Source organism: Aegilops tauschii, chromosome 6 (assembly GCF_002575655.3).
Source record: "Aegilops tauschii subsp. strangulata cultivar AL8/78 chromosome 6, Aet v6.0, whole genome shotgun sequence".
Classification (NCBI taxonomy): domain Eukaryota; kingdom Viridiplantae; phylum Streptophyta; class Magnoliopsida; order Poales; family Poaceae; genus Aegilops; species Aegilops tauschii.
Window position 1 is genome coordinate 5,034,549 of NC_053040.3, and position 72,089 is coordinate 5,106,637.

Sequence of the window (72,089 nt, forward strand, 5' to 3'; positions counted from 1 at the left end):
TGTACAAAGATCTTTATCGGTCAAACCATAATGACAACATACGTCATTCCTTTTGTCATCGGTATGTTACTTGCCCGAGATTCGATCGTCGGTATCTTCATACCTAGTTCAATCTCATTACCGGCAAGTCTCTTTACTCGTTCCGTAATACATCATCCCGTAACTAACTCATTAGTCGCATTGCTTGCAAGGCTTATCACGATGTGTATTATCGAGAGGGCCCAGAGATACCTCTCCGATACTCAGAGTGACAAATCCTAATCTCGATCTATGCCAACCCAACAAACACCTTCGGAGACACCTGTAGAGCATCTTTATAATCACCCAGTTACGTTGTGATGTTTGATAGCACACAAGGTGTTCCTCTGGTATTCGGGAGTTGCATAATCTCATAGTCAAAGGAATATGTATAAGTCATGAAGAAAGCAATAGCAATAAAACTTAGCGATCATTATGCTAAGCTAACGGGTGGGTCTTGTCCATCACATCATTCTCCTAATGATGTGATCCCGTTCATCAAATGACAACACATGTCTATGGTCAGGAAACTTAACCATCTTTGATTAACGAGCTAGTCTAGTAGAGGCATACTAGGGACACTATGTATTGTCTATGTATTCACACACGTATCTAGTTTCCGGTTAATACAATTCTAGCATGAATAATAAACATTTATCATGATATAAGGAAATATAAATAACACCTTTATTATTGCCTCTAGGGCATATTTCCTTCAGCTAGCTGGTGGCGCAGGGTACTGAAGGGGTCCCTCTGGGCTCTCGCTGGTGGGTGGCCTGTGGCGGTGTGTGCTCGGGATATCGCATGGTGCGGTGCGGGGTGGTGGTGGCGTCCTCCTTTTGCTGGGTTCATACCGACAGGAAGGTTCAGATCTAGGGTTCATGTTCGGGCAGGCCAGCTCGGGCCCATGGTGGATAGGAGTTGGTGCTTCGGGTTGTTGAGGTCGGGCTCGGCCCGGGATGTGCTCTCAACCCGTGCTCATGGTCTCCTCGTGAGTATGGTGGTCATTGTGATATTGTTGTGTCGGTGCGTGGATTGGCGCCGGTGACCACATACATGGTGTTGTGTGAGCTCGCTTGGGCCAGGGCTTGGGGCTTGCTTGTTGATGGCCGTCGTCAGTCACAGAGTTGTGTCTGCCGTAGTCCACCGGGATTGGCTGGGATGTAGGTGTGACTCCTACGGTGGAGGCGCCTACCCAGACTTGGGGGCTCATGTTGGGCTAGAACTAGATGGCGTACGGTATCTCGTGTCAGGGATGTCGGGGCGGCGACCCCGAATGGCGGCATGGTTTCTCTCTGGCGGGCATCATCGCGGCGATGATGACTCTCCTTTTGAGTTGTGTGGGCGACGGGAGGTGGTTCGGTGGGTGGCTCGAGCATGCTCTCTATCCTCGCAGGGGCAGCGCCCTCGTCCGGATCTGGGATCTTACCTCGTCGCGTTCGCCCTAGTGTCCTCCTTGTCACGGGTGAATTCCCGCGCGAAAGCCACAAACATTGGCGCCGACGACGGCGATGCTCATGGCTGTCGTGCTCTTCTTGAAGAAGTCGTCATGGTTGTCATCTCCGATTCAGGGCTATAGGTGAAGTCCTTCGTTTGGTGTGGACACATCGTGGTTGTTCTCTTCGTGTAAGGGCTCCGGGTGAATACCTTTGTCCGGTGTGGACTCGGCAGCGGCGACACTCTGCACTATTCTTCCTCTTGGGGATGTCGTCGTGGAGCTTAGGTGTGCTAGGTCATAGCAATGGCATGTGTTCAGATCTGTGCTCTGTGCTAGTAGCATAGCCGCCTGCGTTATGCATTATTTGGTTATCATGGGATCAACTTTGTAAGAGGGCTACCTCATCATCTTGTATCGTTTGACCATGTACTTTCTTCAGTTATTGATTTATATATAAAATGGGGGCGAAAGCCTGTTTCGAGGAAGGGGCCGAAGTGAGGTATCGCCTTATCTATCACGATAGCACATGTACGAGTTATGTACATACGAGTCGTTTGCTTCGTGCATTTTTGTTGCTTCAACAACTTAATTAACTTTGGCACCAACATTTTGTATGTTTTCTTTTTGATAAAAAACATTTCATTCAATCAAGGCATCGAGATGATACAATCACACCGAGCGAATGCGTGGTCTCTACATAGACGTTGCACACACCCAACAAGTTCAACAACCTCAATTTGTAGTACTCATGCAATAAATTCATCTGGGTCAGTTTGCTTTAAAAAATGTAGATACAAAACATGCATGTTATGAAATGATATCTTTTATTTATTCTTGCTAATATATCACCCAAATTAAAACCTTCTGTCGCAGCTAACAATTAGTCTGTGATGTAAAAATAAATATTTTTAGAAAGTAATATTTTTTTGGAAGACTGGGGAAAAATTGGCGCAAAATGGAACAAATCTCCATCTTCGAGACATAGAGATTGTAAATGGTTTTCCGGCAGGGTGGCAGCCCCACGTCGCATTTGCCCCGAAACTGAGCAGAGAATAAAGCTGAAAGGGATCAAAGCGGAGAGAATGATATCAGCTGGCTATGCAAGCGAAGTAAGCAATGGCGAAAGAAAGAAAATGATGGCACGCATGGAATCTGACAATAGTGAAGCAAAGTTACAAACAAAGCAGCACGCAAGCTCCTTTATCTTTAATTCGTGGCCCAGATAGGAGGAGTTCCAAACAAAGCATGGAATCATGCATAGAGAGGCCAAATTCACTGTTTTGACCATTTTCCATTAGTTTAGCACGATCTAACCCTATGTGAAAAATTGTTTCGGATCTGACATTTTTTCTATTGTCATTGTCTTTGGCGGTAGGGTAACACAACCTACCGCCAAGGCCTTTGGCGGTAAGGCTTACCTGCACCGTCATAGCCTTTTTATGCGAAAAAGACCCTACCGCTATGGTCTATGGCAGTAGGGTCTTTTTCACACCGAACAGGCGTGACAGTGTAAGTAAGTCGTACCGCGAAAGGCCTTGGCGGTAGGATGTGCTACCCTACCGTCAAAGACAATGACGGTAGAAAAAAAGTCAGATCCGAACAACTTTTACACATAGGGTCAGACCATGCTTAAGTTAAGGAAGAAGGTTAAAACAGTGAATTTGTCCGCATATAGAGGGCGTCAGGCCACCTTTAGCATCGAAGACCAAGAGACAAGGCATCGTGGTAGGTTTGTGGTGATGCAGCATCCACGACGAAGAACACTCCCCATGTACGAAAGCATCTACCCTCTGAGAGATAAGCATCCACCTTTATTCGCAATAAGCACCAATTAACCTTTATTCGGGAAAATAAAGCATCCACCTTTATCAAAGTAGTCAATCCGGGACACTCAACGAATACACGCTTTCTTGGGGCTGCTGTCCGCTTCATAAACCTCTCTCCAATGCTGAATTGTGAGCTTTAATCCCACCACGGCTACACAACAAGCAACGCCCCCACTGTAGAGAGCTTCCAGGAGCCGCAACAATGGCGGAGTTCGCGCTTGGGTTGACCAAGACAGCGGTGGAGGGGACGCTGAGCAGGGTCAAGTTGGCGATAGAGGAGGAGGCAAAGCTCAAGGAGAAGGTGCAGCAAGACCTGGTGTTCATCACCGGCGAGTTCCAGATGATGCAGTCCTTCCTCAAAGTCGCCAACGTGAAGGGTGCCCAAAATGAAGTGGGGACGACCTGGGTGAGGCAGGTTCGTGACCTGGCCTTTGAAGTGGAGGACTGCGTCGAGTTTGTTGTCCACCTAGACAATAAGACTGCCTGGGGTTGGTTGCTGCGGTTTGGGCGCATGTTGGTGTCCTGCAATGCGCCACCACTGCCCCTAGACAAGGCGGCCAGCGATATAAGGAATATCAAGGCCAAGGTGGAGGATGTAAGCCAGAGGAACACACGCTACAACTTCATCATTGATTCTGGCTCCAACTCCAAGCCCGTGTCACTGCCTGAGCAGCCAGCTAGGGCCAATACAAGCCCATCAGCATTCCGCATGTTACGGGAGGTGTGGGAGGCCACGGGCAAGTGTCGCGGCATGGGCGACCTTGAGGAGTTGATCAAGAGTGGAGGCAGTGACCTTGAGGTGATCTCGATTTGGGGAAGTACAGGACCCGCTGATCTTGGGGTGACGTCCATTCTCATTAAGGCTTATAATGACCCAGAAATCTGCCATGGATTCAAAACCCGTGCCTGGATTAAGTTGAAGACTCCTTTTAACCCTGATGATTTTCTCAAGAGCTTGCTGACTCAGGTTTCCGCGAGCTCTAGCGAAGCAGATGTAGGTGCAGAATTCCGAGCAAGCATGAAAGCAGCAGTGGATATGGAAGATGATCGCCAGAAGATTAAACTCATGCAGCAACTCATGAGTGGGCTGAAGTACTTCGTCATCCTGGAGGATGTATCCACTGTGGTAGAATGGGATATCATCAAATTATACCTACCGGACAGTAAGAACAGTAGTCGGCTCGTCGTCTCAACAAAGCAGTTACAGATTGCACTTCTCTGCACAGGGAAGCCATATAAAGTATCAGAGCTCACACGGTTCTCTGATGATCAATCACTTTGTGCCTTCTCGATGAAGGTAAATCCAAGACAACATTGAGTATACTACCATTAAAATTATAGGCATTAGTACATGCTTTTCTTTTCTTATTCTCCGAGTGCAAATTAAATGTTCTAAAGTAATTTATGTTTCAATGATATGCACGTTCTATAACCTAAATCATAGGAAAATATTTTCAAACATAGACCTGACATATCAAATTTTGTTCCACATACTCCACACACTAGTAGAAAAAGAGGCTTCCATACGCCCCCATTAGTCCCCAAAATAATCGAACCGCGACCAAAGGGGTCTTTAGTCGCGGTTCGGGAGGAGACCCGCGACCAACTATCTGGGCCCAGCGCGCTCGGTCGACAGCTGGCGGACGGGAGGGGCTTTAGTCCCGGTTGGCCTGGCCAACCGGAACTAAAGGTCCTCAGGCTGGCCCGAAGGCCTTTAGTCGCGGTTGGCCAGACCAACCGGAACTAAAGGTTAGACCTTTAGTCGCGGTTGGCCAGACCAACCGGGACTAAAGGTTAGACCTTTAGTCGCGGTTGGCCAGACTAAAGATTTGAGGCCTCATTTTCAAACTCTACCCCCCCTGTGGATCGCCTTTTCAGTTTTAGAAAAATCAAAAGAAAATGATGGAAATGTCAAAAAAATAAAATAAAATAAATTTCCCATGTGATATGTAGTCTAGTTGTTGGGAAAATTAACAAATATGAATTTCGACTTTATTTGCAAAATCTCTCTGGAATTTTTTAAAATGGGCATAACTTTTGCATACGAACTCGGATGAAAAAGTTTTTTATATGAAAAATCATCTACTCGAAAAGTTACATCCGAATTTAACCGGGGAAACCCCGTTAAACATTTTCAAAATCCTCAAAAACCTAACAGAAAAAAAGATACGGGGCTTTTAAGATCTGGAGAGGCAAAAAAATTCAAAAAATTTCAAATTGTGGTCAAACTGTGGTCAAACAATGGTCAAACTAATTATTCTAGAATATTAGTGTTACTAAATAATTATTTCAGTCTTTTTTCAATTTTGGTCAAATCTGGTCAAACTGTGGTCAAACAGTGGTCAAACAATGGTCAAACTAATTATTCCAGAAATATTAGTGTTACTAAATAATTATTGTTTTTTAAAACAATAGTTTCAAACTCAAACAGTGAAATGTGTCACTTCATGCTCAAGGTAAATTCCTGAGGGTTAATAGAATTGACATCCTTCTATTGTCAGGAAAACAACAAGTGCAGACTTGGAAACGAGGGAGAATAGAACCCGAAAGTTAAGCGTGCTCAGGCTGGAGTAGTGAGAGGATGAGTGACCGTCCGGTAAGTTAGATGATTTGAAATGATGAGGGGTGATTAGAGATTAGAGGATAAATTGAGCAGTGATGAGGGGTGGTGATTAGAGATTAGAGGTTAAAATAATTCAGAAATTTGAAAATTAAAAAAATTAAAAAAATTCGCAAAAAACCAGGTTTAAACCTGCGGAGGAGGCCTTTAGTCCCGGTTAGCCACGAGAACCGGGACTAAAGCCTTTAGTCGCGGTTCGTAAGAGGCGCGACTAAAGGGGGGATCTTTAGTCGCGCATATTTAGTGCCGGTTGCACAACCGGGACTAAAGGCCTTTGCGAACCGGGACTAATTTCTACCAGTGACACAGTTCCGTACTGATTCTTCGTCAAAGATCGAATTACAAAGATGAGAGTGCGCCCCATATAATTCAGCAAAAAAATAAAAAATTAGAGAACCCTCAGTTGTCATCGGAGTATAATTAAGTTCACAAAAACAACACAGAATAATGCACGGGGCTTACTATACATTGGGATTGTAGTTTTCATGGAAAAAATGACGATCTTAAGTGATCTATGGTCTAAAACACTTAAAAGGGCAGCCCGGTGCACGCAGCTCCCTCTCGCGCAGGGTCTAGGGAAGGGGTTCCTTGGTGCAGCGGTAAAGCATATATATGGTTTGCTATTTAAATCTCTACCTCACTTTAGTAGGGTTGACTTCCATAGGCCCATGTAGATCTAAATAGCTAGCAATACATGGTGTGATACATCAACTATTTAAATGCACATTTTACTCTTTAACGCAGTTGTACATGCAACCAATGAAGTGCATATATTGGATATCATTTTCTTTGTCATGAAAATTAACTGAACTAAAAAAATGTCAAACAAATAAAAATACTCATTGACAACTGTGAATGGATTTGACTAATAGCATGAAAGTGGTGAAATGTAAAACAACTTAAATGTATTTCACGATCTATAGTCATATTCTTCATATAAAAAATGACCACATTTTTTATCTGTTTTTTATCACTGCATATATACCTGTGATACATCCAGCTGTGTAAACAAGACCGCAGTATCATATTGGATCGAACAATTTAAGAAGGCGGTGATGAATTTATGTAGTTGGGACCATGCTGTTGAATGGGTTGAACATGTTCCTTCTTTTCTGTGCACATGCTTTTCTTTTTACAAAGACAATTGCCCTTCAAATGTGTATCTTAATTGGACTTTTCCATATCCATATACTCATGTCAGTATGAGAATACATATTTTATTTAACTACGTGGACCCAAATTTTAACTTCAAAATACATTGAAACCATTTTGTTTAGACTTTGCATATTAATTAGTAACTCCGAACCAATAAGTGTCATCGTTTAGTTCAATATTGAACTAAAACCATGACACTTACTTTGGATCAGAGGGAGTACTAGAATTCTCATAGATTAGTTCAGTTGATTTGGTTTTCTTAAGATCAATGCTCTCCTTTTTCGTAATGTCCAGAAATTACCAAAATCATCATAATTCCTTGAAAATATTTAGGCTTCGAACCCAACTAGTCCACCAACCTTGGGAATTCAAACTTTTAATAGGTTGAAGATCTATTCAAGGCATTTGCATTTAATTGAATTCAATAATTATCTTGTTTCAGTATTTCAAAATATCTTTAATACGTTGATGTATTGAATCATCCACACTTGAATTTGTATTGCTTTTTAGTTGATTTTTTAACCTTATATACTTTTCTGACATTTTACGAAGTTGCAAAAATCATGGTAGTTTCGACAAAACTAGCTAGCTGTCCACCTTTTCCCTCCGTCTTAAGTTGAAAGAGGGCTTAGGCTATCACCCCTTTTCCTTGCAGCCCTGTTTGCATGTGATCTCTCCTACGATGAATATTTACATGCTTAGGTTGTTTTGTAATGCAAATCAACATACCATTGTATTTTCTCTAATTATCTATATGGCCTAATACCTTTTACAATAGCATATGCTTTATATTTGTGAAATCTTAATACTAATGGACTTTGCATAACTTATCATATATGTAGAGTTGTCCATAACCTTCGAAAGCACACTTTCATCACAATAGAATTAACAACTTTGTATTGATGTTTCAACTCTTGAGTTGTGGTACTGTAGTGAACAGTCTATATTCTATCCCTAAAAGGACCATGGTGATTGTGGATAAATCTTATATTCGGCTTTTCTGTACAAATGACTATTTTTTTATCATGTAATGTATTCTGTGGAAAACATGTGTACAAGTTTTGGACTAATTCGAAACAATTGTACTAGCAAAAAGAGCATGCACTAAATGGATGGAAATTTTCCATGTCAAATTCAGTGCACTTTGAGAGATAAGAGAAAGACAAAACGAGCTTTTGACAATAAACAAGATTTTAAAACTCTGTTTTGACGGATATTTCCCAATCATGTGAGGTAATCTTGATTACTAGGTTTGATTAAGTGCTAGCGCGTGTAGGATAGGCTAGTTTCCTAGTTGAGTCAAGTACGATAAGTTGTTCCAAGTCAATGCCCGTGTAGGACAAGGTCTAGATTTTTTGTGTGGAGGACAATTAGGTCTAGATTGTCAGCCGGCTGTGTATATTTATATGCACCACGGCATAGCTTTGTATCATTGTGGAGAGAAAACAAGAAAAGAAATAAAGAGGGAAAAAAGGGCACAACAAGGGCCCTTGGCTACCAGTTTTTTGTGCGCGTGTGTGTTCAACTTTGATGTGATCTATCCTAAGGGTGACATTCCAACAAAGCAATCCTATTCATATCCAGCTCATCAAAAATAAAACAGAACACTGGAAGGTTAATAGTAGTGGAGTATTTCTTCCAAGTCAATTTAATTTCAGAATAGTTTGGCGAAACAAGAAGGATGAGCACTGCGAGTTGAACGCACTACTAGATTATTGGGTATGATATAATCTTGTAAGTATTTTTTTTTATACTTGCAGTCTGGGCGTCATAGTGGAAAGGGTGAATTTACTTGGCAAATCGGATGCCGTGGTGTGATTTCCTTGTGGGGAACTGGTGACCTCAAATCAGCTCTCGTCCATAAAGTGTACACCAGCATATTGTATAAGTCTAAGCAATTTCACGGAGTGGAATTTGAACGGCATAGCTGGGTTGACGTACCTGATCCTTTTAATCTGGAGGTCTTCTCTCGGCGTTTACTGCTCAATTTTCGCTCAGAAAACCTTCAAGTTGAAGAAATTGCAGCGGTTGGTATGATGAGAAACCCAGGCCTAACAGAAGAGTGTTGTAAGTTCTTGCGTGAGAATGACTGCTTCGTCGTGATTAATGGTCTGCAGTCCACAGAAGACTGGGAATGGATTAAGGCTACCTTCCTATCACAGCCTATTAAAGGTTGTATCATTGTCATTACAAATGAAGAAAGTGTCGCCAAACGTTGTGTAGAGGATGAACATGGAGCTCTCAGCATCAAGGATCTAGAAGCCGACCCGGTGCTTCGTTCCATGATAAAGGTAGGCATGTTTACACACCTCAAGTTAGAATCTTACACTCACTGTCATTTTGTTGCTAAGGGGCGTGGATGTGCAGGGTTCTCAATGCTATGGAATTGAGGACAAGGAGGCTTCTGGCAGAGGTCGCTTTTTCTCCATCAGAAGGGAAGAGGCACGTGAGTTGCTCGAGAAATTAGGACACCCCTGGCGCAATCGGAGTCTCTTAAAACATCCTGTGACCTCCTTGTGGGGGTCTGATTCTGCACGGAATTCAGAAATTGTCAGAGAAGTTTACTGTAAAGAAATTATTATTTCTGAAGGTTCCAAAGCAGAACACATGGATGAAGAGGGCTTTTTAATTCACCACGAAAAACAAAAGAAATTCAGCTGGGTCGACATGCAACATCCATTCAATTTGGTTGACTTCTCTCGCCGTTTACTTTTAGATTTTCATTCAGATGATCTACAAGGCAAGAGATCTGCAGCAGTTGGTATTATGGAAGGCCAAGATCCAACTGAAATGTGTTGTAAGTTTCTACGGGAATACAAATGCTTGGTGGTTATTGATGGCCTGCGGTCCAGGGATGACTGGGACAAGATAGATGCTACCTTCTTATCCAAACCTACTAAAGTACATACCATTGTCATTACAAATGATGAAAATGTGGCCAAATATGTTGTATGTGAGGAACATCAAGCTTTCAAAGCCGGAGATATGGAATACACAACGGTTGTTCCCCCATTGACAAAGGTATACTTATGTTTACTCGTGACACTATCTTCTACTATCTTCCTACAATCTGGCACTAATTAATTTTCTTAATGTATGCACATGCTTATGTTCACAGAGACACACTGTAATCGGTTATATAGGAAATATACATCCTGTCACCTGGGGTAGTTACCATCATGTCTCATATATTACCATATATATACTACTTTATCATTCTAAATATGTTTATATACTATATCTAAGATACTCCAAAGCAAGTTATACGAAAAAATTGCATGCGAGTCATAGTTTTTTGTATATTTTGAGAAGACCTTCATATTTGTACGTATAAAACAACATACTAAAAAAGTAGTACACACTGCCTAAAAACTAGGATATATACTACCCAAGTATTCTTATATACTGCATACGGTTTTGACAGATACTACATACAACATACAAAACTCACATAAGGGTAACTACCTCTGCGCCTTCTCCCTATTGGGCCTAAACAAGCTCAAACCCGCGCTTAATCTCACACACTCTATGTGTACCCCTCTCTCCCTCCCTCCCGCCTCTCACCCACACCAGGAACTCAGACCAATGAGATAGGACCTCCGAACCAGCTTAAAAAACAAACGTGCATATTATAGCCCTGGAATCTACCACGACTACTAGCACTCAACTGGGCTACTAACTTGACCTACCGCTAGCCCCCTCCCTCACATCGCCCCGCTTGGGCGAATCGAGGGCACAACCCCTAGCCCTGCCACCAACTCTCCTCCTCGATCTCCCCTTGCTGCCACCTAAGGCAGCCGCCGGCCAAGCTCGGCGCATCACCGATGAAGGTGGCGACGGGGCCCTCGCTGCCTCGCCTTGCTCGCAGGGAGCCTCGGGATCCATGGCGGCGGCCCCGGTGAGTGTGGCGGCTCCAGCTCATGGGCTTCTGGTGCCGTGGGTGTAGGTTGATGGTCTCGTGTGGAAAGCGAAGCCCTTGGTGGAAGTGGGCCAGGGCGCGTTGGCGGTGGATCTGGCCATCTCCTCTCCAACACTTCTCCAGCGAGCTCCCCCCCCCCCCCGCCACATCCGGCATGCTTCGACGTGGGGCTCCGGTTTTCACTGGGTGGGAATGGGTGCTGGGGGTGCAAGACCGGGGCAAACCCCTAGCCAGCCTCACTGGTTGCAACGGCGGCGATGCCAGAGGGCACCGTGCACCTTCTTGGAGGCGTCGGTCAGGTCTTGTCCCCCTCCCCCTTCCCCTTTGCTTCTCTCGTGAAAACCTCAACATTGTTGGGCAGCGACGACGCCCATGGCGCCTTAACCTTCTTGAAGGCGCTGTTCTGGGAACAAGTTGGGTTGTGGGCTTCGTTGTGGAGTGGGAGGTGAGTGTCGGCTACGGTAGCGTGTCTCGAGTGGCGGAGGTGTCTTCCCTCGTGCAGGGTCAAGTTGTTTTGGTGCTCTCAAAGCAGTTGTGGTTTTTTCCCGGCGGTGCTCGTGGTTCTTCCAGGACGGGAGGGTATAGGGTTCCTATCTTCCTGCATCATCACTCCAGATCGACGCGAGAGCCGAAGCTTCTGATCTGGTCTTGGACCTTGTTGTTGTCCTCTTGTGCATTCTGGTCGCTCGCCCTCTTTCAAGACAGAAATATGGTTTGTGGCACTGTTGTGCTCTAGGTGAGTTGCCGCTGGCAGTCGGCATCACCTGGTTCCGCCCCAGTGGCTTCGTTCGAGGCCATTCATCCAGGTTCTAGGGTGAACATGTCCATCGTTCAACGGTGTGGCGCCTTCGAGCCAGACGAGGTGGCAGGGGCCTTCTGTGACGATGGATCTAGATGGTTGTATCTTCTCTAGGCCCTAGGTGTTTTGGCAACAAAATGCCTCTCAGCATCGTTGGTACCTCTCCTGAGCCGGCATTCGCCTTCTCCATGATTTTGTGCTTGTTCAAGAGGTCCCTCGCATCTTCAATTTACATGCTTTATGTCGATCTTTTATCTAGCTTATTGTATGCGAGTTTTGTGATCTGCCTCCGTGCATCTTTGTATCTTTGCCATTTTCTTTTTCTTTTGTTAGTGTGTGGTTGTTCTACTGAGATGTAATCCTGACCAGTTGATGGCTTTCTTAACTCAAAGTCAGGCTCTTCTTGATCCTTCTTTCTAAAGAAATAGCACTCAACTACTCCACTTCTTTTTGAGCTTCCCGGTTGCTGGGCTTCAGCTTATTCAAATTTGCCCATAGGATCGATCACATTAAACTAGACGATGAACTCGTACTAGTAGTTCACCGTCTACTTTAATGGATCGATTAAGTCCTAGTATGGTTGGTAGCTGTATATACCAAAAAGTACTAGTAAGTGTTAGGATAAGTAATTGAGTTGAATCCGGCAAGGACTTTGTGTTCATATAGGTAGCTAGGCAACCTTAGTGCTATGGGAAAGCAACTTCATTTGTTTTTCCTAGTTGGTCTGCCATTAGGTTGGTTTGTGTACAAATGAGAAAATAACATAAAACATGAGGAACCTTTAGTGCTACATATAAGAAACTTCATTGCATTATATGTATCAATGTATTTGCTCAGTTGCCCACCATGGATGCTCAATTGCCTAGCAGTAATGCCCAGTCGTGTACAATACCATGAAAATTGGCCTATCATTGATCCCCAGTTGCCTGCTATTGGTAATTAGTTACCTACCATTGATGCTCAGTTGTCTAACTTTGCAAATAAGTTGCCTAGAATATTATGAAGTTGCTTATCACAAGACAACTTATGTGTACTCTCAGTCTAACTTGGTATCTAGACAAAAGCAATCACATATGGAAAAGTCTAAGTTCACTATTAATGGGGTTAATGGAGGCAAAACAAGGACAATGACTTTGAGATCGTTATGCACTCGAATATCACACAAAAACCGTTATCAACTTTCAGGATGTTTTTTGTGAAACTTCGGTGCATTTGGAAGCAACTCATGAGTGTTTTTCCATTATTATATCTAGAGATTTCAATGATTTTTGTGGGCAACTCATGAAAAATTATGAACAAGTTGCGCGTGTTTGTGGGCAACGGTCTGATCCACACCCTATAAAACTTCTCATCACCCCAGACGCAACTTCTTATCACCCCAGACGCAACTTCTCATCCGCCCCCACTTATTCAATTAGTCAACACCCATGACCTACCTAGCTAACATCCACACGCTCAGTAGTACTGCGGGGAGACTCCCATAGAAAAGGAAAGCACAAGGCAGCCATCCTTCCCCACAAAGTTTTGAAATTTGGAATCATGATAGAGAACTTAGATCCCATATTTTTCGAGATTGTAGGAAAATTAAGCCCCTTGATGGTGATCTTAGGTCTCATCTTCCCTCACTATGCAACTGGTCCTCACATTTTGAGCAACTCCTTCTCATCGTGTGAGCAACTCATTCTCACCCTATGAGCAACTCTTGTATTTGTCAACCTCTCGACCCCACTCCTCTCCAACCCCGCCCAACACATGCATGATAGTTAAAAAACCCTGAAAGAACTCTAGCATTACTACTTTAGGCACAAGAGTAGTGAAACATCATATCATGGAAAGAGTAAAAAATGGCATCACAAAAAAAACACATAGAGTTATCCCACTTATACTATTTTTGCAGGAAACTTCGTGCGAAAAAATATGATCAACTTGCATAGATTTGTGGGCAAACTATCTGATATGCCCCCTATGGAACTTCTGATCCCCAACCCAGGAACTCGATCTCACACTGTGTGCAACTTCCACTTATCTTGTGTGTATGCAACTATACACACCCGCATATAGCAATTGTTCTAGCAAACTCTAAGCAACTGCTCCCCTAGCAGAAATCCACACAACTATTATAGCAAGATCCAAAAACAACTATTCCTAGGAAGAAATCCAAGAAATTATCCTAGCAAATCAAAGCATTTCTATTACTAAAACAGAATGCAAAACTATTTCTAGCAAAATCAAGAAAATGTACTACCAAACCACAAATGCAAAATAGTTCTAGCAAAACTGAGTGACTCCCCTACAAAACCAAGCAACTGTCCTATCCAATCCAAGGAACCGCATTACTAAAAAAAATACTATGGATTATCCTAGCAAAACAAATCAACTGTCCCTGGAATTACTACTTGGATTGCCTACATTAGGCAGGAAAAACGTTTGCCCAACTGGAATAGCCTTTGTAGACACTATCTGAATCCCCCTTCCCATGCAACTTATCTATTCTAGCAAAAATCCAAAACAACTCAATTACAAAGAAAACACAAAATAAAAAACTATTCTAACAAAAAAATCAAAGCAATTGTCCTAGCAAAACCAAGCAAATGCATTACATAAAAAAACAAATGCAAAAACCTGTTCAAAACGAATCCGAGCAACTGCACCAACAAATCACGAGAACTTAACAATGATAATTAGGTGCCTAACAATGATGCCCAGTTGCATGTCATCGCTAATTAGTTGGCTATGATACTAGGAGAAGTTATCTGTCGGCGTAGGTTATGTTGTCTATACTCTGAAGCATAGTTTTAGGATACTCGATAGTGTGGTAGACAACTTATATGTGAATTTGGTGAACATGGTAGTCATGGGATGCACCTTATAAGGAATTCTCGTTGATAGGCCATCATAGTAGCCAAACTAAGAAGAAGTTGTTTTCCTATAGCACTAAAGTTGCCTCTTCAGCACTCAAAGTTGCTCTAAAAAAAGTTCATCGAAACATACCAATATGGGATTTAGTTTTGAAGAACTCGTCGCGAGAAACCCAGCGATGAAAACGAATCTAAATTCTGATACTCGAACAAAAAGTTATGGCTTTTTAAATTTTGTAAAACCCAAATAAATGCATGTACTTTTCCTTTCTTGACTGATTTGTGCAAAGTAGAAATCATTCGAAGGGATGCGGACCAGATACTTTCCTTTTTGTAGTGTAATGATGGCACGAAATGCTAATTACCCTTTATGGTAGGTCTGCTCGAATGCACCCATGCTAAGTGAGTTTTTTTGTCGCGTAGTGACCCTTTAGGGTTACGCTATTCTAAGTGTGAGTGTAGAATAGCTTATTCTACACCCCCAGTAACGCTATGTATAAAATTTAGTAAAACACTGTATAAAATGTAGTAATTCCGAAATATTTTTTTTTACTATCCAAGTTTTGAATTTAATACAATGACGAAAAATTGCTATATTTTGTATGCTACGTTACTATATTTTGTATAGACCATTACTAGGGGCATAGAATAAGCTATTCTACACTCATGGTTAGTTTACCAGGTGTAGTTACTCCCACTTTTGTTTTGTACGTTTTAGGTAGTATCTACCATACCGGAGTGTATGTATGCGTAGTATGTAGTATGTAAGAATCTTTAGGTGGTATATATACTATTTTTTAGTAGTATGTAGTGTATTTTTAGCATATTCCTTTTTATGTAGAAATAAGTATGTATTTTACAAATATGATAAAAACATGGGCTCATGTGCAATTTTTTCACATAACTCGCTTTGAAGTATCTTAGATATAGTATATGAACATACTAAAAATGTAAAGTAATATATATACTACCACATGGTTGTATATGAGACATGGGTGTAACTACACCCGGTAGTAGGATGTATTTTCCCTATATATATAACCACCCGGGATAATTACCCCCATGTCTCATATACTATTTTTAAGATATTAGAAAACAAACTATACAAAAAAATCCATGTGAGTCAATAGTTTTTTTGTATTATTTTAAAAATACATTCATATTTGTATGTATAAAACAATATACTAACAAAGTAGTAATCACTATCGAAAAAATATAATATATACTTTTTGAATATTCTTATATACTACATACTACAAGTACATACTCTTGATTTCCATTGATATTACATACAACATAGAAAACAACATGTGTGTCAGCACCCAAGTATTGCTAGTTTCCAACACTCACAACTAAATCATGATTCTTAGCGCTCTAACTAGCTCTCGGCTTCTTGGCGGTAGCCCATGCCCCATGGAACCGAGACCTCACGGGACATTGCCAGTGACCCGACCAGAGTTCATCAGTACCTCATTAGTGATACGCTGGAGGTCTTCAACTCTTCATGGAGTCAGCTGCGTCACTCAACGTCGACGTAGTACCACCAGAGGGAGTCAAAAGGAAAATTGACGCTGTGCCGCTGTGTGTGTGTGTGTGTGTGGTGGTATTGCGGAGCTGTGAGGGCGCCTAGTAGGGGCAGCCGTGAGGGCCGTCATTAGAAATCATTGCTGCTCTACTAAGGACAGGATCGAAAACCAGGCAACTATGGACAGGAGTAAGCAAGGGCCATCCAAAATAGTAAAAAGTTTATATTTGGTCCTGCAACTCTGAGAAAAGTCCAAATCCAGGACTTCCGTGTCCCTCTCGTCCAGGTCAGAGAGAAATGCCTCCCTGGTGAGGCGGTGAGGCCGGGTGCCAGGGTTAGCCTCCCTCAGCTAATGCTGCTGACCAGGCGATTCAGTTTTTTAGTAAACTTAACTAGTTTTAATTTGTTATATTATGTTTCTGGTATGCAGGCGGGTTGTGTTTCTCACTTACTCTCCAATAGATGCGAAGAGGCACGCGTCTGGATGAATACATTCGAACTTGTTGGCCGTCAGGCTAAATCGGCTTATGACCTTGGAGATTTTATATGGCATTACGATGGTGCGATCTCTGTGTGGGGAATTGCTGGTGTTGGCAAATCAACTCTCGTCAGAAGTGTGTACTACCACGCAATGCTCGGTTGGCAGCAATTGTTTGAAAGTCCCAGATCAGCATTATTCCTGTGCGACTATGCACGAGGATTTACAATGTACAGCTGGGTCAATGCGCCCCATCCGTTCAACTTGACGGACTTCTCTCGCAGCTTGCTTTTGGATTTCCTTTCAGATGATATGCAGGCCAAGGAAGCTGCGGCTGTTGGTTTTGTGGAAGGCCAAGACTCAATTCCAGGCTGTCGTAGGATTCTGCACAAACACAAATGCTTCATCGTTATTGATGGCCTACGGTCCACGCATGATTGGGACTTGATAAAAGAGGCCTTCTTACCAGATAATACTAAATCATGTATCATCGTCATTACAAATGAAAAAAAAGTCGCCAAGCATTGTGTACAAAAGGAAGGCCAAGTGGTCAACATCAAAGGTCTTGACTCGGGCCTTCATCTCTTCAAAAAGGTGTGCTGACTCCTGACCATTTATTTTCCTGCTATCTATCTACTTGCTCCATTCAATATACTGCGCCCGCATTTGCCGAGATCTATGTTTGACCATGCATTTAACCAACTAGCAAGTAAGCACGTGCGTTGCAATGGAAGAAAAACAATTATATTATACAGATGTGGTAGAGACAATATGCCGGGATTAGGTACAGACTTTTGAAAAATTGAAGCTGTGTCAATTTTTTAGGGCTCAACGTCGTACAAAAGAAGGAAAACCCTTTTCGCGATCCGCGATGTACCAAATAAAATCATAAAACGACATCCATAAATCAAAAAAAAGAGCTCTATGTAAGCGGGTTCATTTTGTTTGTTATTTATGGATCTGATTGAATTTTTGTGAACATCTTCTAAAATTTACAATTTTATTAAATTCTCAAATATGTTTTGAATACACAAATATCTTGGATATTTTTTATCTGTGAACATTTTCTCGAGATCATGAATTCTTTTATAATGTGCCAAGAGTTTTTCAAAATACCAGACATTTTATGATTTCTCGAATATTTTTTGAAATCATGGAAATTTTATGATTTCTTAAAAAATACCAAAAGTCACAATTTTTTGAAATTTGAAAATATTGGAAATCCACAATTAATTTAAAGAAGAAAAAACAGAAACAGAAATAAGAGAAGAAAAGAAAAGGGGCGTCATGCCCCACAATGGGCCGGCCCATGAACACGCGCGGGTGGTCCAGAAGGCGTGCTCGCAAGACAAAAAAACAAAAATGGACACATATCCGGGATCGAACCTAGGGTCGCCGAACTTAAACGTAGGGGCTCCAACCATTGTGATAACGAAACATTTCTGTAAACATGTGGGTATCATAGTGTAATGACCAAACCCATCGACGATGTCTTTGAAAAAACTGAATCCTTTTTTGCCACGGATGGCATTGGTGGGTAATTGTTACCAACTTCAAGGGTAATTTAGATCACGGTGAGCGGGCAGGCAGAAGCAATAGCCGCTTTATTATTAAAAAAATTAGGGTAACATTTTTAAAACAGTGACGGACGAAAACAAAAAACGTATGAAAAATATCGATGGACCAAAAATAGTGGAGAAACAATCCTTCCTTTTTATTTATTTATTTTTAAAACAGCGATGGGCGAAAAACAAAAACGTACGAAAAACATTGATGGACCAAAAATAGTGAAGAAACAATCCATCCTTTAATATTAGGTATAGATGAGAATGAGTACGAAAAACATCGATGGACGCACTACATTATGAAATGAAAGGAGTATTAATTATTATGCTTTACCAATTATAGAGTCCCTAGAAATTTCCACAAAACTAGAAAAAAGATATAGACCATCAATCATGTGGTACCAAATTTTAGTTGCTCGGGTTGAAAATAATAATGTTATTTAACATGACAAAAAAGTCCTTGGTTCACACAACATAATCAGTTTGTGAAAAGCACAGTTTGCTAACTGAATAGCCAAATTATTCTGTTTCGCTGTTTACTATGCACTCGTACTCCCTAAGGGTCATGTGGAGTGCCAACCAAGTTCACCCATTGATATTAAAGGCTATTATAGACCTTTTACAGTTTACCTTGGTGTTTCGTTTAACCTAAGCTGGCTCAGTTTCTGAAACCGATCGGGCACAGCACAATGATCCAATCAGTCGCTCGCTTTGTTGTGAATAGGCTATTAGCACTATGACAAATCGGCCTTTGCTTGTTACTGATTACTAATTCCCCATATTAAGTCAAGGGTATTGCGATGATTTTATCAAGAGTATTGATCGTAGCTAATCTGATTAAGACAAACCTTGTTTTGGATTTTTTATGACCGAATCATTTGGTGTTTCTCCACACAAACCAAGAGAGGAAAATGGATTAATCAATTCAAATGGTGCTAATTCCAAATAACTTGGCTACTTGCCAACCAATCGATCGGTGCATCCATGCAAGATAGATCTGATTGCTGGAATTAATAGCACACCATAGCCATTCATTTATTTACAAAATCATCGTAAATCTTGATCCTGAGTTTGGCCTCCTAATTGACGATTCTACCATTAGATTTAAGGTGCTCCATAATTTTTGTTGTAGTACTTAATGTTTACAATGGAGTACCAATTAAGCATATCCGAGCGTCTTTTTTCGGTATGCCGCTCCGCGAGCAAGGAGCGCCGCGAGGAGAGCGAGAGAACGAAGTGGGCTTTGGTGATGTCGGAATTTGCACCTATTTGTATCTATTTAGTGATCAGTCCGCTAGTTTCTTTGATTACACTCGGTGTTCCTTTTCCATTTGCTTCCATAGAACTACTGTGAGCGGTCTAAACTTCGACCCTTCTTTCTTTCTTCATTTAAAAAAGGGGGAGCAAAGCCTGTTTTTTGCTCCCTCAATTGATGGATCAGGGCCCCTCCTGCCGGCCCCAACGAAAGGCTCTTTAAGGAAGTAGTCCCATCACTCTCGGGCCCGGCACCAACCAGGTTTTCTTTTCAAAGAAAAAGGAACGCAAAAGTTTTGTGAAATCCTTATCTTTCGGCTTTTTAAAGAAGATAGGCCATTACAAAAACAAGGTATAACAGTCGACTTTCCTATCAGGATTTTACAACCTGAATACCAAGGGACCACTATTAGAAGAGAGCATAATAAGTAAATGCCGACGCCATCTTTGACTTTTTGGATGGTCGGCGGCGCCATAAACTCGATAACCAGCACCACAGAGTCAAGAAATTCAACTAAATAGAATCCTAAAACAATCTTATTCGATCTGGGTAAATGAATGGACCATACATAAATTAAGGTACTGCAAACGGGTTTGATTTCCACATCACAGTGGGAGTATCATAAGCCTAGTCATAGTGGCAGTAACTTAGCTAGTAACATAACACATCTCAATATAAGTTTGCTTATGTGGAAGCTAGTTAATGAGGAGAGATGTGTTTGGATTAACATATTAGACTACCATAGTGGGGAGTAACTTAGACTAGTAACATGCATATGTTACTAGTATATATTATTACCTTTATAATGGGGAGTAACATATGTGTGGTGTTATACAACACTTCATTTATTAGTTTATAGACTCATCTTGTCTTCGTATGTGTGATGTTATCCTTAGACCACCCATAGCAGGAGTGACTTAGAATAGTAACAAGCATATGTTACTATTGTAGGTTACTACCTATAGTGGGGAGTAACATAAGTGTGGTGTCATGCAACACTTCATTTATTATCATGTCAACTCATCTTGTCTTGGTAAGTGTGATGTTACTCATGGTATGAGTAATTACTCCCTCCATTTCAGTTTACAAGTCCTGCGCGTATACCTAGCTTGCCAATTTTATCATTGTAATATAAACTATATAACACAAAATTATACCGTTTGAAAATAGAACATCTGAAGTTTACAATGATATGCTTTTTGTAATATATGACTTTATTAGGTTGGTCAAATTGACGAGCTAGGAGTACGCGCATGCCTTGTAGACTGAGAGAGAGGGAGTAGCTATGTTACTCAAATTATCTTTCTCCTTATTAAACCATTGCCACATAAGCAAATTTGTTGAATTGGACATTATGTTACTCCTGAAGTTACTCCCACTATGGGTAGTCTTAGTATGAGTAACTAGTTATGTTACACAATTTATCTCTCTCCTGATCATTAAATAATTGTCACATAAGCAAATTTGTTGAATTGGATCATGTGTTACCACTAAAGTTACTGCCACTATATGAAAAGTCTTATGTTACAATCACATATCATTTTCCAAGAAAAATTGAGTCTACAAACTAATAAATGTAACCATATGCATGCCATTAGTCTAAGGTTTGTCATAGTGGGAGTAACTTAACTAGTAATAGAGCGCATTTCAAGAAAATTTTGCTTATGTGTTTGTAGTTAATGAGGAGAGAGACGTTTAGAGTAACGGAATTTTTTGATGTAACATAACGCGACTCAAAGCAGAATGAGTTTACAATCTAATAAATGCAATCATCTATGGTACTACTTCTATGTTTACGTTGCACTATGAAGGTGGTAACATAGACTAGTGTCATGTGCATTACACTAGTCTAAGTAATATCATGCATACCAACTAGGCATTTTTGTTGAGGTGGCATATTATTAAATGAGGAAAGACAGGACTAAGTATCATAATATGATACCTTATCATTAAATGATGTACTAGTATGTCTTATGCATGACAATAACTCACGTCAATGTGAAAGTAAGCTATACTTTTTAGTATATGATACTTCCCATTGTGACTAGCTTAAACGGACAGACAATCCCTTGAAAACTAACTTCATGAGGCCATTGAATTTCCATTTAACTTGCAACCTAATAAATTCTATTACAACATTAATATCGACCATAATAGTGTTCTTACGGAACCCATGCAAATTATGTAACACATGCAATAATCCATGACCATATGTGCCTTGGTGGCAGCCCATTTTAGTGTGCTTATATGGATCCTGGCTCGGCGTGCACACATGATCAACGTTGCTGAGTTGAAGATGCAAATGATCGATCATGTGCCACTGGAGTCCTCGCTCTCCGAGGATGAGATTGCCGCTAGAGTCTTTGCTCTCTGAGAATGAGATTGTTAGAGTTATATTCTAGCCTGTACGTTTTCCACGTTGTATGAGAGATTTCCTCCATATTTATATCCTAATATGGTATTAGATCATTATAGGTTTTTTTAGCACACCCAGCTCGTGCTCTCAGATTCAAACCCCCCCCCCCCCCCCCCCCCCCCCCACACACACACACACACACACACACACAGAGACACAGCCGCCAACCTTCTTCTCTGCACGACACTGCTCTCCGGTGCCTTCACCAACCGCAGGACAACCTTGCTTTCGCCGCTCTCGCTGGCACGTCTCCTGCTGCTGCTGCCTACCCAGGTTCTCCGCTGGTCAACATATCCAGCCGCCGGGTCCAGTCCACTTTCGATCTAGCTCGTAGCGGATTCGATACAGCCACCCAAGCACTCCAGCCCGAGCAATCCCGTCTGATTCTTTGTACGCTGATCCGCCCGAGCCCTCCCATCTCCCGGTTTGAGTCTCCTGCCCAAGATCGGGTCTGTTGAGTAAATAGACAATTTTTTGACTAATTTAATCCATGAATAAATCACTAGCATGGCACTGACAGAATTAACAACATGCTGATATTGGTTCACGAAAACACAGACTACGCTAACGGTAGATACATCTACGCATAACACTAGTATGGCTAAGACAGTAATGAACGGAAGCAGGATAAACGAGTTATACCCTTCAATGGGCCAGGCAGAAGCTGCGGCGGCTGTGGCAGTAGCGGCATCCTCAGCGGCCTTTTTGTCGGCTTCAAGTTTCTCGGCGACGGCACGTTCGACGTCGGTGGACATGGTGATGGCGAGGGCGACACGGACGTAGTGGAAGTAGACGAACGAAGGAGAGCAGTCGCTTTCCGAAAACCTAATCGCCCCTCTCCCATACATTATCCTAAGAGGAGGGATTTCGGAGACCTGCTCTCCCGTCGACCGTCTACGCTGCAGACGGGATGGAGACACTGGCGGCAACAGCAGCAAAGGAACGACGGTGGGCGGTTCGCGTGGAGCATATGAGATTTGTTTGTGGCGGCTAAGGTTAGGAGACACCTCACCTTATATAGGCACAACTGCGTGGAGAGACGTGGGATCGACCCACATCCACGTCCGTGACAGCCCACGATCCGACGTCTCAAATCGTGGCCCGGCTGTCAGAAAACTCACTGTTACTGACTGGCTAAAATAAGCGCATATGTGTGAGCTCGGCTCAGCTCATTCCGGCGGCGCGGCGCGTCGTGACGAGGCGTGGCGAGGCGGGCGGTAAAGGAGGAGTACGCGAGGGTCTCTTCTATTCTCAAGCTCCAATAGCATGTAGAAAAGAAACCCTTATAAGGAGGTTCAACTCCTCTCCAACTTTTGGGGTGGGACTAACACCCAGTGCCAACTAAACCCACATGGGCCCTTAGAGATTTTCAGAAATTGCTAGATGGGCCTAAAGCCCACCTCATATATCAAAAATCTCCCACCAGATCTTGAGGGCCTATTGTGTCCTTTGTTTCAACTATTGTTTCGATATACTAGTGTTTCAGTGAAGACCTGTTAAGGTTGAACTTCACCTAGAGCAAGTAGCTACACTCCTTCACAACTGAACAATGGATTATGCCTTGGATTGTCAGTTTGGCGTAAAAAAATTCACCACATGTCTTAGTTGTATTTGGCTACGGAAGGCTGACCCCTCGGGTGGAGCATATATATAAGTCACACTCCTGACCTATTCATGAGCTTACTAGAGATCACCTAATCTCATAGACTGTTACCAACAGTCAGGCTCATATAGGCGTGTTCCTCCAAAGATCGCTCCGTAGGATAGCATCTTGCTTACATATGCTTTGAAACACATTAAGACAATAGTCATCCTACCATACATTATCGAGAGTATTACATTTCCAACAGAGTGAGTTAGTATAGTTACTCTCCTCGGTTCACCACTGGCTTGTTTTCCTAGATCCTACTTCACGGGATGTCCGATCACATAGGTTGGGTTACAACCATGGCAACTCATGTGGGTCTCATACCCGTCTCCCTCGATGCATTATCTATCACAACACGCGATAGCCCTTTTATAAAGGAATCTGCCAGATTCTTAGCCGTTTGGACATATTCCAACACTATCACTCCAGAGTTTCTTAATTTTCTGACAGATTTTAATATCATTCTTATGTGTTTGTTGAACTTCATGTTGTCCTTTGAACCCTTCAGCTTGGTGATAAGTCTGATTGTCACAGTTCATAAGGATAGCCGAAATCGGCTTCTCAACAAATGGCAAGTCCATCAAAAGATCTCGAAGCCATCCTGCTTCGACACCAGATGTGTCTAATGCTGTTAATTCTGCTTCCATTGTCGATCTCGTTAAGATTGTTTGCTTGCAAGACTTCCAGGAAACAGCGTCACCTTCAAGGGTAAACATATACCCAGTTGTGGCCTTCATCTTATCAACATCAGAGATCCAATTTCCATCATTATACCCTTCAAGTACCGACGGGTATCCAGTATAGTGAAGTCCATAGTTCATAGTACCTCTCAGATAACGCATAACTCTTTCAATAGCGTGCCAATGTACATCACCCGGTTTGGAAACAAACCGGCTCAGTTTGCTAACAGCAAACACAATGTTAGGCCTCCTCGCGCTCACTAGGTACATGAGTGAACCAATAATTTGAGGATATCTCAATTAATCCTTAGCTGTGCCTTCGAACTTTCGAATCAACACACTAGGAGATCATATGGTGTCTGAGATGGTTTGAAGTACGAATATCCAAAACGACTCAACACCTTCTCAACATAATTGGATTGCAGATGTGTGATCCCACCCTCATTATCTCTCAGTAGCATGATGTTCAAAATAACATCAGCCACACCAAGGTCCTTCATCGCAAAGTTCTGATATAAAAATGACTTCACCTCCTCAATCACTTTGAGGTTGGTTCCAAATATCAGTATGTTATCAACATACAAGCACAGTATAACTCCTTCACTCCCACCATGACGATAGTATACACATTTGTTAGATTCATTGACAACGAAGCCGAAAGATGTCAGAATTGTATTAAACTTATCATGCCATTGCTTAGGTGTTTATTTCAGGCCATATAAAGATTTCAGCAACCTACACACTTTTCCTTCGTGACCATCTATCACAAAGCCATATGGCTGTTGCATGTATATTTCCTTGTCTAACTCGTCGTTTAGGAAAGCCGTCTTAACATCCATCTGGTGGACGAGAAGACCATGAGAGGCCGTCAACGAGAGTAATACTCTAATGGTGGTTAGTCTGGCCACAGGTGAATAAGTATCAAAGAAATCTTCCTCATCTTTCTGGTCATAGCCCTTGGCCACAAGTCTAGCCTTGTACTTTTCAATTGTACCATCGGGCCTAAGCTTCTTTTTGAACACCCACTTACATCCCGACGGTTTGCAACCATAGGGACCTTCAGTGACCCCCCATGTCCCGTTAGCCATGATGGAATCCATCTCGCTACGGACTGCATCCTTCAAGTAGTCAGCTTCGGGAGAGGCATACGCTTCTGCAATAAAAGTGGGAATATCATCCAAGAGGTACACAAAGAAATCATCACCAAAGATCTTTGCACTCCTTTGTCTCTTGCCCCTACCAAGGGTTTCCTCATCATCCGCCTCAGGATTTTCATCATGTGTCTGTTCATAATGTTCCATAGGAATGGCAGGCTTGGGAGTCTCTTCAGATTCCTATCTAGAAGTGTTTTGTATATCTCTCATAGGAAAAATATCCTCAAAGAATGTAGCATCCTTAGACCCCAGAATTGTACCGACCTTCTGTTCAGGTACCTCAGATTTCACTACTAGAAATCTATAGCCAACGCTATTCTTAGCGTAGCCCAAATTAACGCAGTCCACAGTCTTTGGTCCGAGCTTACCTTTTTAGGGATCGGCACATTCACTTTCGCCAAACGGCCCCAAGTACGCAAGTAGGAGAGTGTTGTCCTTCTCTTCGCCCATTTCTCATAGGGAGTGATCTCATTATCCTTTGTCCAAACTTTATTCAGGACATGACATGCCGTCAATATAGCCTCCCCCACCATGCCTTGGATAAACCCGATGTATCTAACATGGCGTTAACCAAATCAGTTATTGTACGGTTTTTCCGCTCGGCAACCCCGTTTGACTGGGGTGAATAGGGAGGCGTCCTCTCATTAATAATACCGTGTTCCGCACAAAAAGAGTCAAACTCACCCGAGAAGTACTCTCCACCATGATCTGATCGGACTTGTTTAATTTTCTTTTCAAGTTGATTCTCTACTTCTGCGTTATAGATTTTAAAGCAGTGTAGAGCCTCATCTTTAGTATTTAACCGATATACAAAGCAATATCTAGTGGAATCATCTATCAATGTTATGAAGTATTTCTTTCCACCCTTAGTCAACACACCATTCATCTCACAAAGGTCAGAATGTGTGAGTTCTAATGGTTCCAAGTGTCTCTCCTCCGCAGCCTTGTGAGGCTTACGAGATTGCTTAGCTTGCACACATGAAGGACACTTAGAACCTTTGGCTAAAGTGAAACTCGGGATTAAATCCAACTTAGCTAACTGCGTCTTAACACCGAAACTGATGTGACAAAGACGTGAATGCAAAATTTCAGATTCATTAAAATTCGAATGAATATGGTTCACGACTTTATTAAAAAAATCTGCGACGGAAAGGCGGAACATCCCTCCTCTCTCATAACCTTTTCCAACAAAGAGTCCATATTTCGTAACAACTAATTTATTATACTCGAAAACCAACTTAAACCCTTCTCTACATAGAAGGGAGCCACTAACGAGGTTCTTCTTGAGGGCGGGGACATGCTGCATATTCTTTAGCTGCACGATCATTCCCGAAGTAAACTTCAGATCGACCATGCCAACACCATGAACAGAGGCACTAGCGCCATTCCCCATCAATACAGACCTGTGGCATTTGACCTGGTAAGAAGAAAACAATGAAATGTCAGCACACACATGAACACCCGCACCTGTGTCCACCACCAATCAGTGGGCTGAAACACTGAAAAAACAGTAAATAAATTACCGTACCCATTATCATTGTTGCCCAAAATCATGTGGACAGACTTGGAGTCCTGTCCTGGCATTTTGTACTTGTTTGGGCACTTGTTGGCCCAATGTTCAACCGAACGACATGTAAAGCAGCTCTCATCCTTCTTGTTCTTCGTATAGGTCTTCTTGCCTTTCTTCTTAAAGTCAGTATTGTGTTGGACACCGTTCTTTCGCTTAGACTTGTGGGAGTTGAAGTTCCTCTGGTTCACCATGTTGGCGATAGAAGTTCCTTCGACCGCTTTCCCGTTCGAGTCCATTGCTCTCGAGTTCTGCTCAACATTCAGATGTCCAATGACATCCTCCACTGAGAATTCATGCCTCTATGTTTCAGAGTGGTAGCAAAGTTCCTCCAGGAATTAGGGAGCTTAGCGATTATGCAGCCCGCGAAAAACTTGCCCGGTAACTCGCACTTAAGAAGCTCAAGCTCCTTAACAATGCATATTATCTCATAAGCCTGCTCCAGTAAAGGACGGTTTTCAACCATCTTGTAATCGTGGAACTTCTCTATAATATATATTTCGCTCCCAGCTTCGGTGGCCCCCAATTTAGATTCGAGTGCCTCCCACAAGTCCTTGGCAACACGCACATGTAAATATGCGTCAACCAACTTATCTCGGATCACGCTGAGAACTGCTCCGATTGGATGACATAATCACTAATTGGATATATGGACCCGTACACCTAATAAAAATGCAAACAATATACCGTATGTAGATGGAAAAGGTTTGAAAAACAATATACAGTAAAGGTTGGCATAATAAACTGCCCCACCAGATCGGACGGCTAATAAAAATCGGAGGGGCAAATACCCGAAAGTACTCCCAGTAGTGCCCCAATCACCGTAAAATCTTCGAAGGAAAAACCCGCTAACAAACATACCATTACAACAGGGCGCATCTAAAGGCAATCAACCTAGGTGCCCCAAACGCCGTCAAATATATTAGGGATGTAGATGAAGATTTATCTGTCTCCACCAGAAGCTCCACTTCTTGTTCAATCCTTTGGCTCAGTCGAATCCTCTTTTGTATCTCGTATAGATTGGTTTTTATATTTTAGGCTAAATACACGTGTACGAGCCATGCAATCTGGATAATCATCTCGATGTTTGGAGTTGCTGAGGCAAGATTTGTTTAGCGGAAGAGTCAATGGAGGGAGGAGAGCACTATGGAGAAGCTGACCATCAAGCTCGCCCGCAAAAGATGGATCCAAGCGCACCAGAGTACTGTGATTATGCGACATGCCATGGACCACAGCTAGACCACCAATGAAACCTTGGGATTTGCATCACGCATTCATGTTGTTGCATTAATCTAAGTCTGAGCTCGGTTTGGAAAAACCATCGGTCCCAAAAATGCAAACAATATACTGTATGTAGATGGAATGAGCAAACCCATACAAGTTATACAACCCTTATATTTTGAAACATCTGGTTTCAGCGATGGTTGCCATAGGAAACACATTCCGTATTTGAATTTAATTTCTGATTTCCCCATCTGAAAGGAAGAACTTTTTTTTTGTTTTTTGTTTTGTTTTTGAAAATGGAGGCAATGCCCCAGGCCTCTGCATCACGAAGATGCATGCAGCCATATTATTAATAATCCGGACAAAGTCGTCAAAAATGTCTTACAGCTCGCAAACGGAGCATAACAAAGTAAACAAAAGGGAAATAACATGATGACACGATCAACCGATATGGTAATAAGAAGGATAAGCTCCCTAGACTCCTATCCTATTATGCGAACGCCATCCGAACCGGTTGAATATAGCCCGAGCTAGCATCTTCCATTGGTTGCACCCAGTAACCAAAGGCTCCCTGGAGTCCATAGGAGTGAGTAAGGACCACGTACGGATCCAAGCTGTAGCCCTGAAGATAACCTGCAAGAAAGTTAAAGTGTGTTGTCTGTTAACAATCATGTCATTCTGCAGTTCCATATAGCACATAATAGTGCACATATTCCAATCCGAATACGAGCCGCAGTACTCTGCTCAACTCCAGCTAACCATGTCCCTAACAAAGACGCAATATGAACTGGAGGGCTAATGTTGAAGGCTATATGAATCGTTCTCCAAAGTAATTTGGCAAGTGGACAATCAAGAAATAAGTGTTGTATTGTTTCATCATGATCACAAAAACAACATCGTGAGCTGCCTACCCATCGCCTTTTAATTAAGTTATCCTTTGTGAGTATCACTTGTTTGTTTGAAAGGAAGAACTTGAGTTATTAATTTTCCTGATCGAATCAAATTAAATTATTGGTGCTATTTTAATACTTAAGTGAATATTGTTCCGAACATCAACTGTTGTTCTTTATTTCAGATAACTTGGGATGGCAAGGAATTGACTGCAGATGAGAAAATGCTCTCTGAACGTATGGTAGCCAAGTGTGGCGGGATACTCAAAGTTATCGTTGCTATAGGCGAAGTCATCGCCAAAGAAATAACTCCTTCAGGAGATGAACCTGTGGACATTTTTGAAGAAAAAGTAAAAGATTTGTTGAATCATGACTTTATGAGAACCCTAGAGAAGGTTCCAAAATTCCATAGCTTAAGGGGGTTATTTGCTTGGATGCAGTCTTACTTTGATGCTTGTTCCGATTCAGTCAAGCCATGTATCTTCTATATGTCAGTTTTCCCAGCAAAACACAACATCAGACGGAGGCGTTTGCTACGGCGGTGGATGGCGGAAGGTTACTCTAGGGACACATCTGATAAGATAGCCGAGGAGAATGGGGAAAGGTTGTTTTCTGAGCTTGTCGGCTTGAGCATAATCCAACATCTAGAGACCAATGTCATGTGCCAGGTTAATGCTTTCTTCCATGAATATATCATCTCACGGCCAATGGAAGATAACCTTGTCTTTGCACTGGATGGGCATTGTAGCCTCAACTCGCAGTATGCAGGACAACACCTCACCATAAGGAGTAGCTGGGACAGAGATGATGTTGTATTCAAGGGCATCGATGTCTCACGGCTAAGGTCTTTGACAGTGTTTGGTAATTGGAAATCCTCCCTCATCTCTGAAAAGATGAGGCTGGTACGGGTGTTGGATTTGGAGGACGCATTGAATGTGACAAATGATGATCTTGAGCAAATTGTGAAGCTACTGCCTCGCCTTAAGTTCCTCTCCCTACGAGGGCACAAAAATATTAGCCACCTACCAGTATCATTGTGTGGCCTGATACAATTGCAGACTCTGGATGTGAGAGGCACCTCTGTACTCACACTGCCACGAGGCATCATGAAGCTACAGAAGCTGACATACATTCGTGCCGGCACCAAAAAAACATCGGGTGAAGGTGATGACATAGTTGTCAGCTTACCAGGAACAGACGTAGTCCAAACAACAACAACACTGGCGAACAATGACAACGCAGCCAGAGTCCAAGAAGCTTTAGTTGGAGATGATGTCCGGACATCAACAACACCATGGAGAAGGCCACGTACTTTGGTATCCAGTTGGTTGCCCAAGTTCCGCAAACTCCGATATGATAATGGTGGTGTTAAGGTTCCTGCAGGGATTGGAAACATGACAGCTTTGCATACTCTTGGCGTTGTCAATATCAGTGTTTCAGGTGGGAAGGCCATCCTTGAGGTGCTTAAGAAGCTTACCCAATTACGCAAGCTCGGCGTGTCCGGCATCAACCGGGAGAACTGGCAGGAGTTCTGTTCAGTCATCTCAGGTCATGGCCATCTGGAGTCACTATCAGTGCGAGTTGAAGAGGATAAGGAGGGTATCTTTGCTCGTTTCAGTGACATTTGTGAACCACCCAAGACCCTCAAGAGCCTTAAGGCGTACGGGCATGTCCAAATATCCCCAGTCTGGGTGAAGCAGGTTCAGAATATCAGAAAGCTCGATTTTGGGCTGACCATATTAACGCAACGGGATATAGACGAACTTTCTTTCTGGATAGATGTAGTCCCTCTACATAAGTACCCGTTCCTCGAGATTGATTGCACCACAAGATTAGAGCTTACTTTTGACCTAAACCTTTGGGTGGCTGTGCTCAAGGTTCAGTGCTCTAGTGGGTCGTCCTTGCGGATTTCTAGGCTAGAGAACCTAAATTACCTCAAGGAAGTGTGGCTAAAGGGATCATACAGCGACGAACTCAAGCAAGACTTGCAGCGCCAAATTCATGAGCATCCAAATCGAAGGAAACCTTTGCTGAAGCTGGAGGAACCACGCTCACCCTGATCAACAGGAACCACGCTCACCCTGAGCATCCAAATCCAAGGAAACCTTTGCTGAAGCATCCAAATTCTCTGTATATGTCTCTATTTCCAGGAGAAAAGATAGAACTTGTAGCTACAGTTTGTACTCAAAAGGGACAGCTGATTATGATCTTCTAACAAAATATTTGCTCTCATGTTGTCAGTGTGTATCTATTTACATACTTCCTAACTTGACTTGACCTGTAAATTGCTACCATTTTTACTGCAATATATCGGACGATTACTACTGGAACTTACTACTTTACTGAGTGCCGGAAATACTGTTGGGCAATAAGCCGCGGCGCTCATGTCAGATGCGTCAGGCGCGTGTATGGGCGCGCGCTGGACGTGTCGGGCGCGGCGGGTCCGTGGCGTAGGCGTCTGTGCGTGCGTGTGTGGCACGAAGGCGTGTCTGTGTATTAGTTGGCGCAGTAGGCTCGGGTGTGGACCGCGTCGGGCGGTGGACCTAGTCGCGTCGATCGCGTGCGTGCGCATCGGTAGTGCGGGCCGGGGAGCGCAGGGACTTGGGGAGTGCGCGAGGGGGGGGGGGGGGGCGTCGAGTGCGCGGTGTGACACGCCAGTTTGCGTGTATATAAACCCTCGCCGCCCGTGAGTTCGGGCTCACCGGAAATACACAGGAGCCGTCCGTGCGGCAAGGTGTTCGAGCGCCTGGAAATACTCTGTGTCCCTCCTCTCCTGAAATCTTCTTGTCTCCGGTGATCGCCGTGGTCCGGTGCGTAGGCTAGACACCAACAATTGGTATCAGAGCGATGATTGAGAGGGAGGTCGCTGGCCATGGCCCTTGTCCCGTATGCTGGCGGCTATGGTGGCTCGATGTCGCAGCCGGTGCCCGTGCTAACAGGGGAGAACTACATCACTGGAGGCCGACCTGGACGCCGCCGGGCTCTGGGAAGCGGTCGTGCCACCGGAGGACGCGGCGTCGGCCGTGATCGCCAAGAAGGATAAGCCGGTGTGGGCTTATCTGTTGCGAGCGCTCGCCGATGATCTGCTGCTGCAGGTGGCCGCGAAGAAGACAGCGGCGGAGATATGGAGTAGTCTCAAGGCCCGGTTCGTCGGGGCCGATTGCGTGAGGGCGGCGCGACTGGGCACGTTGCGCAGCGAGTTCGAGCTCCTGCGGATGGACGGTGGTGAGTCGCTGGACGCCTTCGCGGGCAAAATCAGTGGCATGGCGGCGCGCTACGCCGGGCTGGGATCGACTCTCGATGACGCGGCGACAGTGAAGAAGCTGCTGGACTGCGTCTCGGATTGCCTGTACGCGGCGGTCGCCGGGATGGAGCAGTTCTGCGACCTCTTGACGCTGTTGTTCGAGGACGCGCTCGGGCGCCTGAAGGCGTTCGACGAGCGCCTGCGTCAGCGCGGGCAGGCGGCGAGCTGCTGTACACGGCGGTGCAATGGCGGGCGCGGGAGCAGCGTCAAGGCGGAGCGCGGGACAACGACGACGTGCGCAGCGAAGCTTCCATTCGGCGGCAACCGGCGGGGAAGGTGCTACAAGTGCGGCCAACGAGAGCATTTCAAGCGCGATTGCCCGCAACTCAAGAAGGCGCCGGCGGCGGAGCGAGCCCTGCTCGTGGACGACGTCGTCGAGGACGCCGGGTTGTTCTGAGCCTTGACTTAGGGCGCGTGTGTTAGGCAATAAGCCGCGGCGCTCGTGTCAAATGCGTCAGGCGCGTGCTGGACGTGTCAGGCGCGGCGGGTCCGTGGCGTAGGTGTGTGTGCGTGCGTGTGTGGCATGAAGGCGTGTGTGTGTATTAGTTGGCGCAATAGGGTCGGGTGTGGACCGCGTCGGGAGCTAGACCTGGTTGCGTCGATCGCGTGCGTGCGCATTGGGAGTGCGGGCCGGGGAGCGCAGGGACGTGGGGAGTGCGCGAGGGGGGGTGCGTCGAGTGCGCGGTGTGACGTGCCAGTGTGCGCGTATATAAACCCTCGCCACCCGTGTGTTGTAGCTCAGGTGGTGGAGTTCGAGCTCACCGGAAATACACAGGAGCCGTCCGTGCGGCAAGGTGTTCGAGCGGCGCGTGGAAATCCTCTGTGTCCCTCCTCTCTTGAAATCTTCTTGTCTCGGTGATCGCCGTGGTCCGGTGAGTAGGCTAGACACCAACAAATATTTGGCCAAAGCCGTTTCCAACTCGGCTATGACTTTGCCGAGTATAGTTCTCGGCCCAGGGACCTCGGCCCGGATCCCGCCGGCAGCTAGGTTTGCCTAGAACTAGAACACGGGGACTCGGCAAACTCTTTGTCGAGTGCTGAAACGGGGACTCGGCAAAAAAAAAGCACTTGACGGGCTGGACGGAGACGGCGCGTGCCATGTGGCGGAAACTTTGCGAAGTACCTACATTATGAACTCGGCGAACAAGTATGCGAGACTTGCCTGCTCCCCACGCGTGCGCCCATCCATGCTACCACGAACGTGGCTTGATTTGATTGCAGCAAAATAAGGTCCGGCCCCATCTCCTTAAAATCAGGGGATGATTAGATTAGAAAGGAAAAAGGAAAAAAACAGCATAGCAGCGGATCACGCTCTCACCGCATAGCAGCGGATAGAACATCATGGGCCCTTTTTCGTTAGGGGAGTACTAGGCGCCGGCGCGCCGGCCGAAATTTCGGCCGGTCGCACCGCACCGGCACGATTTGGACGGTTACAGCCGTGCGATGCTCTTCCTTCCCATAACTGATTCGTTAAGAATACGAAGGAAAAAGGCATGGCGCCAAGTCCAGCCCGTGATCCTTCGAAGATGTCTAGCCAGCTCGCCGGCCATCCTCGCCCGCTTGCCTCGCCGCCGGTCACCGCCCTCGTCGCTGGTGCTCGCCGTCCTTGTCGCCGGTGCTCCCCGTCGCAGCACACCGTCCTCGCCTGTTCCGGCAGGACGCTGTCATCATCGTAGCAAAACGCCCAACGTCCCTATCCTTGCAGCACCTAGCCGTCGCAGTCGTATCACGTCCATCACAGCACCACGGTGCCGCCAGCCGCAATTCTCACCGTCGTCGTCGATGCTCGCTGCCCAGGGTTGCACAAACGAAGGCCACCCAATCGACGCCATTTAGATGGATGTAGCAAAAAACTTCGCTAATAGTAGCAAACAACAGCGGTGGTTGCAGCAAAATCACTGTCCCTGTCGTCCGGCGTCACATCTGCGCCATTAATGGATGTAGCAAATTTCCTCGTCGGTCGTAGCAAAAGCCGACGACCTTTGCAGCAAATAACCCTCTCCGCCAGTCACGGGGACGTAGCTCTATCAAGGAAACATACAGCCGGATGCAGCTTCCCATGGTAGCAAAAATGTGTCGTTGAATGGATGTAGCAAAAAAAAGCATCGGTCGTAGCAAAAATGACACCGGTTGCAGCAAATCATCATCGCCGCCGGCACGAGGCCGCAGTCCTCCATGATGGGCAGTGTCGATTGAAGCTTTTTTATCTATGGTTGAAGCTTTTTTCAACTGCGGTTGAAGCTTTTTTAGATCACGGTTGCAAAACTTGTACACACACGCTTCCGGCCATGGCAGCAGGCAACTGCATCTCCGCTCTCCTAGCAGCAGGCAACCTTGCAGTTTGATGACGACAGCAGTTCCAGCACCGCCGGTCATCTTTACATTGTCCTCGACCCCTGCCGTTTGAAGCACCCGTGCAAGCAGCTGGTAGCAAACATCAAAGCTTTGTTGTTCGTTGCAAGGAAGAAAGAAGGCTGCGAGGGGAACAAAGGAGACGATGCGGCAAGAAGATAAGGTTGTTTGGAAAAAAGGATGATGTGTGGGCCTACCTGTGTCCAGCGCGGGGGATCTCTAGACCCATGATCGAAAGCGATCACGGGTCTTCGGCCGGACTGCCGGCTGGAAACGTTTCCTTTTTGGTTAACATGGCACTGATTGGGCTGGACTTGGATGGCCCAATATTACAACTCTCCCCTCACTCCTCGTTCCTCAGTCCCCACTCTCCACTCTCACTCAGCTGGCCCGAGAGATTTGCCTCAAAAAAATAAAGCTGGCCCGAGAGATAAAGGAGGAGCGGAGCCGCCGGCGACCTCACCCCGCCGCTCCGTCCCCGGCACCGGCAGCCAACCACCGGCGATTCGAGGTCAGGCAACCCAATCTACTCCCATTCTTCTTTTCTCTTCTTAATTTTTTCCTAAGTAGGAAACCCTAGCCAGATTTTCCCCTCCTAACCAAACCCTAACATTCCTCTCCTGCTTCAGCAACTGAGAGAGAGAGGAGACGAGATGATGGATCCCGCTGCAGAGATTCCCCAAGGCCAAGAGTAAGATTCCCCATCCAGATCCGCTCCCTCTTCATTTTGCGCAGTGCACCACTTACTTTTTGTATGCTATATATGCTGGATGGATGTTCTCATGTGCATATGTGTGTTGGATTCTGGCAACCAGTTGATTGATTTCGTTTTCTTTTGGTGTCAGAGCCGACCCCATTGCTGGATCGGCGTGTGTGGATGGCATGGCCAAGGCCCAAGGGTAAAATTCCCCATCCAGTTCCTCCCCCTCACCATTTTTGTGCAGTGTACTACTTCCTCCATCCCAAAATTCTTGTCTTAAATTTGTCTAAATACGGATGTATCAAGTCACATTATAGTATTAGATGCATCCGTATCTAGACAAATGTAAGACAAGAATTTTGGAATGGAGGGAGTACTTACTTTCTGCATGCTATGCTATGCTATGCTTGATGGATATGCATATGTGTGCCGATTGATCACATTTATTTTCATGCCAGGGCCGTTCCCATTCCCAGCTGGCCGCGTGTGAACGACAGGAGGCTGCAGCGTTCCATGCCGCCGGCACTCCCCGTGTCCAAGGTGCTCGACGATGACAACCTGCTAATCGAGATCCTCGTCCGTCTCCCTCCCAAGCCGTCCTCCCTACCCCGCGCGTCTGCCGTCTCCAAGCGCTGGGGCAGCATCCTCTCCGACCCTGTGTTCCACAAACGCTTCCGCAAGCACCACCAGAAGCCCCCTCTTCTCGGCTTCTTCAACGGGTGTGCTAACTGCTTCACTCCCATCATGGGCTCGCCCGACCGCATCCCTGCTGCCCGTTTCTCCCTGCCCAAGAGCGCCATACCCTACAATGACTACGGGGTCTTCAGGGGCTGTCGCCACGGCCTCGCTGTCCTAATCGATGGCCGGGTGCCTGAGACTGTCGTGTGGGATCCCCTCACTAGCGAACAACACATCGTGCCTTTTCCACAAGGGCTCGACGATGCCTTACCGGGGTATTTGTGTACCTGGCATGGCGCGGTGTTGTGTGCTGATGCCGATGATGGGCATGTCCATGGAGATTGCTTCTCGAGCCCATTTAAATTGGTTTTGGTCTGCTGTGGTGGACACAATACACATGCATTTTGTTCTGTCCATGACTCAGCCTCTCGTGTTTGGGGAGATGTTTTCTCGACCGTGATAACAAATAGAAGTTCTGTGTTAATAAGGCCCAACATCCTAGGCAGGAATGCACTTTGCTGGTTGATTTCTCAAGGTGGTATCTTTGTTTTAGATTTCAAAACTCAGAGCCTTGATGTGATCGAGAAGCCAGTAGATTGCCGTGGTCCCGATGGGTATTTTCAGCTCTTACGAATGGAGGATGGTGGACTTGGCCTCGCTGTTTTGTTGAACCTGACCATCCAATTATGGGAGAGGAAATCCAATTGCAATGGTATTGTCGAATGGTTGTTGTTGCGGAAAACCATTCCACTAGAGGGGATGTTTCCAAGGAAATTGGATTTTGCATTTTTCATTGGGTATGATGAGGACACAAATGTGATTGTTCTCTCTACGATTATTGGCCAATTCATGCTCCAACTTGATTTAATGCAGAGCAAACATATTGTGATAACTAATAACAGCATATCTTATGGCACCTTTTACCCCTACTCGAATTTCTATACTGCAGGTAATACCTCCCTGTCTACATTGCACAAGCAAAAGTAGTCCATTTAGTTTGTTTTAGTTGGATTCCATGAAGTTCCTTTCGGCTTGTGATTGCGGTAATATTGTTCCTATGAGCAAGGATTGAACTAGATATATAACAATACATTGTGTTGTTGTTTCTTTTGTTGGTCGGGTGATCTTATTGTGACCTGACTTCTTATTATTACTAGGTTACATTGAACCTAGAACAGGAATATAACTATTGCTTTCATGCCTGGCCATCGCTAAATGCTAACTACGATTATGTGCTTGTAATAGTTTCTAATAATTGGAAAGTGGCAGTAGCTGCGGTAAGAGATAGTGAAACCATCAGAAACAATTAACTAATTGGCACATCTGGAAGCTTAAAGCTTGTTATGCTTTCTCATTCACTATTTTTCCTTGAAAAAATAAAATTTATCCTGACCGATCTTGCTACTAATCATCAATTCATAATGCCATGTAATCTTGTTTTTATCGAAGAGTAGTACTAGTTCATTAATTTCACATAGTACTGTGTATTGCTTGTTTTGTAACTCTGGTTTCCCAATCAGTGTGTATTGTGGTTTTGCACAAACTCTCCTGATAATAATTCTGGGTAATTACATGAAGGAAATATGCCCTAGAGGCAATAATAAAGTTATTATTTATTTCCTTATTTCATGATAAATGTTTATTATTCATGCTATAATTGTATTAACCGGAAACTTAGTACATGTGTGAATACATAGACAAACACAATGTCACTAGTATGCCTCTACTTGACTAGCTCGTTGAATCAAAGATGGCTGTGTTTCCTAACCATAGACATGAGTTGTCATTTGATTAACGGGATCACATCATTAGAGAATGATGTGATTGACTTGACCCATTCCGTTAGCTTAGCACTTGATCGTTTAGTATGTTGCTATTGCTTTCTTCATGACTTATACATGTTCCTATGACTATGAGATTATGCAACTCCCATTTACCGGAGGAACACTTTGTGTGCTACCAAACGTCACAAGGTAACTGGGTGATTATAAAGATGCTCTACAGGTGTCTCTGAAGGTACTTGTTGAGTTGGCGTATTTCGAGATTAGGATTTGTCACTCCGATTGTTGGAGAGGTATCTCTGGACCCTCTCCGTAATGCACATCACTATAAGCCTTGCAAGCAATGTGACTAATGAGTTAGTTGCGGGATGATGCATTACGGAACGAGTAAAGAGACTTGCCGGTAACGAGATTGAACTAGGTATTGAGATACCGACGATCGAATCTCGGGCAAGTAACATACCGATGACAAAGAGAATAACGTATGTTGTTATGCGGTTTGACCGATAAAGATCTTCGTAGAATATATGGGAGCCAATATGAGCATCCAGGTTCCGCTATTGGTTATTGACCGGAGATGTGTCTCGGTCATGTCTACATAGTTCTCGAACCCGTAGGGTCCGCATGCTTAACGTTCGGTGACGATTTATATTATGAGTTATGTGTTTTGATGTACCGAAGGTAGTTCGGAGTCCCAGATGAGATAGGGGACATGACGAGGAGTCTCGAAATGGTCGAGACGTAAAGATCGATATATTGTACGACTATATTCGGACATTGGAAAGGTTTCGAGTGATTCGGGTATTTTCGGAGTACCGGTGGTGTTACGGGAGTACGGGAATACATATGGGCCTTAGTGGGGTTTAGGTGAAAAAGAGAAGAAGCCACGAGAGCTGGCCGCGCGTCCCCCATGGGCCTAGTCCGAATTGGACTAGGGGAGGGGCTGCGCCCCCTCTTTCGTTCTCCTCCCCCTCTCCTTCCTCCCCCTCCTAGTGGGACTTGGAAAGGGGGAGTCCTGCTCCCACTAGGAGGAGGACTCCTCCTCCTGGCGCGACCTATAGGGCCGGCCGGCCTCCCCCTTGCTCCTTTATATACGGGGGCAGGAGGGCACCCCAAGACACATAAGTTGATCTGTTGATCTCTCCCAGCCGTGTGCGATGCCCCCCTCCACCATATTCCACCTCGGTCATATCATAGCGGTGGTTACGGGAAGCCCTGCGTCGGTAGCAACATCATCACCGTCATCACGCCGTCGTGCTGACGAAACTCTCCCATGAAGCTCTGCTGGATCGGAGTTCGCGGGACGTCATCGAGCTAAACGTGTGCTGAACTCGGAGGTGCCGTACGTTCATTACATGGATCGGTCAGATCGTGAAGACGTACGACTACATCAACCGCGTTGTGCTAACGCTTCCGCTTTCGGTCTACGAGGGTACGTGGACACACTCTCCCCTCTCGTTGTTATGCATCACCATGATCTTGCGTGTGCGTAGGAATTTTTTTAAAATTACTACTTTCCCCTTCAGTGGCATCCGAGCCAAGTTTATGTGTAGATGTTATATGCACGAGTAGAACACAAGTGAGTTATGGGCGATACAAGTCATACTGCTTACCAGCATGTCATACTTTGATTCGGCGGTCTTGTTGGATGAAGCGCCCGGACCGACATTACGCGTACACTTACGCGAGACTGGCTCTACCGACGTGCTTTGCACACAGGTGGCTGGTGGGTGTCAGTTTCTCCAATTTTAGTTGAATCGAGTGTGGCTATACCCGGTCCTTGCGAAGGTTAAAATAGCACTAACTTGACGAAATATCGTTGTGGTTTTGATGCGTAGGTAAGAACGGTTCTTGCTCAGCCCGTAGCAGCCACGTAAAACTTGCAACAAAAAATTAGAGGACGTCTAACTTGTTTTTGCAGGGCATGTTGTGATGTGATATGGTCAAGACGTGATGAGATATAAGTTGTTGTATGAGATGATCATGTTTTGTTGAAGTTATCGGCAACTGACAGAAGCCTTATGGTTGCATCTTTATTGCATAAGATGCAAGCGCCAAATAATTGCTTTACTTTATCGCTATGCGATAGCAATAGTTGCAAGAGCAATAGTTGGCGAGACGACAATGTGACGACACATTGATATAGATCAAGATGATGGAGATCATAGTGTCATGCCGGTGACGATGGAGAACATGACGATGCTTTGGAGATGGAGATCAAAGGCACAAGATGATGATGGCCATATCATGTCACATATTTTTGATTGCATGTGATGTTTATCTTTTATACATCTTATTTTGCTTAGTTCGACGGTAGCTTTATAAAATGATCCCTTACTAAAATTTCAAGGTATAAGTGTTCTCCCTGAGTATGCACCATTGCGACAGTTCTTTGTGCCGAGACACCACGTGATGATCGGGTGTGATAAGCTCTACGTTCAAATACAACGGGTGTAAGACAGTTTTGCACACGCAGAATACTCGGGTTAAACATGACGAGCCTAGCATATGCAGATATGGCCTCGGAACACTGGAGACCGAAAGGTCGAGCGTGAATCATATAGTAGATATGATCAACATAGTGATGTTCACCATTGAAAACTACTCCATCTCATGTGATGATCGGACATGGTTTAGTTGATTTGGATCACGTGATCATTTAGATGACTAGAGGGATGTCTATCTAAGTGGAAGTTCTTAAGTAATATGATTAACTGAACTTTAATTTATCATGAACTTAGTCCTGATAGTATTTGCATAACTATGTTGTAGATCAATAGCTCGCAATGCTGCTCCTCGTTTATTATTTTTGATATGTTCCTACAGAAAAATATGTTGAAAGATGTTAGTAGCAATGATGCGGATTGGATCCGTGATCTGAGGATTATCCTCATTACTGCATAGAAAATTTTTGTCCTTGATGCACCGCTAGGTGACAGACCAATTGCAGGAGCAGATGCAGACGTTATGAACGTTTGACAAAGCTCGGTATGATGACTACTTGATAATTTAGTGCACCATTCTTTACGTCTTAGAACCGGGACTTCAAAATTGTTTTGAACGCCACAGAGCATATAAGATGTTCCAAGAGTTGAAATTGGTATTTCATACTCATTTCCGTGTCGAAAGGTATGAGACCTTTGACAAGTACTTTGCCTAAAAGATGGAGGAGAATTGCTCAACTAGTGAGCATGTGCTCAGAATGTCTGGGCACTACAATCACTTGAATCAAGTGGGAGTTAATCTTCCAGATAAGATAGTGATTGACAGAGTTCTCTAGTCACCATCACCAAGTTACTAGAACTTCGTGATGAACTATAATATGCAAGGGATAACGGAAACGATTCCCAAGCTCTTCGTGATGATGAAATCGGCGAAGGTAGAAATCAAGAAAGAGCATCAAGTGTTGATGGTTGACAAAGACCACTAGTTTCAAGAAAAGGGCAAAGGGAAGAAGGGGAACTTCAATAAGAACGACAAGCAAGTTGCTGCTCAAGTGAAGAAGCCCAAGTCTGGACTTAAGCCAGAAACTGAGTGCTTCTACTGCAAAGAGACTGGTCACTAGAAGCGAAACTGCCCCAAGTATTTGGCGGATAAGAAGGATGGCAAAGTGAATAAAAGTATATTTGATATACATGTTATTGATGTGTATTTACTAGTGTTTATAGCAACCCCTCGGTATTTGATACTGGTTCAGTTGCTAATAGTAGTAACTCGAAACGGGAGTTGCAAAATAAACAGATACTAGTTAAGGGTGAAGTGACGATGTGTGTTGGAAGTGGTTCCAAGATTGATGTAATCATCATCGCACACTCCCTATACTTTCGAGATTAGTAATGAACCTAAATAAGTGTTATTTGGTGTTTGCATTGAGTATAAATATGATTTGATCATGTTTATTGCAATACGGTTATTCATTTAAAGTCAAAGAATAATTGTTGTTCTGTTTACATGAATAAAACCTTTGATGGTCATACACCCAATGAAAATAGTTTGTTGGATCTCGATCATAGTGATACACATATTCATAATATTGAAGCCAAAAGATGCAAAGTTAATAATGATAGTGCAACTTATTTGTGGCACTGCCGTTTAGATCATATTGGTGTAAAGCGCATGAAAAAACTCCATGCTGATGGGCTTTTGGAATCACTTGATGCTTGCGAACCATGCCTCATGGGCAAGATGACTAAGACTCCGTTCTCCGGAACAATGGAGCGAGCAACTGACTTATTGGATATAATACATACTGATGTATGCAGTCCGATGAGTGTTAAGGCTCATGGCAAGTATCGTTATTTTCTGACCTCCACAAATGATTTGAGCAGATATGGGTATATCTACTTGATGAAACACAAGTCTAAAACATTTGAAAAGTTCAAAGGATTTCAGAGTGAAGTGGAGAATCATCGTAACAAGAAAATAAAAGTTTCTACGATATGATCGCAGAGGAAAAATATTTGAGTTACGAAGTTTGGCCTTCAGTTAAAATAATGTGAAATAGTTTCACTACTCACGCCATCCGGAACACCGCAGCCTAATGGTGTGTCTGAACATCATAACCGTACTTTATTAGATATGGTGCGATCTATGATGTCTCTTACCGATTTTACCACTATCGTTTTGGGGTTATGCATTAGAGACAGCTGCATTCACGTTAAAAAGGGCACCATCAAAATCTGTTGAGACGACACCGTATGAACTGTGGTTTAGCAAGAAACCTAAGCTGTCGTTTCTTAAAGTTTGGGTCTGCGATGCTTATATGAAAAATCTTCAACTTGATAAGCTAGAACTCAAATCGGAGAAGTGCGTCTTCATAGGCTACCGAAAAGTAACTGTTGGGTACACCTTCTATCACAAATCCGAAGGCAAGATATTCGTTGCTAAGAATGGATCCTTTCTAGAGAAGGAGTTTCTCTCGAAAGAAGTGAGTGGGAGGAAAGTAGAACTTGATAAGGTAATTGTACCTTCTCCCGAATTGGAAAGTAGTTCATCACAGAAACCAGTTCCAGCGATGCCTACACCGATTAGTGAGGAAGTTAATGATGATGATCATGAAACTTCGGATCAATTTACTACCAGACCTCGTAGGTCAACCAGAGTAAGATCCGCACCAGAGTGGTACGGTACTCCTGTTCTGGAGGTCATGTTGCTTGACCATGATGAACCTACGAACTATGAGGAAGTGATGATGAGCCCAGATTCCGCGAAATGGCTTGAGGCCATGAAATCTGAGATGGGATCCATGTATGAGAACAAAGTGTGGACTTTGGTTGACTTGCCTGATGATCGGTAAGCCATAGAAATAAATGGATCTTCAAGAGAAAGGCGGACGCTGATAGTTGTGTTACTATCTACAAACTTGAATTGTCGAGAAAGGTTTTCGACAAGTTCAAGGTGTTGAATATGATGAGATTTTCTCACTCGTATCGATTCTTAAAAGTCTGTCCGAATCATGTTAGCAATTGCCGCATTTTATGAAATTTGGCAAATGGATGTCAAAACTACATTCCTTAATGGATTTCTTAAAAAAGAGTTGTACATGATGCAACCAGAAGGTTTTGTCAATCCTAAAAGTGCTAACAAAATGTGCAAGCTCCAGCGATCCATCTATGGACTGGTGCAAGCATCTCGGAGTTGGAATATACGCTTTGATGAGTTGATCAAAGCATATAGTTTTATACAGACTTGCGGTGAAGCCTGTATTTACAAGAAAGTGAGTGAGAGCACTACAACATTCTGATAAATATATGTGAATGACATATTGTTGATCAGAACTAATGTAGAATTTTCTGGAAAGCATAAAGGAGTATTTGAAAGGAGTTTTTCAAAGAAAGACCTCAGTAAAGCTACTTACATATTGAGCATCAAGATCTATTGAGATAGATTAAGACGCTTGATAAGATTTTCAATTAGTACATACCTTGACAAGATTTTGAAGTAGTTCAAAATGGAACAGTCAAAGAAAGAGTTCTTGCATGTGTTGCAAAGGTGTGAAATTGAGTAAGACTCAAATCCCGACCACGGCAGAAAATAGAAAGAGAATGAACGTCATTCCCTATGCCTCAGTCATAGGTTCTATAAAAGTATGACATGCTATGCACCAGACCTATTGTATACCCTGCCCTGGTTTGGCAAGGGAGTACAATAGTGATCTAGGAGTAGATCACTGGACATTGGTCAAAATTATCCTTAGTGGAATAAGGATATGTTTCTCGATTATGGAGGTGACAAGATGTTCGTCATAAAGAGTTACGTCGATGCAAGTTTTGACACTAATCCAGATGACTCTAATTCTCAATCTGGATACATATTGAAAGTGGGAGCAATTAGCTAGAGTAGCTCCGTGCAGACCATTGTAGACATAGAATATTTTGCAAAATACATACGGCTCTGAATGTGACAGACCCGTTGACTAAACTTCTCTCACGAGCAAAACATGATCACACCTTAGTACTCTTTGGGTGTTAACCACATAGCGATGTGAACTAGATTATTGACTCTAGTAAACCCTTTTGGGTGTCGGTCACATACAGATGTGAATATTGGTGATAATCACATGATGATGTGAACTAGATTATTGACTCTAGTGCAAGTGGGAGACTGAAGGAAATATGCCCTAGATGCAGTAATAATTTTTTTATTTATTTCCTTATTTCATGATAAATGTTTATTATTCAAGCTATAATTGTATTAACCGAAAACTTAGTACATGTGTGAATACATAGACAAACACAATGTCACTAGTATGCCTCCACTTGACTAGCTCGTTGAATCAAAGATGGTTGTGTTTCCTAACCATAGACATGAGTTGTCATTTGATTAACGGGATCACATCATTAGAGAATGATGTGATTGACTTGACCCATTCCTTTAGCTTAGCACTTAATCGTTTAGTATGTTGCTATTGCTTTCTTCATGACATATATATGTTCCTATGACTATGAGATTATGCAACTCCCGTTTATCGGAGGAACACTTTGTGTGCTACCAAACATCACAACGCAACTGAGTGATTATAAAGATGCTCTACAGGTGTCTCCGAAGGTACTTGTTGAGTTGGCGTATTTCGAGATTAGGATTTGTCACTCCGATTGTCAGAGAGGTATCTCTGGGCCCTCTCGGTAATGCACATCACTATAAGCCTTGCAAGCAATGTGACTAATGAGTTAGTTGCGGGATGATGCATTACGGAACGAGTAAAGAGACTTGCCGGTAATGAGATTGAACTAGGTATTGAGATACCGACGATCGAATCTCGGGCAAGGAACATACCGATGACAAAGGAAATAACGTATGTTGTTATGCGGTTTGACCGATAAAGATCTTCGTAGAATATGTGGGAGCCAATATCAGCATCCAGGTTCCGCTATTAGTTATTGAACGGAGATGTGTCTCGGTCATGTCTACATAGTTCTCGAACCCGTAGGGTCTGCACGCTTAACGTTCGGTGACAATTTATATTATGAGTTATGTGTTTTGATGTACCGAAGGTAGTTCGGAGTCCCGGATGAGATCGGGGACATGACGAGGAGTCTCGAAATGGTCGAGACGTAAAGATCGATATATTGGACGACTATATTCGGACATAAAAAACGTTTCAACTGATTCGGGTATTTTCGGAGTACCGGTGGAGTTACGGGAGTACGGGAGTACATATGGGCCTTAGTGGGGTTTAGGTAAAAAAGAGAAGAAGCCACGAGAGCTGGCCGCGCGTCCCCCATGAGCCTAGTCCGAATTGGACTAGGGGAGGGGCTGCGCCCACTCTTACGTTCTCCTCCCCCTCTCCTTCCTTCCCCCTCCTAGTGGGACTAGGAAAGGGGGAGTCCTACTCCCACTAGGAGGAGGACTCCTCCTCCTGGCGCGCCCTACAGGGCCGGCCGGCCTCCCCCCTTGCTCCTTTATATACGAGGGCAGGAGGGCACCCCAAGACACACAAGTTGATCTGTTGATCTCTCCCAGCCGTGTGCGGTGTCCCCCTCCATCATATTCCACCTCGGTCATATCGTAGTGGTGCTTAGGCGAAACCGTGCGTCGGTGGCAACATCATCACCGTCATCACGCCGTCGTGCTGACGAAACTCTCCCGTGAAGCTCTGCTGGATCGGAGTTCGCGGGACGTCATCGAGCTGAACGTGTGATGAACTCGGAGGTGCCGTGCGTTCGGTACTTGGATCGGTCGGATCGTGAAGACATACGACTACATCAACCGCGTTGTGCTAACGCTTCCACTTTAGGTCTACGAGGGTACGTGGACACACTCTCCCCTCTCGTTGCTATGCATCACCATGATCTTGCGTGTGCGTAGGATTTTTTTTGAAATTACTACGTTCCCCTTCATTACACTATGAACAAATAAACTGTTTTTGCTTTCTACTCTGATCCTCCCATATCTGCATGGCACACAAAGTAGATCTGGAATGAATCAACTAAGTTCAGATTTTTTCCCTCGGATGATAGGCGTTGAGTCAGTGATCTAGTTTGTGCTTGATCATACATAGTTATGTAGCAAGAATCTTCAAAACATGTCAATGTACAAACTAAATGTTCTCTTATTGATGTTCTCCATTTGTAGTGTAGGTTTGTATAATAATGATGGGATGATTCACCTTTGGATTAATTTTTGTGTAATTTGCACTACAACATAGTTAATGTTTATTCTTGGAGGTCATACAAAATTTATTTTTCTGTGAGAGTATTGCAAATTTATTGACTGAGATGGCATTGATTGTTCTGCAGGTATTAAGAGCTAAATTCGGGTTGCTGAGAGCCTGACAATGGCTAGCGCGGGTTGAATGCCCACTAGTAGCGCGGGGCACCGCGCTACTAATAAGGCGCTACAACTATTACTTAGCAGTAGCGCGTGCTATATGCGCTACTGCTAAGACACATAGCCGCAATGTGTGTTCTCTCCCGCGCTGCTGCTAATCTAGCTAGTAGCAGCGTGTTTACTATCCATCGTTACTAGTATTTTTTTTCATTTTGGGTGTATTTATACGCCGTTATACAAATTTTTGTACAATACCAATTATGAGGTTTATATCGTTATGTCCATAACAGTGTGTCAAATGAAGGTGGATTAGGTTCAAGTGGAGGCAATATGTGGTGCATGTCAAAAGTATACTACTAATCCAAACTTGAACTAGTTTGGACTAGTAGTACTTTCGATGTGCACCACATGTTGCCTCCACTTGAATCTAATCCGCCAGCACAAGCTATTTAATCATCATCATAGTCATTACCACCAACAGTAGTTATTTAATCATCATAGTCATAGTGTAGCACATCATCATCTTCAAACTCATTCTAGCTAGCTAATCACCAACAACACTAGCTGCGGTAGCTATCTAATCACCACCAGCACTAGCTAATAATAATCATCATAGTCATTACCACCAACACTAGCTATTTAATCATCATAGTCATAGTGTAGCACATCATCATCTTCAAACTCATTTCTAGCTAGCTAATCACTCCTGCTGCTCTTTCTCAGGTAAAATAACATAAAACATGTGTAGCACTCCTGCTTCATCAAGTTGGAGCATGCAGATGAATCTGTCTCCTAATCGTGGGCTGCGCTTCTGATTGCTACCCCCTAATACTTCTCTGCAATCATTCACAATTTTGCTCCAGTCTTTCACTATTAAGCATTCCTCGCTATTAGAAATCCTGAATGCACTAAAGTGCATTGTAGGATATCTTGGCCGTAAGCTAACAAATCTCATGCGACCTTTAGTCTCGATCCAATGAGGCACAACATTCATCGGGAGGCCCTGTTGAAGAACATCCTATAGTAACATACGTAGCAATGAAGTTTAGCTTAAAAAATATGTATGCAAAAGATGCACTGAGGACAAATAGTAAAAATCTTACCATCTTTCCTAAATAGATGTGACCGTAGTTCAGTACGAACACTATTGGTTGCACGTTTTGAGTACTAAGATTTTTAAGTCCAGAAAAATAATTTGTCTTGACAGTATGAAGATCCTCAAGTCATGAAACATAATGACTTATCTCCTCGCAGTTTAGTTCAGCCCCGGGACAGTACTAGGTCATGTCTACCAACCGCTGGACATGTTTGCTTGAACGGAAATAAGCTGTCAATAGAAATTAGTTGTCAACTATTTTTGAATAAAAAATATCAAAAACATAAATATGGTTGGGAAACTCACATAATGGTTTAACTGGAGGCGTCTGCACACCGACCCAGATGTCGATATTACCTTCAATATCATCTTCCGGACGAATATCAAAGGTGATAACCATATCAGGCTAAAATGCATAAGTCTTGCATAGTGCTTGCCAAGTTTTGCATCCAAAATAGGTGTAGGTGTCTGCGTTGTATAATTTTGCGTGGAAAATACAACCATGCCTGGTCTTCAAGTAAATTATCTTTACCTCCATAGTTTTCATACGACTGAAACCTATCTTATCCAAGACAAAAACTCTTGCATGGCAGGGGATACGCTAGTAGAATAGTAAAAAAGTTAAATTATAAGTTGAAACAAATGTCATGCTTAATTACGAAAAAAGACTTGTCGTTGTGACTTACTGTATCCACTTCGAAGTTCTCATCCAGCTTGATGCTGAAGCGCCTATCATCATCTAGGAAGATTCCGTCGCACATGCTGCGCTCGTCTTCGCAGTATTTACAAATACCGAAATCCTTTTCGTCGTCGGACATTTCCTATGTTCATTGTTGAAACATTAATTGAAGATCGATCGAAGACAACTACCAGGATACTCAACACACAAATCCGGGGCACTCGATATTTCCTACATATTCTGGCACAAGTCCTGCCAAAATTCACAGAAAAATCCGGCATGACCTTTGCTAAAATAGGACATATCGAGCGCCTGAAATTTGCCGGAACGGAAATGAATCAACACTCCAGAAAAACATAGGCCACTCGGAGGTGTAACCTGCAAACATGACCGGCCACTTGGGCAAGCACATATCCTATTTGAGCAACACAAGATATACATTTCAAAATATCTTATAGGACTCATATTGACATGAGCATTCAATAAGCAAAACCAAATCGTAAAATAAATAAGTATTCAAATTAGCATGCATTCAATAAGCAAAACCAAATCGTAAAATAAATAAGTATTCAAATTAGCATGCATTCAATAAGCAAAAGTAAATCATCTCATGCGTCCGTACATCGTCGAATATTGTCACTAATACATCCCGAATAGTATCATACAAATAACATCACTGATACAACTAAAAACCTAGCGCACGACGGGTATTGGCGCGGGCGGTGGACCCCCAAAGAGAAGGAACCATCACAGGATCATAGCTCCAGTGAGATCCCTGGAGAACCTGTGCTCCAACGCAAACAAGTAGCGACGGACATGCGCGTCCTCCTCGCTGACACGGTGACGTACCACCTCCGCGGGGTTCTCAAGCCTCTGCACCATCACTGGCCCACGCGACCGCCATCAAAGAAGGTGCGGGTCAACGGTGGGCTGGCTCCTCACCAAGCTGCGCCCCTGGTAGGTAGCGCCTCCCAGTACCAGTCTGGCGGAGCCCAGTCCCGGACATGGCCCATCTGGTCAAGCAGGTGTCCTCCGCCGAGTCGACGACAAGGATGCGGGATAGGCATCGTCGACGTCGATGCGGGAAAAATTGCTTTAACTAAAAAAATAAGAACAAATGTGATATGTTCAACTAGTTCTATTAATTCAACTAGTCCTTACTAAAAATAAACTTACTATCAATAAAAATAAACTAGTACCTAATTAGTACCTATTTCTTACTAACTAATTAGTTCCTAGGAATTACTGCCCTAATTACCATCTAATTTGATGAACCTAGGGGTGGAAAGTGGTAGCGGATATTCCAATTATCCAACTTAAAAGTGAAATTTCACTCGTTTTATTATGCATTACAATAGTGTCTATTCATCATCTAAGAAACATCATCTAAGAAAACATCATCTAAGAAAACATCTGAGCCGCATCCGTATCCGATAACATCCGCATCCGATTCGTTTCCACCGATAGATGAACCGTAACTAATTTGATGCAACTAAAATTTGAAGAACCCTAGGCAGAGGTAGGGGAGGGGGAGGAGCAGGCGTGCTCACCTCGGGTGCCTGCGGCGAGGGACGGGCAGGCGGCGTCGAGGTCGGGGTCGAAGCTCGGGCGCGCGGCGTCGAGGTCGGGGTCGGGGGCGGCGTAGAGGGCGCGCGGCGGCCGACGGGCGACGGCGGCGGCGACAACGGAGGAGTTGGATTTGGGGGAAGTGGCCGTGGGGAAGAACGAACCGCGCGGTTAAGTCAGAAGTAGCAGTAGCGCGTTCCAGGAAGTGCGCTACTGCTAAGCTAGCTACAGCGTGTTCCTCGATACGTGCTACTGCTATTCCTTTCTCTTTTTCCTCTTTTTCATTTATTTTTCTTTACATTTTATTTTTTCCTTTCACCTTTTTCTATTTCTTTCATTTTCATTTACTTTTCTATTTGCTTTCCATTTAATTTTATTTCCTTTAGCAGTAGCGCCTTTCAGCATAAACGTGCTGCTACAAAGCAAGTAGCGGTAGCGCGGTTCGATGTAGATCGCTACTAATATGTGTAGCCGATCGGCTAAGCCGTGGGAATTTTAGTAGTAGCGCTTTTATCTTATGGTGCGCTACTGCTACAATTGTATCTGTAGCGCCGTTTACATCAACGCGCTACTGCTATTTAACACCAGCGTGCTTGTTTAACACGCGCTACTGCTAAAGTTCTATGTATAAGGTTTTCCCTAGTAGTGTGCTATGTAGTATGTAGGTTCTTCTACTATGTATGTTGTGTCATGTGAAGTGGTTGAGGCTGAGATGTCTCCTCTATGTAGTATGTAGGTTGTTCTACTTTTATTATGTAGTGTGGCTTATGAAGTGGAGCTTCTTGGATTTAGCCATGCGAATTCTTACTCTTGTATATTATCTAAGATCAGCAGGTATTAGTCAATTTGCGTGCCTGATTAGTGACTCGGTGGAGTTGGTTCGCTTAATGCTCGGCTCTTTGATGTGGGGTACTAGAAAGATAGATGGACAAGAAGCAGTATACTCTGGCTCTTTGCACAGTTTCTTTGTGAAGTCTTGTGAGTCTTGCTAGTTGCAGTAGAGGCAGAGAATGCTTTCTCACATCACCAGTTGCAGCAGAGGCAGACAATGCCCAGTTTTACTGCCTAGTTAGAGCAGAAACCTAGCCCCAGTTGCCTTCTTTAAAGAAACTAAGAATGTTTATTCTTCATTGTTGGTTTGCTACATGATCCTTTAAAACCTCTTATGTTTCAGTAATTTGTGTCTCCTGCTTGATGCTTATGCACTTATATGGTTCGGTGACTGGATATTTGTCACCAATAACTTGTTGTCATACACAGAGGAGACAAGTCAAAATGAGCGTTTGAGTTTTTTTTTAACCTTTGTTTGACTGGAGAAAATTACTGATTTTTTTCTTAAAATGCTAGTCCCATTCTGGATCTGTCATAGAGATTTTTCTTGTCCAGTGTAAACTGAAGATATCTTCCAGATCTTGGACTTGCCATTTCCCACATTTGTCCGGATCTTCTGGCTGCACCTTAGCGCCTGGGGCTATGTGCACATAATAAAATGCTGCGTCAGATCGTTGCTGCTGCCAAAATCAAAATATTGGCCGCGATGTTTCTTCTTTTTTTAGCACAGTTTCACTTTTTCTTTGACACGGTGCTTCTATATGTTTTGGCCTCCCCTTGTAGATTAGTTTTTCTCCTGTTCATGCATTCCTTCAACACATACGTTGAATACTTCAATTCAGTCTCCACAGAAAAAAATAATAGTTCGGTCATAGTACTACTGTGCATTTTGTTCATTACAACATAGCACAAAAACAAGAATTTAAGTAAAGTTTTATCACGAAATGACATCCGTGGAAGACATGAAAAAGAAAAACGATGCTCCGAAATGCTTATGAAAAAAAACACTTTTTGAACATCGATATTTTTTGCCATATTTTCCACGAATGTCATCGGATGTTGGAACTTTGCACGCTATCAAAACATCTGTCCAGGTTTTCTACAAAAATAAAATTAGAAGTTTTCCAATTTGTTTTTAATTTTTTCGATTTTACTGTTCACTGGAGCTTGGATGGGCTTTCTTGAATTGAGAGGTTGGGCTGGGCTTGGATGGGCCCAGCTCCCCCTTCACTATAACCCCTAAAAGAAAAAAAGCTCTCCCCTCACTCTCCTCTCAGCTGGCGGCCGGACCTGACCTGACCAGAGAAAGGACGAGCAGAGCCGCCCGCGACCTCACCCGGCCGCCTCGTCCCCGGAGATCCGAGGTCAGGCAGCCCCTTCGCTTTCCGATCTACTCTTTGTTCCTTCTTCTTTCTTCTCAGTTTTTCAAACCCTAGCCAGATTTTCCCCTCCTGACATAACAATCCTCCACTGTAAACAGTGGGGAGAGAGGAGAAGAAATGATGGATCCCGACGACCGGTAGAAAACCATGGTACCGACGACTGGTATTTTCAGCTCTTAGGATGGAGAATGATGGACCTGACTATCAAATTATGGGAGAGGAAATCCAACAGCAATGGTGTTTTCGAATGGGTGCTGCTGCAGAAAACTATTCCACTCGAGGGTACGGTAATGGATTCTGCACTTTTCGTCGGGTATGATGAGGACGCAAATGTGATTGTTCTCACGACTATAACCGGCAACTTCACACTCCAAGTACCGTACATCGTGGGGGTGGAGCTGCCCCGCTTCGGTTTAGTCGGCCCGCAATAGAAGGAAGAAGCAATATATTACGGAGAAAAGGAAAAAAGCAGCACGCACGCTCGTCCACTCCTCAGTCGCGTTCCTCCAGCCCCGGTCTCTTCGCCCTAACCCTAGCCCTTCCCGACAACCGACGGCGGCGCTCCGGCACGGCAGAACGGTGAGCGCCTCTAATTCCTATTGCTTCTGCCCCGATTTCAGTTGGGCATGCATCTGCTGATGATTCTCTTCATCTCCTTGCGTGTAGGAACCCTAGCTGTAGGCTCAAGTATGAGCCGCCGCCGTTCCCGTTCCCGTTCCTCGCCGGCGACGCCGCCACCGCTGGACGACGAGGGCCTCCTCCGGGAGATCCTCATCCGCCTCCCTCCTGAGCCATCATCGCTCCCTCGCGCGTCCGCTGTATGCAGGCGCTGGCGCATCCTTCTCTCCAACCTGGAGTTCCTCCGCCGCTTTCGCAGGCACCACCAGAAACCTCCTCTGCTCGGTTTCTTTCAGGGGATTGTTGGCAGCACGCGCTTATTCCGTCCCATACTAGGCCCACCCGACCGCATCCCTGCCGCCCGCTTCTCCTTGCCCGAGATCAGCATACCCTACTTTGAGCAATGGGACTTCCAAGGCTGCCGGCACGGGCTCGCCGTCCTGATCAACCAGTTTCGGCGTCAGGTTGTCGTGGTGGATCCGCTCACTGACCAACGACACTGCATGGATTTACCACTAGGACTCGACAATGATAGAAAATTGTGTCGATGGTATGGCGGGATGTTGTGCACTGACACAGAAGATGGGCATGTGCATGGAGATTTGCAACTGGGACACACATATATTCGCTTGTCTCTATGAATCGGCGTCACGTGTATGGGGAGATGTTGTCCATCTGGCGTCTATAGAGAGCATAAATTATTTAAGACCAAGCGTCCTTGTTGGGAATGCACTTTACTGGTTGCTTGATCGAGGTGATGTCCTTGCATTTGATTTTGAAAGGCGAAGTCTTCGTGTGATTGAGAAGCCGGCAGGCGCCCATATTACTTCGGACCACTACACTTTCCAGCTCTTACGGACAAAGGAGAGTGGACTTGGTTTTTCTGTTTTATCAAAACTTACCATCAAGTTATGGGAGAGGAAATTGAACTGTGATGGTGTCATCGAATGGCTGCTGCTGCAGAAAAACATTCAGTTGGAGGAACTCTTTCCACGCAAAAGGCTAAGTTACATCACAAGGGTACTGATAATGGGATATGATGAGGACACAAATGTGGTTGTTCTGTCCACGATGATTGGAGTTTTCATGCTCAATCTTGATACTATGCAGCTCAAACGTATTCAGAAAACAAAGGGCATGTGTTATGCCATGTTTTCTCCCTATACAAATGTCTATACCGCTGGTAATAGTTTGTTTTGCTGGCATTCATTTCAGTTACTTTTCGCACGTGATTGATGTAATATTTGTTCATGTGATTAAGGACCGATTGTGTAGATATGTAAGAATACATTGAGAAGTCTGTTTCTTCGTCTCTTCAGCAGTTGGCAAATTAATGCTACACATTGACTCGAAGCAGATTAGACATATCATTGACATAGGTTACATCACCTATGAGGCTTTTATCCCGAAACATACCTCTATTATCCACAAACAACATTACGTACATTTCGCAATGAGAAAAAGTCCAATTACTTTGTTTTTGCTGTTATCAATTCTATAGGTTGATATGTTATTTCTATAATATTGTTCATGTGATTATGTAAGAACAGATTTAATTGTTTCTTTCTTTGTCGTTCCAGTGAGTATGTGGTGATTTGTTTTTTTATTTCTAAATGCTAACTACAGTTTTATACTTGTAATGATCTATTCAGCTTGGGTTTTCTAACATGAGGAAACTGCCAATAACTACACCAAAATAGTATAGTGAAATCATTTGATACGTGAAATAGTTTATAGATTGGCACATTTGTGGCTTAGTGCTTCTCATCATATGTCTAATGGTTGTCATCTTGTAGTCAGGGGCATTGCTGGTGGAGACGGTGGAGCTTAAAATATAAACACATGAGGTTTGATAACGAGCTATTTTGGTTGAATCAGGTGATCTGACATTGTCTCATTTTTTTTTCTTGCTATGTTATATCCTTTTGTTTGGTTATATAATAGGATCATGAGTGACCTATTGTTTGAGGTCTCTACAGCATGAACTTAGTAAATTTCAAACTGCCCAGTTCTTGTATTCTAGAAAAGCATGTCGGTGAGTTACATACTTTGTCGTCCATGAGCCTCTCATATGCCCTTGATATGGGAAGTATATCTCGAATGACTAGACAATTAGTAAGATTCACAGTGTACTCTGATGGAGGCATTGTGTGCAATATTTTAAATAGCGGGCTATGGAAAATAGCAGCGGGCCTCCAAATCAGCTATAGCGGAGCTATAGCGGACTAAAGTGGGTTATTTATGAAGACGACCATTTAGCGGCACCCTGCTGAAAAGGCTATAGCGGGCTATAGCGGAGCTATAGCCGGCTATTTAAAACTATGATTGTGTGTCAATGATCTGTTAGTTTGTACTGCAAGTTGATGTCTATTGTTGCAATCGTGCAGAATTCTAAGATATAACTTCGTCGGCTTTTCAGTAAGTGTGTCATGTTCAAATTGGTTTCGACTAATGATATTGATTGGCATGCAGGCAGTGGGAGTTCTCTTCGAGTTACCGAGACAAGAAAATGACTAGTCTACCATCTTTCTCTGTTGTGGCCCCTCACTTGGTCGACGCTGAAGTTAACCCTCTGTAGTGGGTTGGTTGTTCCTCCTTGTATATTGAAGTGAACTTGCAGGATCCTACTTGTGCTATTAGGAGTAAGTGTGGCTAGTCGTAGTCAGTTTAGTTAGTGACTTGCTAGTTGCTTCGGAATCTTTCAGTTATGTTGTCTTGGAATCAAGCTCGGCAATTGGATACTCCACTACATTGTATGGGCTCCTCCGGTTCTTTGCTCATATTTTTCAATTCCGTTTGCGTATTTCATCTTTAGCTTTCTACTGCTGACCATCTTCGGGATCTTTGGATTTCTGCTCGCAATTTAGCTTTCTGCTGCACCGAGTTTAGATTTTTGTTGCTGATGACCAGAGTGAAACCTAGTAGTATTGTTTAACTGCTGCTGCTGCCAAACCTGGAATAAATACTCTATTGCTTTGCTCTTGAGTAAACTGTACATACTTTCCATGGAAACAATTTTGTACGCTTTATTTATTAGCCATCTGTGCAAAAAAAAATCACACTACCTTTTCTCCTTTTGTGTAACACACGAAGTGAGGTTTTCTTTTTAGCAGAACGAAAGTGACAGTGGTATGCAACTATGGATAAATATTTTTTAGAAGAGAGAAACAATGAATACTTTTTTGAGCAAAGAAAAACTTTTTGAATACATGGGCTTTGGTTTCACGGTTTCACCACAGCAGCAATAGTTAGAACCATGGGCTTGTTTTAGTTAACAAATAAATTGGGCTGGACTTGGATGGGCCAATTTTCTTTAGCTAGGGCGCGCGCCACATGCCAAAACATGGTCGTCTATAGCAGTTGAGCCTATATGACACTTAGTGTGCAAACGTCGTGCCTTCGCTGAGGCAAACGTCTGTTTACTCGTTTCCTGCTCCTTCCCTTTGCTGTTTCCTGCTTTTGTTTTTGTTTTTCTTCTGTGCTGTTTTTTCTTCCGCGTTTCCAATGTTTTGTCAGGTTTTCTATGGTTCTGTTATGGTTTTTTTTGTTCCTTTTACCTTTCATTTTTTCCTTTTCGTTTATTTTCTTTTTCTTATCATTTTTTGGTGTTATATAAAAACTTCACAGTGTATTAGAAAAATGTTGATCATATATTAAGAGAATGTTCACTGTATATTACACAAAAAATCACCATGCATTTATAAAAATGTTCATCGTGTCATACAAAAAGTTAATCACACATTTAACAAAATGTTCACCATATATTAAGAAAATGTTCAACGTATTTATAAAAGTTTTCATTGTGTACTTACAAAGATTAAGTGTATATCACAAAAATGTCCAATGTGTATTTAAGAATTGTTCAGCTTATATCAGAAAAATGTTTAATGGTCTAAAGTTTTCGATTATTTTTCCTCCGCTGCGGCTAGTTCTTATATATATGCGCGGCCTATGTACAGCAAACATTGAGCAGGTGTAGTGGTATTGGACGCATCCTGACTACCGTGGGGTGTCGAGTTCGATTCCTCGATGCCGGCCTATTCAGATCGGCCGCCCTGCGCGAATGCTCGCGTGGTTGACGCTCGCGAGCATCAGCTAGGAGTTCTCATCGAAAGCTACGTGTGGCGCGTTCTTCGACCTGCCAAGCAAGGCTGCTACTGCGCTGACGGGCCCGCGCATGTCATTATGCATGGCCATCGTCGAGGAAGACACACGAGCTGGCCAGAGTACCTTGCGGTTTGCGTGGAGGTTGCTGCCGACGATCTGCCATCTTGACGTGATGGAGGAAATCCGGAGGCGCGCATGGTAGGAATCAGTAGCTTTTTTTTTCCTTCGAAAAGGGAATATATTAGGTGTCAGTATTGGCGTGTGATGAGTGATGTCACTGGCTACTTGATTGGCAGGCTATGCTGAGACAGGATACGAAGTTATTTCATTCTTGTTCCGCTGCGCCAAACGAGCACCTAGCACAAATCAGCTGGAATAGACCGGAATTGGAGACTATGGGGTGTCAATTTTAAGGATTTCAAGATCAAGGTTCGATTCAGACTGGGAGTATGAACTCAAGGTTTGTTTCAGACTTTTCTCACGATGCAAACTAACCAGACTAGCTTAGACTATTTTCGAACATGTAGTACTACAACACTATAAATGCGAGTAACCTAGATAACTAGCCTTATAATAATAAGGATTAGTCTAACAATCTCCCTTTAATCCTGACTTGTCATCTCCTCGTGCTTGTCTGATTTTGTTCCATTATAGATTTCTCATAGGAAAATCCATCTCAACGTATAATCCAGACTTCCAGGCACGCTGCCATTTGGATCACATCGCCCACACCTAGCACAATATATGCCGACTAACTTGTGGAGTACACCATCACTAGTAGAAAAAGGGCCTAATGTTCAACTCATCAGTCCCGGTTTGCAAATGAACAGGCACTAATGTGACCATTAGTGCCGGTTCCAACGGCTAGGCGGGCGGCGCTCATTAGTCCCGGTTCATGGCGAACCTCTAGTACCGATTTGTGCCACGAATTGGTATCAGGCTGGGGCCCCACCAACACCTTTAGTCCCGGTTTGTGGCACGACCGGAACTAGTGTCACACCTTTAGTCCTGGTTGGTATAACCAACCGGGACTAAAGATCATCTATATAAAGGCTTCGTCGAGCCCAAACTCTCTGTTCTTCCCCTTTCCTCTCCTCTCTGTTTTCTTCCTCTCCTCTTGAGCTCACCCTCCATTTTTGCCAAAATTTGTGAAGATTTGAAGGCACCCCATCCATCCAAGTGATCACAAAGGTTTGCAACTTTGTCCTTTCATCTCTCATTGCTAGATTAGCTATTACATTTTTAGAAAAGTTTTATCTATGTATATATGTTCTCTGATTTAGTGCATTTTAGGTTAGTGGTACTGTTAGTGCATTTTAGGTTAGTAGATTTTAGGTTAGTCGAGAGCAATAAGGAAAATAAGGAAAAAAAAAAGAAAAGAGGAAGAAGGAAGAAGGAAGAAGAAGAAAAAGAAGGAGAGGAAAAAGGAAAATAAGAAAGGAAGAAGGAGAAGAAGAAGGAGAAGAAGAGGAGAGGAAGAAGAGGAGAAAAAAATAAGAAGAGGAAGAAGAAGAAAAAAAAAGAGGAGAAGAAGAAGGAATAGAGGAGAAGAAGAAAAAATGGAATAATATATTTATCTTCTTCTATTTTTTCTTCTTCTTGTCTATTCCTTCTTCTTCTCCTCTTTTTTTCTTCTTCTTCCTCTTCTTATTTTTTATCGGGAAGGAGGGTGTCGAGGATCGCCGAGCGGTCGAGGGTCGGGAACTAGGGTAGAGGGTCGAGGGTCGCCGAGGGGTCGAGGTTCGAGGATCGCCAAGGGGTCGAGGGTCGAGGTTCGAGGATCGCCGAGGGGTCGAGGGTCGAGGGTCGAGATTATCAAGAATGCCCCCATTATGGATGTGCACAAGTTGATCCATTTTTTTTCTGATCTCATATATATATATATATATATATATATATATATATATATATATATATATATATATATATATATGTCACGTTGTCTGTCAAAGCATTGAAGAAATCCATGGCTATATCATTAGCCAGAAGTAACAGGCGTATGATGCTACGAAGCTCTTCAAAGTTGTTTTGGAACGGAGTTCCGGATAGAATAATTCACTTTTTTGTACGAATTTCAGCAATGGCCTTCCAAATAGCGATATTTGGAAGGCTCTTGCTGAACTTCGTACCAAAAAGCTAACTATCCTATCCAGGACTCCGTTCCAAAACAATTTTGGAGAGCTTCGTACCATTATGCTCCTGTTACTTCCGGCTAATGATTAAGCCATGGTTTTCTTGAATCCTTTGACACTAAACAACGTGACATATAGCAGGGTAGATGAGATCAGGAAAAATATGGATCATTTTCTGCACATCCAGAATGACGCCATTTTGTTAAATCCCTTGTTTGACATTCATGAGAGAGGCGGTCCGGACATCGGACATTCATGAGAGAACTCCGGTAACTCTTCAACATGAGGGGGGACGTCGATCAACCCCCTCTCGCCCAACCAAATCCTAGAAGCGTCGAGGCCACCACAAACCCTAGAAGCGTTGCCGAGGCCACCCAAATTAACCAAGTTAAAAGAGCATTGTCGTCGAGGCCACCCAAACCCTAGAAGCGTTGTCGAGGCCACCCCACCGTAGAAGCGTCAAGGCCACTAATTAATATTCCTTGTTGTGATTAGCTAGCTAGGTCTATGTTTGCCACTAATATATCCATCTCACATGTTTGTATATTAATTGCCATGTTGTAATATTTGCAGAAACTATGGATCAAAAGAGACTTAGAACAAGAAGAGTTGTTGGGGGACATAATCCGCGACGGACGTGATGTCTTGTCGTTTCTCAACGACACCGATGGTCTGGAAGGAGAGGATAAAGGCTCCGGTGATCAACCAATGGAGGAGGAAAGACATGATCATGATGGCTCCGGTGACCGAATGCCGGTGGAAGAATGAGACCGTGATGACGGCTCCGGTGACCGAATGGAGGAGGGAGCTGTTGCAAAGTCCGGCGAGGTATATATATTAATTAAGCATGTGCTGACTAGCTAATTGATGCACTAATTGTTTTGGTATGTACATATATTAACTCTTCTTTCTTCTTTTGTAGCCCTCCGGATCGAGCCAAACTTCGGTAACGAGACGAGGCCCGAAGAAAAGGTTGCGTCAGGATGAAAGGTTCACGATCACAGCAATCTCGGATGATGGCCAACCGATTGAACCCAGGCGGACCAAGGAAGCATTTTCTGCTCAGTGTGGGGCTATTGTTAGGGACATTATCCCGATCAGCACCCAGTTATGGAATAATCCTAAGAACGAAGACCCTCAAGTTCCTTATGTCACCGATAGAGAGAAAGATAATCTTTGGACCTCGCTGAAGGCAAATTTCATCCTACAGCCAGAGGAGGATCCGAATAAGCCAGTTATAGAGACATTGGTCAAGGCGTGTGCTCTTAAGAAGATGGCAGATCTATTCAAGAGGTGGAAGAATGAGTTGAAATCAGCGTATGTCGACAAAGGGAAGACTCCAGAATTCACCGGCCGATTTGAGAAGATAAGAGTTCACTGGCCCGCATTTGTGGCCTACAAGACATCAGACAAGAGTAAGAAAATGTCAGAGACAAACAAGAACAATGCTGCAAAGAAGAAGTTTCACCATCGCACGGGGTCAGGTGGCTACCTCAAAGCCCGCCGTTATGGGACAAAGCTGAGAATGACCTGCTTGCTAAAGGGGTCGAACTAGAGACATTGAACTGGCCAGACCGTTCAAGGACTTGGTTCTTCGGGGTTGGGGGAACTGTGGACCCTGAAACAGGAAAGTCCGTTTGGACGGACGAGCAATTTGCAATACCTGTCAAGAAGCTTCAGAAGTGTATCGCCGCAGCGCAGCAAGGGACGTTCATTCCCAACAGAGAGAATGAAGAGTTGACCGAGGCCCTCGGGAATCCTGAGCACCCTGGACGAATACGAGGCACGCCAGGCTCCGTTGCGTGGAAGGTTGGGTTTCCCGGCGCGGGCGCTTACAAAACCCGGGAGAGGAAGAGGAAACTGGAGCTAAGCGAAATGCAGAAGCTCAATGCAAGAGTGCAAAAGCTAGAGGAACAAGTTGAGAGTCAGCGAGCTGTCAGAGCTACCCCAGAAGCTACCCTGCAATCTCAGCGGAGAAGCAGCGTGGCTTCCACGGAGCTCGTTCAGCAGCCTGACTTCATGGCTCCTAGCTACCCCGTGGATGCTATCATGGAGGCTCAACATTGCCAGCTTATGACGAAATGGCAGAACCTCACCTTGAAGGCGGCTGTCGGCTCTGTTGCACCTCCTCAACCCGACGGAACTTTTCACTGCCGTCCGATTCCACATGGCTATGGTGTTGTGACGGTGGATGAAGTAATGGAGGGATTTGAGGAGCTCGAGCTTGACCACCCTACAGGTGAAGGGGAGACTCAGCTGAGTTATGCTATGAGGACTACATGTCTATGGCGGAAGAAGTACATCAAGCTTCCGAACTGGACGCCTCCGCCTCCTCCTCCTCCTGCGAGTCAGGGCACTCTGCCTCCTCCTCCTCCGCCTCCTCCGGCGAGTGATCAAGGCACTATGCCTCCTTCTACGGCTCCTCCGGCGCGTGAGGCCGGCACTCCGCCTCCTCCTTCGCCTCCTCCAGCGCGTCCGAGCAGTCCGCCTCTTCCTCCGCCTCGTCAGCAACGGCGGAAGATAGACGCCGCCGCTCCGGCTCCTCTGGCGCGTCGGAGCAATCCGCCTCCTTCTCCGCCTCGTAAGCAATGACGGAAGAGAGACGCCGCCACTCCGACGGCTAGCAGTACAGCCAGAGGCGGGAGGCAATACAGATACAGTCCATCTCTCAAGCCTCTAGAGAAGTTATCATATGAGAGGACCGTGGAGGAAAATGCGGAGATCTGTGTAGCCCAAGTGAGGGACTTTTTTGCAAAGAAACCTCCACCTCCGAAGGAGATAATAGATCTGGTGAAAGCAAAGCTCACTATCGATGTCCTGAAGCGACCACCACCGCATTCGCCAAATTCCAACTATGTCCGCACTCGCAAAAAGACATATGAAGATGCGCGCCGGTCGGGAAGTACTTCCAGTGATAAAAGGTTAGCAGAATGAAGAAGTGGGAAAAAAATTCCCCAGCTCGGCGAACAGGCGAACCAATCATGCCCCTCGCTCAAAGTGTCTAGCGATATCGTCGCTAATCTGCCGGGGATGGTGCCCGGTACCAATCCTGCTGATTACCTGGGCGATGATGTAGCGTTTGATACAATGGAGGTGGACAAATTCAGATACCAGTATGGAAAGCCTCTCGTCAAAGATGGATGTCCTCGTCTAACAACGATGATGCGAAGATTCCATGATTGATACAATGGAGTCTGGGAAGGATGTTTTGACGATGAGAATTAAAGAGGTGCACGACCTCATTGGAATTGGTCTGTTCTCTGTTGAATTTGACGAGTTATTCCAGTTCTATAATCAAAAGGCCCTCGACAAATCACTCGTGACTTGCAACTTTCTGTAAGTACTACTTCTGTATATAGTTCAGCTCTTTCATTGCATGTGTATATATAATTATCCTCACTATATTATGCAGATTGAAGATTGTTGAATGCAGAAAAGCACAAATCTATGACATTGGGTTCATTAACCCAAATATCATACATGAATGGACGGTTAAAAAGAATGTCATAGAAACCGAGGACAACTTGCTACAATTGTTGCTCAAAAATCAAAGCAAAGATAAAATACTCTTTCCTTACAACTTCAAGTGAGTGTTACTGTCTTGTGCATATTCGGTTTTCCTTATTACTCGAGGTTATAGTAATGTAACTGATGAGTTATGCATGCGTGTGCAGCTTCGACTTTATTCTCCTAGAGATAAAGCTTGAGCGGGGAGTAGTAACTGTCTTAGACTCGAGACGAATAATCCCGAGGACTATGTGGACATGACTCAAATGCTCCAGAAGTAAGTTCAATCGATCATTATCGCAACATATTGGCAACTTTGTTCATTTCCTGATATCAAGTAATTATTTTCTTTGTCTGGCAGGGTTTGGTAAGAGCTCACCGTAATTTCTCCGGGACCGCCGAGCGAGATGCGATTTGTACACCCGAAAGTAAGTACTACTACCTAGTTCCGCGCATCTCCCATTGATTCTAGCTAGTTTCATCAATACCACTTAGCATGCTTTTGTTTATCAGTTTGATTGACCTCTATTTTTCGTAAAGTGCTTGTGGCAGGAATCCGGGAATGATTTTTGTGGATACTACATTTGCTAGTTCATCTATAACGCGATGGCCTCTAATAAGCGGGGCTACTCTGAAAAACAATATGAAGTGCGTAAGCAAAAATATTTATTACCATCATTTGTGTTGAGTTTCATTCATATACCTGTATTGACCCTCTTCTTCAATTTAGATCCGGCAGATGCGGGATGAACTCCTACTAAAGATCGCATACGAGCAATTCAAGAGGAATTGGCGGGATTCTTTATTGACCACGTCATCAATAAAGCCGGAGAATACCATGTGGAAGTTGACTTTAGATGTTAGGGATTGTAAGAGATCTTATATTGTATATATGTAGCTAGTAGCGTCAGATAGATATACGAAAATTTGTTATTCGACCAATCTCTCGGTGAAAAAGAGGTCGATCACTCCTCTCTGTATATGTTCATGACGATCTTGTGTACTTAATGGTTCCTTGATTTGCTTACTAGCTAGCATGTCGAGTTCTCTCTATACGTATAATAGCTAGCGTCGACCAAGCACGGAGATAAGAGAGGTCACTTCTCTCTGTTAGCTAGCTAACATAATATATGAAACCCCTAAATTAACCCTCCAAAACCCCGTAAACACCCCCCTTTCAAAAAAACACAAAACCCCCAGCTCCTGAGCTGCTGACGCGTGGATGCCTTTTGGTCCCGGTTGGTGTTACAAACCGGGACTAAAGGCCCTCCTTCCTGGGCGCCCCGCAGCGGCCATGTGGTGCCCCATCTGTCCCGGTTCGTAAGCAAACCGGGACTAAAGGTTTTAGGTTTTAGTCCCGACCCTTTAGTCCCGGTTCTAGAACCGAGACTAATGGGACTCTTGAACCGGGACAAATGGCCCTTTTTTTTACTAGTGCACGCCATACGAGCGCTCATATGGGCGCATGCGACCATATGGAACGCCGTCTTTTGCTCTGTTTCTGCAGAAACGCCCCCTGTTATTTTCTTCCTTCCTCATTTTCATTCCTTTGCACATCCCCACGTGATTTCTTCCTTTTTAGCCAATTTCCTATGGAAACACATCAAAGATAGGATTTGTGGAATCCTTTGCATTCATTATTCAGTGGCAATATTGGAGCGAATATATCTTTTTATATGAAATATCTCGGTTTGAAGTAAGATAGATGAGTGTAAAAATATCCCTCATCAACTCCCCAAGCTTAAACTTGATCGTCCTCGAGCAACATAGAGGGAAATCCAAATCATAAGGAACTCAATTGTTTAAACCGAAATGACGAGAAGGTTTTGATTCAGTTACGATCGGTACGCTTATGATGATAACACAAATACGATTGTTCTATCTACACCAATTGGCAGCTTTATGCTCCAACTTGACTCAATGCAGAGCAACCACATCACTAAAGGAGATCAGATATGTTACAAAAGTTATTTATCCCTACACAAATTTCTATACCACAGGTAATACCTCGCTATCTTCATTACAAAAGCAAAAATGGTCCCTATTTTCTCTGTAATTCATTGCAGTTCTGCTCGGTATATGATTGCTGTAATATTTTCACGTAATTACTGAGTTTCCACTGTGGTCATTTGTACTGTTGTACCAAGTCTAGTCTCTGTTAGTAATCGAAGGGAAACCTGTTGAAAAAGGTCTTGGTTTGTAGACAATGTGCACGCATATTATTAATCCGTGGTTCCTCCTTGCTGAAGTTGGTCTTGGTTTGTAGGCTGATTAGGCTTGCAGAAGTTCCCTCACTGGTCCCTTTGTAATTTATCACTTTCCTCTTTGTATATCTTTTCTTTTCTTTGTACTGAATTTAGAAGATAATGCATGGTTTGTTGTTATTTTTGTTTCTAGTCCGTGAAGTTGATAGAAAAGGCTACCTACTTGCACTTTCAGAAAAAGCATGCCTTCGAGTAACATACCATATCATTCTGCTTTGTACACCACGAGCCTCATATATATGTAGATTTAAATCTCACATGAGTTATAATCTAGGAAATTTAGTTTTGTCTCCGACCACGTCAGTGCTCTTATATATTGCGATCATATGCAAGTTTGGTAGGTGTGTAAACTTTTTTTTTGAAGGACGATACCCCCGGCCTCTGCATCTGGAGGATGCATGCAGCCATTGGTAGGTGTGTAATACAAACTAATTGTTTTTTCTGTTTCCTTTCTCCGTGTGTAATTCTAGTTTTGTCTAACAGTGCTGGGATGATTCAGCTTTGTATATTTCTATATAATGCTGACATGGTTCAGCTTCTACTATTTTTGTATAATTTCCACAATGGGTACATTAGTATTTACGAAGTTGCAAAGCATGTATAACTTATCCGACCACCATGAGTGACTATTGACTAGTAAAAATCGGTATGATCGATGACATTAGTTGTCTGCAGGGTGTCTAGAGTCAAACTTGGGTTGCTGAGACGCAGAATTGGCTATTCATCGTAGGTTCTTCCATCTTTTTATGCTGGGCATATGATGTGGTCATTGCAAAAATTGGACCCTATCTTGGTTATTCCATTTTGTATGCGATGGTATGTGATGTGGTTATGGTGAAATTGTCAGGTTTTTACTACTTTTCACATTACAGCAAGTTACTCTTATCTGAAGGAAAAATACGTTTGTCGTTGCAACGCTCTTTTGGACCGGAACAAAACAAGGAAGGTCACCCAGGGCCCCGCTTTCCTCATCTCCTCTGCGGCGTGCTGCAACCCACCGCTACGCCTCGCCGTAATACCTCCGCCGTTCAGCCTAATACCCCGAGCTCCTCCAATCTGCTTTAAAATTTTTTTTTATGATTCTCCTCCATGTGCTCTTGACTGAAGTATGATTCCCCGCCGTTTCTCACCGGCGACGGAGGCCCCGCAGGACGACGAGGACCTGCTCCGTGAGATCCTCCTCCGCCTCGCTCCGCAGCCTTCCGCCCTTCCCGCGCCTCCCTCGTCTGCACGCGCTGGCGGTAGATCCTGTCTGACCCTCAATTTCTCTGCCGATTCCGCAAGCACCACCGGAAACCTCCTGTGCTCGGCTTCTTCGCAGGTATTAAGAGTTAAATTCGGGATGCCGAGACAGGGACATGCCTAGTTGGTGTAGGGAACTTGTTCTATTTTGATGTGGTCGATGCTCAAACTGTATGTTCTTCCATTATGTATGCTGTGGTCTACCCTGAGGTATAGGTTGTTCTACTTTTATTATGTAGCGTGGTCTATGAAGTGGAACTTGTCAGATTTAATGGTGTGAACTCTTTTTCTTGTATGCTATCTAAGATCAGCAGATATTAGTCAACTTGCATTGGCTGATTAGTGACTCGTGGAGTTGATCCAGTTAATGCTTGTGTCTGTAAAGTCAAGTCAGGTACTATCAAGCTCGATGGACAAGAAGCAGTAGGCTCTGGCACTTTACACCGTTTCCGTGATATCCCTGTGTATCTATCAATGGTTGATCTTGTGAGTCTGACTATAATCTAACTGTGATAATGCTGCTCACACCACCACTTGCAACAGAGGCAAATAATTCTTGTATATGTCCATTTTTACTGCGTAGTAGAGCACACATCTAGCCCCAGTTGCCTATTTCAAAGAAACTAACAATGTTCAATCTTCATTGTTGGGTTGCTACATGACCCTTTAGCACCTTTGATCTTTTCAATATTTTAAAAAGTATATCCTGCTTGATGCTTATACACTTATATATTTTTGTGTCTGGATATTTGTCACCGATAACTTGTTGTCATGCTTATTAACATTAGTTGATTTTCTGGATGGCAAGACACAGAAGAGATGTTTGCCTAGTTCCGTGAGACTCACTTGGCTCTTTCTGGAGGAGACAAGTCAAAGGATCGTCGTGAGTATTAGGTTGAACTCTTTTTGAGTGGAGAAACATACTGATCTTTTCCTTAAATGTTAGTCGTTGCTGGATCTGCCATCGAGATTTTTCCTGTCCTGAGTTACACTGGAGATATTTTTCACATCTCGGACTTACCATTTCCGACACTCCTCCATTAGGTAGGTTCTCCAGGAAAAACAAGAGGCCACGGGGGCGTGGTTAGAAAGCCAACCGGTGACCGCCGCAGCGATGTTGATCTTCCGGCCGCACCTTGGCACCTGGGGCTACGTTCGCATAAGGAAAGTGCTGCCTGAGATCGTTGCTGCTGTCAAAATCAAAATGTTTTTGCTTTGGTAACACAGTTTCAGTTTTTGTTTCGCACAGTTCTTCTATACGTTATGGCTCTCGCATCAGGCCCGGCTCCATAGTCCATTTGCTTGCAATACACAGAAATCACATTCACAATGTTGTATCCTTCCCTTGACCTTGTAGATGAATTTTTCTCTTGTCCATGCATTTCTTCAACAACATACATTGAATAGATCAATTCAGTCTCCATCGGAAAAAGGAATAGTTCAATTCGATCATAGTATTATTATGCCTTGTTCAATTAGCGCAACTCCAACGACGTGCATCAAAATGCCCCTAAATTTTCGAGCCGCGTGTCCGGACACTTTTTGCCATCCAACATCGTTCATCAAACGTCCACGGACCGGTCCAGTGCCACAAAGTGGAATCAAACCGGACGTGGTTACATCCTCCATTGAATCTTACTTCTCCGAGGTGGAACTATAGGTTGCAATTCGCTCGACGCCTCCTAACAGATAGATGAGGGGGGATATGAAGCTATGTCAACTGTATTGATCATGCACAGGTGATACATTTTACATATAGCCTGAGGCCAACGTTCTCCCGCATAGACAGGCACGCATGCCGTGTGAGGAGATCGTGGGGGGCTATCCACACGACTAGGAGTCGGTTACAACCACGTATAAAACTCATACAATACAAGTACATACAGAAGCATGTTAACACCCCCTCCCCCATAATCGGAACTCCACCTGTGTGGATGTTAAGACTGGACTGAAAATCTGTGAAAATGGCAGAGGGGAGTCCCTTGGTGAAGACATCAGCATATAGGGACCCCGAGGGAACATGTAGAACATGTGTGTCACCCAAGGCGACGCGGTCCCGGATGAAATGGAGGTCGATTTCGACATGGATGGTGTGGATGTGGAACATGACTGGTGTCAGGACCCCGATTCTAAGTCACACCCATCTAGCTTGTAACACCTCATATCACTTTACGGCCTCACGCACGGTATTCCCACGGGTGTCGCCTTACCATGGCCCGGGACCGTTTGCGCCTTTTGGCTCACGTATATGATAGTGTCGCTATCATCCATATGACAGAGAACCCGGGCCGACATGACTAGTCGTGAACCCAAAGTGGCACTAACTTACGGGGACAGGCATACATGAATCAACATCGAGCATGTCGGTCAGCAGCGTGTGAATCCGGGCTGTAGCACTGGGCTAACAGGACTCCGGGAACCCGGGCTGTAGCAGGCTAGGCAGGACTCCGGATGTCACCGCGTGACATTTCCCCGAAGGGACAGACTCAGGAACGAAGTGAATCACATGCCGGCCAGTCAAGTGTTCCGGAGCAGTAGTGCTGGGCTAGCAGGACTCCGGTGAACCGGGCTGTAGCGGACTACTATGGCTCATGGAAGCACAAGACTACATTTCCCCATAAGAGAGGCTACCAAGGATATACAACTAGATTGTCGGATCTCACACATACCAAGCATTTCAATCATACACACAGTATGCTCGATATGTGCAAATACAACATGGCATCACAACAAGACTCTACGACTCAAGTATTTATTCATTAGGCTCCGAGGAGCCAAGTATTACAAACATGGGTCTCGTGACCCAACATACAGAGCATACAAGCAATGAGCACATGCGGAAGCTTAACTTGTCTGAGTACAGACAACTACAAATGAAGAAGGCTGAGAAGCCTGACTATCTACAAGACCCTCCCAAGGGTACAAGATCGTAGTTGAGGTAACAAGCTAAACATCGAAGTCCACGCGGAACTACTAGTGAGACTGAAGTCTCTCTGCAAAACATAAAATAAGCAAACGTGAGTACAAATGTACCCAGCAAGACTTATATCAGAACTAGCTACATATGCATCGGTATCAACAAAAGGGGTGGTGGAGTTTAACTGCAGCAAGCCAGCTTTGACTCGGTGGCTATCCTGAACTACGACTGCAAGTAACTCTTTTGAGGTGGCGCACACGAGTCCACATATTCACCAATCGATACACCACTATGGATCCGCTCCCGTCTCCCTACGAGAACGCCATCCATAACACTCACGCTTATCTTGCGCATTTTAGAGTATCCACTTTCACTTGTCTATGAACTGTACAGGCAACCCAGAAGTCCTTTTCTGTGGACAAGGCTATTCGAATAGATGATGTTAACCCTGCAGGGGTGTACTTCTTCACACACGCTCTCGCCACTTACCACCATGTACACGATGTGTATCTCGGCAACCTTCAAGCGGAAGCCTGGCGAGGGAGTCGGCCACGACCTGACTAACCACACAAGTCTCTCGTCCAGGTTTATCGCTTATTCGGGTTCCATCCGCAAGGATATCCGGCCGGGGTGTCGCTCACGGCCCCAAACGATGTGTACAGGGTTCCAAGCCCACCAAACGGGCAGCGCTTGGCATACCCGGCCATGGTGCCTAGTCTGACCCAAGCTCCCCTGTACCGGGTGCCACTTGGTAGACTACTAACACAACCTACAAACACCAGAAACTAGTTGCAACTCCTGGACAGAGATCAGGTTGATTAATAAGTCGAGAGGGGCACTTAAGCATTCCAATGCGTGGTAGTAAGTGTTCACGGATCACAAACACAGAACTCAGTTCCTGAGGACGGCTGCAATGAGACAACCCACCATGTACTCCCACATGGCCTCTCACCGCTACCTTTACCAAATCGTGTTCACACACTTAGCTCTCAACAGTAGGACATGTTCACCACATTCCAATTCATCCCCGATGATTCAGACCTGACTCAACTCTAAGCAATAGCAGGCATGACAAACAAGCATGAATGAGTAGGCACATCAGGGCTCAAACAACTCCTACTCATGCTAGTGGGTTTCATCTATTTATTGTGGCAATGACAGGTCATGCAGAGGAAAGGGGTTCAACTACCGCAGCATGTAACAGTTGAATCGTTGTTGTCCTAATGCAGTAAAAGAGAGCAGGAGCGAGAGAGTGAGATTGTATCGGAATGAACAAGGGGGTTTTGCTTGCCTGGCACTTCTGAAGAAGTATAGCTCTTCATCGGTGTCATCGATCACATCGTCGAAGCAACGTCTACCGAGAGGGGACAATTACCGGCAACAGAGAGAAAACACAATCAATGCAATGCAACAGTATGATGCATGATCACGACATGGCAATATGATGTTCATTGAGCTAATGCAACTAGCAACACAATTAAATGAAGTTGGTTTGAACCCAATGTTCAAATTCAAACTCCACATGTGGTTATTTAAATGCTATTCATTTGATTTGTCCTAAACAATAGCCATAAGTTGTTCTAACATGCATGAAAATGCCATATTCATAATCTTTGGATTTTCTGATCATTTTTCATATATAAATTATTTCATTCTGAGCTACGGTTGAATTTCTATGATTTTACAAAGTTTTGGCTATTTCCTGAAATAAATAAATCATTTAAGACTTATTTAAATTCTAGAAAAGAGTTATTGCGTCAGCACGACGCCACTGTGATGTCAGCAGGTCAGCGGGGTCGTCCAGGTCAAACCTGACCTGCCGGACCCATTGGTCAGTGAGCCTGGGTTTAGTTAGGTCGCCGACAGGTGGGCCCGGTCAACATTGACTAAGTCAAAGTCAAGCTGACACGTGGGGCCACATGCTTAGCACTAATCTAAACAGAGAAATTAGGCTAACCTAAATGGGCGCTGGGCCCACATGGCAGTGGCTCTAGGGTGATTAGCGCGGCCATTAGCGGCTAATGACAAGGCCACGTCGGCAGCCGTCGGGGTTAGTCGCCGGCGACAGCAGTCGCGGCGGAGGGGCTCGGAAATCGCCCACGGGGCTCCGTTTTGAGCGTGGTTTGCTGCTGCAGATTGTTGGCGCTCGCGCGCATCTAGTGGTGGCTGCAGTTGGGCATAGGGTGGCCGGAATCGAGCCCGGCGATGAGCTATGGTGGCGGCCGGAGTTCGGGCAAGTGCGGGGGCGTGGTTCCAGCGCACGGGAGAGCTAGTTAGGGGCTGCGTTGGACTCGTCGTTGCTCCAGGAGCACGCCGGAGGCACAAGCTTGAGCGGAGATGCACGGTGGCTATGAGAGAAACGACCTGGCGGACGGCGGCGCTCGGGTACGGCGGCTGACACGACTAGAGGGCGTAATCGAGCTCGGGGAGAGGGGGTTCCGATGCAGGAGCTCACTGTGGTTGCAGAGGCGTCGACATGGGCTCGGGGGAGGCTCGGAGCAGAAGGCACGGCGGTGGCGATCTCGGCATCCCGAGGTTGAAGACGACGCAGTGACGACGAAGCAGGGATTTTGATGAGGCGTGGCTCGACGAGGTGGAAGAGGGCGACGAGGCGGAACCCTGGGACGCGTCGGTGAGGCGGGGAAGAGGCTCTGGGCACGGCAATGGCGAGCGGCGGCGGTGGCTGCATTCGGCCGTGCGCGTGGAGAGAGACAGAGGGGAGGAGGAGCACGGGGAGAGTGAGAGAGGGCCAGAGGGGTTGCGTGGCGCCCTTAGCCAGCTCCAGGAGGTCGGCGGCAAGTAGGAGGTGGCGAGCTACGGGCACGCGCGCGTCGGGCACGCACTCCGCGTCTGACTGGCGCGAGGAGGAAGGCGACAGGGAGGCGCTGGTGGGCTGGGCTGTCCAGCTGGGCCGCCAGGTGGGCTGCAACAGGTGCAGTAAGCTGGGCCAGGTAGGTTTTTCCTTTTCTTTCTGTTTTCTATTTTTCTGGCATTTGTTTGATTTAATAAAAATACTAAATCATTTTATTTACTTCTGTCAAATTTTGTAGGAACTAGTTGGATTGCTCCAACACTGCTCACCAATTAACAGAATTTTTGGACATATATTATATATACAACAAATATATA

General features: G+C 44.3%; 2 protein-coding genes across 2 annotated transcripts; both read left to right on the top strand.

Moving 5' to 3' along the window:
- Positions 1 to 3,368: 3,368 nt before the first annotated feature.
- Positions 3,369 to 31,369, top strand: LOC109738246 (uncharacterized). The gene is made up of 5 exons (XM_020297347.4): positions 3,369 to 4,579; positions 8,818 to 9,348; positions 9,425 to 10,078; positions 16,589 to 17,230; positions 29,221 to 31,369. Exons 1-5 carry the CDS (start codon positions 3,485 to 3,487, stop codon positions 31,093 to 31,095), a joined length of 4,797 nt encoding a protein of 1,598 aa, XP_020152936.1. The 5' UTR covers positions 3,369 to 3,484; the 3' UTR covers positions 31,096 to 31,369.
- A 4,435-nt stretch (positions 31,370 to 35,804) lies between these two features.
- Positions 35,805 to 37,169, top strand: LOC109738250 (F-box protein At5g03970-like). Its single transcript, XM_040393890.3, has one exon. It carries the CDS (start codon positions 35,905 to 35,907, stop codon positions 37,054 to 37,056), a length of 1,152 nt encoding a protein of 383 aa, XP_040249824.3. The 5' UTR covers positions 35,805 to 35,904; the 3' UTR covers positions 37,057 to 37,169.
- Positions 37,170 to 72,089: the final 34,920 nt, after the last annotated feature.

What these genes read in the sequence shown, in the direction of transcription:
- LOC109738246 (XM_020297347.4), top strand. Translation starts at nt 3,485, where the DNA reads ATGGCGGAGTTCGCGCTTGGGTTGACCAAGACAGCGGTGGAGGGGACG. An exon ending in TGCTTCGTTCCATGATAAAG is followed by an intron (nt 9,349 to 9,424) that starts GTAGGCATGTTT and finishes GTGGATGTGCAG; the next exon opens with GGTTCTCAATGCTATGGAAT. An exon ending in GCCTTCATCTCTTCAAAAAG is followed by an intron (nt 17,231 to 29,220) that starts GTGTGCTGACTC and finishes TCTTTATTTCAG; the next exon opens with ATAACTTGGGATGGCAAGGA.
- LOC109738250 (XM_040393890.3), top strand. Translation starts at nt 35,905, where the DNA reads ATGCCGCCGGCACTCCCCGTGTCCAAGGTGCTCGACGATGACAACCTG.